We start from the raw sequence: 72089 nt of genomic DNA on the forward strand, positions 1-72089 counted from the left end.
TAAAATTGCTATAGTTTTAGTTCATTTTTATTCCCCCTCCTCCCCGAAAAAAAAGAACAGCATACTGTCCAGTATATATAACTATATACTGTCCAGTATAGGCCCACTGCATATATTTTTTAACTCCTTGAGTTCACAAACAATCTATAATTTAAACGGTTAATCTTCGGCGGTCGCAAGACGAAATTCTTCCTAGACCTTTTTGTTGAGTACGAGGACTTGTATTTTCATTGTTTTGGACAGCAGGTTCAATGGATGACTGCTGTCAATCATTTTCTTCTTAAGCACTGGGTATTACCTTTTGCTGGTACTATTGTTCATTGACCAATCTAATTTAAATTAGATGTTCCGAATCCGCTACCGCTTCTCAAACGATTCGGAACATCTAATTTTAATTAGATTGGTTCATTGACAAGTATGAAAATGTTTAATTTATAGTGAAAATGCATAAATTCTTTAAAAATCTTCTTTTCTGCCCCTGGGTATTATGTAAACAAACTAAGTGCATGGCTATGATAAGTAAAGATGCCTCTCCCAAAATTAGGAAATTCATGGCCCCAGGGTCGGGGGTTCTAGTGAGAGGGGTGGGCTCTATTGGTTATATAGTGAAAATGCATAATTTATTTGAAAATTGTCTTTTCTGCTCCAGGTTATAAAGCAGAGAACTAAGTGTATATTTATAATTATAATGAGCAAGGGTGCTTCTTCCAGATTCATGGTCCCTGGGTCAGATGTTCTGGTGTATCGATAATACGTATAGTAAAAATGCATTAATTTTATTAAAAAATCTTGTCTGCTCCTGGGTATAAAGCAGATAAATACAGTGCATAGTTATGATGAGCAACGGTGCTTCTTCCAAAATTTTCGGTCCTTCGCATGAGACCGTATAAACCGAGGTCCCGTGTCGCAGTAGGTGCTGGCACGATAAAATCCCTTCACTGCTCAATGGCCATAAGTGCCGAGTATAGGACAAAAATTTGCAGCTCTCCACCGGCAAGTGGTGCCGTCTCCATATGAGTGAAAAATTCTCGAGAGGGACGTTAAACAACAAACAATCAATCAATCAATCTTCCAAAATTTTTAAGACTTGTAGTCCCGGGGTCAGGCCAGGGGTTCTGGTGTTTCCCGGGCGGGTGGGGGCTCTATTGATAATATAGTGGAAATGTGTTAATTCTTTAATTCTTTGCAAATCTTCAACTAAGTGAACTATATCAACTAAATATAGTTATGATAAGCAGGAGTACCCCTTCCGAATTTCATGATCCTGGGTTCTTATATTAGGATGGGGCTGTGTTGAATCTATAGCAAAAATGTATTATTTCTTTGAAAATAAAATCTTCTCTGCTCCTGGGCATCTCGGATGCAGAATAAATGTTTTAATAATGGTATTTTAACCAGATTTTTGTTATTCTGGACCATTTGGTCAAGTGTTCTGCTGCTGGCCAGGGCTCTTTTAATTTGTATTCTATTGAGAGAAGTTATTACCCTTTGCCATTCACCTTTGATACTGTAAATAATGTATTGAAAGGTAAATAGAATAAGAAAATTATGCAAGAACTTTTATTGTATTTATAATACAAAAAGTACTTTGATAGTTTTAATGATCAGGTAGACTTGTAAATAATAGATAAATAAAAGTGAGACAAAAATAACTCATCTTATTAAATGTTAAATCTTCCACAGAGACCAAGAAGGCGGGTGTGAGAGGTAAATATATGGGGTTTAATATAGTATTGAAGCACTATTGTTTTCTTAATAGTCTGCTTGGTGATAGTTATAAATGAGGGCAGTTAGAACTTATTTCATTGATCCTAATCATCCTGTTTCTCTCGCTCTTGGGTAACAAAGCTTTGTCTATCAGTTTATTTTATACTTCTGTGGATTCTCTAAATTGGTGTATTATATTCAGGTGACCGGTAAGGCCCTTGGGCCTCTTGTTTATTACACTATGAAATACATATCGGAGTCAGGAAAATTTACCGGTTATACGCTTCCTATATTTCAGGTGCCAGACTCTTTAAGGCTTGTAAATTTCATAAAAGATAAAGAAGGTCTATTTGATCACGATCTGGTTCTTAGTTATATTTACCACTCTGGTCATCAATTAAGTGTTCCAAAGGCTTTTAAACGTCGAAGGCTCTCCTGGGCGTCCCAGTGCTAGTTTAGATCACTATCCCCCTCCCCCTCCAAATAAAGTCCTTGTTTCATTTTTTTTCAAGTGATCTTGTACTTGAATAAAGCATTCAGACCCTATGGAATCTTGCAGGGATCTATATAGTACTATAGGTCCCTGATGGAATAGATCTACCTTTTTCAGCACAGTATTATGCCAGAGTATGGAAATGGTCATGAATGTATAGAGAGAGAGAGAGAGAGAGAGAGAGAGAGAGAGAGAGAGGTTATAGTATAGAAGAATGATTTTTATTAGAATCTTCATTAAATCCAACAGCTAACTATTTTAAGTTATAAAAAATAAGTTTAATCATAGTTCTTGTTTTAAAAATGGGAGAATCATGGTCTAGTTAATAATGATCAATTAATCCAGTAAACATTTCATGACGCTTGGGCCTTCTAACGCTTCAAAATCGGCTGATTACCATTCACTAGATATTATACAATCACAGGTCTGTAAATGTACAGGTGTGTTAATGCATAAATATTAAGACTTTCAGTCAATTTAACATTTTGATTGAATAGCTGGAACTATGTGCAATGAATACATAAATGAAATTGCTGATACAAAAATCTACATTTTTTTAACGTGTTTGATTTTAATATTTTTTACACCGAGTTCTAATTTATACGAGGGAGTTAAAATATCAATAAGAACAGCCCCGCGAGAACATGCGCAAACATCGTTCTTTCTCGCAATTTACCGTCGAAGACGCCATTATCGTTCTCCGAGACAGGGGCCGAGATTTGGGCAATAGTTCGAGTTTTGCAGCGCCAAACATCACCAACGCGTGTTTGAAGGTATTTCTTTATATCAGGCACACGTATGAATGAAAAAAGTCATGGAAAATGATCACATGTACTCAGTAAGTAAAAGGTCACTATCGGTCGAATTGTAAATACTTTTCCAATAAAGCGTTTCACACCACTGTCAAAACGACATCGTCTGCTATAGATACGCAATGCTATTTCGAATTTCCTCGAAGAATCACATATGGGACAGGGACAGTATCTTTTTTTCGAAACCTGAAAAATTTAAGCAGTCCTAACGAATAGTTAGAAAAAAGCTCTGTGTTCATAAAAAAAAAATACAAAACAAAAATCAACGGATTGAAAGCTGAGGCCAAAGGCCAAAGTATCCCCTACTACCCAAACTCCGTCACCATAAGCGGAAAACACGTCAGTTTACTCTCTGAATTATTTTTTGATTTTTTTCTTGTTTTCTACACTTAGTAATGAACTTAAACATTGTTTTCAGAACTATTTTAAAAAGTTCAGTTATTGAACTTATACAAAACTGCTATAAATTGAACGTGTATCACATCCGTGTACATTACGTCCAACGAACCCTAACTCCGTCACCAGGGTCCTCTACAATGTGTCAACGTATTAATTAGAAATTTTTATCCAGTTTAGTTTTTTCTCCCTTCATCTTAAACTTGTAAACATAGAAAATTAGTTTTGAAGATTTAAAATGGTATTCAATTGTATTTTAGGAAAAGTATCAACGACAGAAAAAATAACGTTAATATAACGTATTTTATATGTAATAACCTAACGCTACGTTATCTCCAACGTGTAGCATATTAGGGCAAATTGAGATGAAAAATAAAATATTTTTAGCCATATTCAGTATGATATGTCATATTAATCCTTTGGCAAAGACCTTCATAAATATGACTGACATGTAAAAATGAACATATTGACGCACCTGTCGGAGGTATCGATGGAATAGCGCATAAAGGAAAAAGTACTTACTGATTTCACATAAAATATGATAGCTAAAATAGATCACTTGTAATTGTTATTTATTTTTGACACATTCTTGAACTTGACTGTAAAAATTTATCGGCATTTGATTGTAGATTTTTGGCATGTAAAAAATGACGTCACAATCGCATTCATTTACAAACAGCGCGGAGTTTCCCGAAAGTGACGCAGTTAGGGTAGTGACGGAGTTAGGGGGTTTGGCGATATAGATAGTATTCTTGAAGAAGAGGGATTTGAGATAAAAGGGACCATGCTGAAATGACACAGATCTGTGTATACATTCAAACGTTATTAGTGCAGAATAATTCATTTAGAGAAGACCAAGTATTAAACTGAATGATTTTAAAAATAACTTCTGGTCATGATTTTTTTAATTCTCTATTGAGAAGTTGATGACTCGCTTTAATACTCCCCCTCAACTTCTCTATGAAAGGCCTAATAAAAGCAGTTCAGAAATTGACTAAATGAAGAACCAAAACTGGGTCCCACTTCGATCGGTGTTTTAGGATTGATGCATTATCATAGACATATTTTGGATGCACAGATGTTGTTTTGCAATGGAAATGCGATTAAAAATACTGATTCTGCTGACTTAAAAAACATTTATCATGGTAGAACACTTACTTGCGATATCTGTGTCACCGTTGTTTATTCATTCAAAACTGCGTTTGAACCCGGCTGACATCTAAAAAAGTCTAAAACTTTTTTTTCGGATAAATTGGGTTAAATGTTCCAGTGTTAAATAGTTATACGGAGGAATAGTTATAGACTTTGTTAGAGGTCAACCGGGTTCAAACGCAGTTTTGAATGAATAAAAGAATCCGGTGAAACAAATATCGAAAGTAAGTGTTCTACCGTGATGAATGTTTTTTAAGTCAGCAGAATCAGTATTTTTAATTGCATTTCCATTGCAAAACAATATCTGTGCATCCCAAATATGTCTATGATAATGCATCAATCCTAAAACACTGATCAAAGTGGGACCCAGTTTTGGTTCTTCATTTAGTCAATTTCTGAACTGCTTTTATTAGGCCTTTCGTAGGGAAGTTGAGGGGGGGTATTAAAACAAGCCATCAACTTCTCAATAGAGAATAGATTTTTTTGTAACAATTAATGATCACAGCAAGGTTTAGGAATATTACCTGATTACCTCTTATAGAAAAGAAATAAATTTTGAGATTTGGATTTACGCTTTGCACTAGTCACTGCATTAATAAAATTGTTCTTATGAACGCTTTGTACCAGTCACTGCTGTAATATGTAGTTTCTTTTTTTCTATATTGGTAATCATTTAACAACAATCACTTTACATATTTTTAGCATTGATATGCAGTGATTGAATTCCTATTAGTGTTGTCAAATTGGACGATTTTTAGTAACCAGTTACTTGCTTACTTTTCCAATCGAGTAACTGGTTACTTGGATGGATTTTCTTTAGACCTCAAAACATTTTTGTTCGTGGTGTAGAAGTTTGGGCTACATGGACCTTGCATGGATATTGGCTTGGATAGCTCAGTGGTAGAGCACCTGACTAGTAATACAGGGGTCCCGGATTTGATTCCTGGTCCAGCCATATATTTTCTTTATGCATTTCTCCTTTCCTACTACAGTGGTATATATACTTCAGTAGTAACTGTAATTGTAATTAACTCAAGCCCCTAAAACTTGTATACCCTTGGCAATCAAAGCCATCAATTAGATAAAATGTGAAATAATAATCAAAACAGACTGATTTGTAAAACGCTAGATCAAGACTTGCGTTTAATAACGGTAAATAAAATTGGGATATTCTAAACAAAAATACATTTTATCCTACTGATTTACTATGTAAAATTCTGTATATCTGAGTAACCAAGTAGCAGTTTTACTAACCGAAACTAGCATCATTCGACAGTTAACTGGTTAACTGGGTACATGTTGACAACACTAATTCTTACATGTTTTACTTTGAGTAGGAGAATGACCACAGAAGAGAACAGCAGTGATGGAATGACTTCTGTGTCCACTGCACCACTGGTAGTAGAACACATGCCACTGACCATTAGCCAGCTAACAGACAATTCTCAACCTGAGGGGGTCATTGCTTCAGATGGTGTTCTCACCATTGCAGTGGATACAAACAATTCTGTACTACAGGAGTCATTCTCTGGTAGAAAATTCATATTATACCTTTGTATATACATGTATAAAGTAAAGCCATGGTATATATTGAAGTTCAGAGCAGAATTCCAAAAACTAGTAAAAAGTTTGTCAGATTATTGTCCTGTCAATATTTATATTTTTTTGACAACCAAGGTTTTTTAAAAAAAAAAAATTATACATAAAGTAGTGAAATAGAGTTAAAACATTACTTGACAGACTAATTTATTGTATTTCCCTTAAAATTTTAACTTTAACGACCCTTTCAAAATTTACTGAGATGCCCAGTGGACAGGTGCATTTTGGGAACTCTGAAAGGATATTCTTTCAAATTGAAAAAAATGAAGCAATGTGCATGCATTGATTCCAACCTTCATTTTTGTTATTAAATTACAAATTGTCTTTCAATACTTAAAATGTATTGGGCATTTTATCCAAACTTTTATTTCTTGATGTCATTTTGATGCTTATTGTACATGTTGTAGGTAGTGACCAGGATTTGAAAGAAGAACCTCCCAGTAAGAGGACAAGATATGACACAGGGAATGGAGAGTTATCACAGGACCAATCCATTAAGGTATCCAGGAAAGAAAATTATAGAACATTGGACTAGTGACTTGATAATACATACATATGTAATTAATGTTCTTTAATTTAATGTGTATGAATAGTTTTCTATACTTTCAGAGTCTGTTGTTTACAATAAACAAAGCTATCTGCATGCGATTGGATGGAATCGAGAACAGTATAGAAATTCTGAATGGTAGAACTAAGTTTCTGGAGGAAAAATTAGAGGAATTGATCGGTCACGTAAAGGAGAATTCTGCCACAGACCACAATACCACCCAAACAACTCCTAATGTGGGATCCATAGTACAGGCACAGACCAAGGGGTAACAATACAGGAGTCAAATAATTTTGAACATATGAACACTTTTAGACTCCGATTGAATTACAATTTTAGGTAGCAGAATATGTAAGAAAAAGTTTTGTTTTTTTTTTAAGAATTTGTTTTATACTCAAAAATGTTTTGCAATTTTACAAATTTCTAAACTGTTAGTTGTTTCTTTACTTTAATAAGAGGCACAAGAAATTAAACTTGAGTAACAGATGCATACTCTTTATTGTGTAAAAAGTGGAAAAATGTCATGCAGATTGTGCTTTAATGGTAGATAACTCTTGTATTTCTCTTTTCAGTGCTGTGTTGGTAGGACTTTCACAAGGAGCAAAAGTGGAATCACAGAGTAAGCAATGTTTTAATTTACCTTAAAAATTTTTCAATAGAAGCTTTACAAATGTCTTATTTCTGTATTACAGTTCAAAGCATTTTAAAGGCAGAATTGAGATTAAATATTTTAATTTTTAAATGTTTTTCAATTTTTTCCTTCAGATCCAATGAATGGTATTGGAGGAGTAGAGAGTCTACAGAACATGGGACTTGGGCCTAATGTGACACTTATTACACTGAACTCAGAAGGTTGGAACTAAAAGTCAAATATTTGAATGTATTTTCAAAGAAAAAGGAGGGTTTTTTTTAATTTTGCTACTTATTTACCATCAGAAGTCAATTAAATTTTAACAATGATTTTCAGAGGATTTTCCTCATGGTACCTGGCTTGGAGATGAGACAAATCCCGAAATGAGGGTTAGAGTTCCTATTACCCCAAGGTAAACAAATATGGCCAGCATTACCTCCTCCCCTGTGTCATTAATAGCAGATCTGTAGCTCAGGCCATCCTTAAAAAATTGTTTGTTTGGAATTGCCGCCTGGAAGTTTTCAGACCCAGGAGAGAGGGAGGGAAATTTTTTTTTTTTCAAAATTAATGTTAAATTAAAAATTGATGATAAAAATCTCAATAAGGAATGAACACATTATTTTCTGCCTTTTTGTAAAGGTTATCTCCCATCAACCAAGAACCCAGTTTTGCTTTGATCCTACACTTATTAAGTGATTTGGTGGCATATGTGGTAACAGGCCAAGAATTGATTGAATAAAAAAAAAATCTTATTTTTGGTCAAAATTTTACCAGGAGGGGTCATTTCAATGAGACAGGAGGCAATTCCAAACAAACAATAATTTTATTTTGGCCTCACTAGTCTGAAATATTCAGATATACTGATATACTGTAAACCAACTTTTATTTGTGTGCAAGAAATATCTGTGAGTTCCGCAACCTTCTTTTATGAATATTTCTCACCACAAATCAATTTTTCTAATTACAGTACTGTAAATTAACTTTTATTTATATGCCAGGAACATCTTCGAGTTTCATGACCTTTTTTTTACGTGCAAATTTTTCTCGCAATGAACCATTTATTTTAATGTGTATTTACCTAGAAAGTGGCCTTAATCCCAACAATGAATTTTCACAGATGAATTTTAAATTGACGAATTTTAAAAATATTTGGTATAAAGTATACATTTAAAAAAAACTGTGCACGCTTAGAGAGTAGTGTCTCCATATTTAAAAGCTGCCATTACAAAATGTTACTTAATGTGTGTTCCTAATATAACTTTAACCGCTTATACAAGTAAACATTCTTGGCAGCTGTTATTGATGGCCCTCCTGGGCCTGAATTTGAGACCATTGAAAAAGTTGCTTGTTTTCCAGAATATTGTGTTAAAGAATGGGTAGGGAACACACTAACATGGCAGAGATATAACTCAAAATTCTATCACATTTTTTTTGTTTGAATGCATGGAACTGTAGCTCTTTGATAGTCAGTCCTAAATTTTAAGAAAGAAAGAAGAAACTGAATTCTAGATCAGAAAGTGTTCATGCAAATTGATTAGTTACATGCACTACTGGATTTGTAAATTTTGTAGTGATTTGCTGCATATTCACTCCAATTGTCGAACACCAGAGAAAATGGCACTGACAATGTTGGATTATTTATTTGATCGAGAAACTCAGGCAACATCAAACCTCTCAGGAATGGGAAAATATGGCAAGAAGCAGCTAGACCCATTAATGATCTATGGCATCAGGTGTAAGTTAAAATGAGGTTTCCTTTGAATTCATGGGGGATGAAATCAGTTGATACTGACATCTGTAAACATAATTTCAAAACTTTCAAGTTTTTGTAATAAAACCCTAAAAGGGATCCACCATACAAATACATGTATATTACGTTATGTCATGTTGCAGAAATATTGGAGTTATCTTGTTGAATTTTTTTTATATTATTTCGTCATTAATTTTTGTGAGACTTTCCCTGTGTGTAAATGTAATTGATATTTCATGCTGAGAAATATAAATGTTTTTGCAGGCCATTTGATCCACAGGTTTAACATAACAGAAAGTGACTGGCATAGAATCAAACAAAATGTTGACTCTAAATGTCGGACAGCATTCCGGAGGAAACAGCGAGGAATGCCCTTGACAGTGAAAGCATTTCGCGGGAAAGCAACACCTACATATGTTCAGATGAACCCAGCAGATAATTCTCTTAGTGATGAGGATTCTATGCAGGACTCAGAACTGCACATCAATGTAAGCCTTTTCTCTACTACACGGTGTCTTATGTCTCTATGAAACTAATATACATGTTCATTGTATGTATCATCACTTTTGATATGATTTCATATCAAAAGTGATGATATATTAAGATATAAGGATGGCCATTGCTAGTTGGTATTAAATCTAATTGATATGTGAGGAATGACAGTAATTCATAATAAAAACCTCAAAGGGTCAATTAAAACACATTTTCGAATTCACATGCATTTAAAAAAAAATAAAGTTCCACTTGTAAATTGTTTTTAGGTCACCTGAGTCACTCAGGTGACCTACTGCTATCTGTTTTCATCCGTCGTCGTGCGTCGTCCGTTAACTTTTGAACATTTTTAACTGCTTCTCTAGAACCGCTCAACCAATTTCAACCAAATTTGGTATATAGCATCTATAGGTGAAGGGGAACAAAAATTGTGAATTTCATGGTCCCTGCCCCCCTGGGGCCTGAGGGGTGGGGCTAAAACCACCAAAAATAATGCAATCTTTAAAAATCTTCTTCTTTACTCCTGGACATCAAGCAGTCAAACTGTTGGCATCATTGTAATAAGCATTGAGCCCTCTACCAAAACTGTGAAATTCATGGCCCCAGGGTCAGGGGTTCTGGCCCCAGGGTGGGGCTATATAGATCATATAGTGAAAGTGCATTATTTCTTTGAAAATCTTCTTCTCTGCTCCTGGGTATTAAATAAAGTTACTAAGTACATAGTTATGATGAGCAAGAGTGCCTCTTCCAAAATTGTGAAATTCATGGCCCCAGGGTCAGGGGTTCTGGTGTTAGGGCGGGGCTCTATAGATTATATAGTGAAAATGCATTAATTCTTTGAAAATCTTCTTCTCTGCTCCTGGGTATTAAATAAAGAAACTAAGTGTATGGTTATGATGCATAAGGATGCCTTTTCAAAAATTTTGAATTTCATGGCCCCAGGGTCAGGGGTTCTGGTGTTAGGGTGGGGCTCTATAGGTTATATAGTGGAAATGCATCAATTCTTTGAAAATCTTCTTCTCTGCTCCTGGGTATTAATTAAAAGAACTAAGAACATAGTTATGATGAGCAAGAGTGCCTCTTCCAAAATTATGAAATTCATGGCCCCAGGGTCAGGGGTTCTGGTGTTAGGGCGGGGCTCTATAGATTATATAGTGAAAAAGCATTAATTCTTTGAAAATCTTCTTCTTTGCTCCTGGGTATTAAATAAAGTTACTAAGTACATAGGTATGATGAGCAAAAGTGCCTTTTCAAAATTGTGAAATTCATGGCCTCAGGGTCAGGGGTTCTGGTGTTAGGGTGGGGCTCTATTGATTATATAGTGAAAATGCATTAATTCATTGAAAATCTTCTTCTCTGCTTCTGGATATTTAATAAGGTAACTAAATACATAGTTATAATGAGCAAGAGTACCTTTTCCAAAATTGTGAAATTCATGGCCCCAGGGTCAGGGGTTCTGGTGTTAGGGCGGGGCTCTATCAACTATATAGTGAAAATGCATTATTTCTTTGAAAATCTTCTCCTCTGCTCCTGGGCATTAAGGTGATAAACTAAGTACATAGTTATGATGAGGAGGTGGGCCTCTTCCAGAATTGTGAAAGCCATGGCCCCTGGGTCAGGGGTTCTGGTGTTAGGGTGGGGCTCTATTGATTATATAGTGAAAATGCTTTAATTCTTTGAAAATCTTCTTCTCTGCTCCTGGGTATTAAATAAAGTTACTAAGTACATAGTTATGATGAGCAAGAGTGCCTCTTCCAAAATTGTGAAATTCATGGCCCCAGGGTCAGGGTTTCTGGTGTTAGGGTGGGGCTCTATTTATTATATAGTGAAAATGCATTGATTCTTTGAAAATCTTCTTCTCTGCTACTGGAGACTATTTAAACAAACTAAGTGCATGGTTATGATGCATAAGGATGCCTTTTCAAAAATTTTGAATTTCATGGCCCCAGGGTTAGGGGTTCTGGTGTTAGGGTGGGGCTCTATTGATTATATAGTGAAAATGCATTGATTCTTTGAAAATCTTCTTCTCTGCTACTGGAGATTATTTAAACAAACTAAGTGCATGATTATGATAGACAAGGATGCCTCTTCCAAAATTTTTAAATATATGGCCTCAGTTTTTGGGGTTCTTGAGGAGGGGGGGGGGGAGCTCTATTGATTATATAGTGAAAAAGCATTAATTCTATTAATTAATCATTAATTAATCCTGTCTGCTCCTTAGTGTTGAGCTGATAAATAAATTGCTTAGCTATGATGAAAATGGGAGCTTTGAACAGAATTTTTAAATCTTGTGGTCCTAGGGTCAGGGGTTCTGGCATAACGAGGTTGGGGGGGGGGGGCTTTTGATAATATAGTGGAAAAGTGTGAATTCTTTGAAGTCCATAGTTATGATGATGAGGGTAACTCTTCCAAATTTGTAAATTTCTTGACCCTTGGTCTTGGGTTCTGGTGTTAGGGTAAGGCTTTGTTGAATCTGTAGTGAAAATGCATTGTACCTGTGAAATTCTTCTCTGCTTCTGGGCATATCGGAAGCAAACTGAGTAAAAGTTTAAATGATATGAGTAAGTGTATTTCTACCAGTTTTTTAAACATCTGGACCATTTGTCTAAGCATTCTGGTCCTGGGCAGGGCTCTATTAATTTGTATTCTACTGAGAGAAGTTATTCCCCTTTTCCATTCACCTTTGATAATTAATCACTGTAAATAATGTATTTGAAAGGTTAATAGAATAAGATAATTATGCAAGAATGTTTATCGTATAATTAAAAAAGTACTTTCTTAGTTTTAATAATCAGGTAGACCTGTAAGTAATAGATAAATAAAAATGAGACAAAATAACGTATCTTATTAAAAGTTCTTCAAAGACCATAAGAGAGGTCAATGCTAGAGGTCTTAATATGGGTGTAAAAATAGTACAGAAGCACTAATAGTTTGTCACTAGTCTGCATGGTGATAGTGTTAAGTGGGGGACAGATTAGAACTTAATTTATGAGTTGATACTGAATACTAGACTAATTATTTTGTTGATCCTGATCTTCCTACTTCTCTTGCTTTAGGGCACATTGCTTCATCTATCAGTGTATTTAACTTCGAAATTGTTGTATTATACTCAGGTGACCGTTAAGGCCCTTGGGCCTCTTGTTTATTCTAGTAATCTGTCTTATCTTCTCCAGTTAAATATATAAAATGCTCCATATTAAAATTTAGCAGAGAAAAAGCAACCTTTACTTTAATCCATGAAAAATTTCTACTTTTCAGATGAATCAGATTAACCTTAATTACATATTTTTAAGCTGAGCTTTTCTGATCACATTTTGTTTGACATCCATCTGTCTGTAAACTTTTCATATTTTAGACTTCTCAAGAACCACTGGGTCAATTTCAACCAAACTTGCCACAAAGTATCCTTGGGTAAAGGGGATTCAAGTTTGTTCAAATGAGGGCCAACCTTCTTCTAAGGGCAGATAATACCTAATTAGTGAAAAATTAATTGCAGCTTTTAAATATCTTTTCAAGAACCTGTGGGACAGAAAAGATGAAACTCGTGTGAAAATGTCCTCAGGTAGCGTAAATTCAGATTTGTTCATACATGACTCTGTTGGAGGGGGGGGGAGGGGGGGGGGGCATAATAGGGGATCAAAGTTTTACATAGGAATACATATGAAAATTGTTTAAAAATCTTCTTCCCAAGAACAGCAAAGCCATGAATAGTCATATTTATATGGAAGCATCCTCAGGTAGTGTAGATTGAAGTTTGTTCAAATCATGTCTGCCATTGGTAGGGTCGAGCCACAATAGATGATCAAATGCATATGAAAAATCTTTAAAAGTCTTCTTAAGCCATGATTAGTCAGGGAATATTGAAGAATCCTCAGTCAGTTTAGATTCAAATCATCCCCCCTCCCCAACATAGGTTGGGAACCACTTATATATTTAACTTTTCAGCCGATGGGCCTCTTCTGTTTACTATTTACAGCAAGACCAGGACCTGAAGCACACTGTTGCTGCTATGACAGGGGATGGACTTCCTCCAGGAGAGATACAGATCCTACATGCCACACCTGAACAAATCTCACAGCTACAACAAGCCCACCATATACAAATTTTACAAGGAGATCAGGTCATACAGATGCCTGTTGGGGTACCGGTAAGAAAATATTACTTCTTGTTCAAGACTATGTGGAAGGATTTATGTGTAAATTTATTTTCAATTTGAAATGCTGAATGTACATGTACCATGTTTTAATTATATATATATATATGTATATATATATATATATATATATATATATATATATATATATATATATATATATATATATATATATATATATATATATATATATTGTATTTCTCAGCTTTCTCAGGATGATGCACAGAATATGCAGGTGTCTGTCTCTATGCCTCAGCCCACCAGCGTACAAGTTGCTACAGTAACAACAGACAGCGGGGAGGTACTACAGATTCAGCAATCCTAGCACCCCTAGTGAAAGCCCCACCCCTCAGTATTATTGAGGCACCAGGAATATAGAGAACGATTCCAACAAACTATGTGTTTCACCAATGTCTTAATAAACACAGTCATACCACCTGAAGAGAAGTTACATCAGAGTAATGAAGGTTTTGTCCACCTGTTGTTGATAGCAAAGGCCAGTGCAGGAGCTGAAAGAAGGAGAATCTTGTACCAGCAAGACTTGAAATAGAGTGGAATTCTGCCTGGATCATTTCTGTTGTGTCTATTGTTGTATGATGTACTAGGATTACAGTGCAATGCACATATTTCATGTTCATTGCTTAATATTTATTGATATGTCTTATCATGAAAATCAACTTGCTTAGACATAATATTTGATGTCCTTTACAAAACAGCCACTTTTAGGAAAGTTATTGACAATGTATTGCAAAAGTTATATTAACTATGAAAAAGGAGCAAATTAAGTTAAAGGATAGATTATCTGTACATACAGGTATGTCAAGAGAACTTTTTTTTCTCCGAGGCCACATTTTTTTTTATTAGTTCTTTTTCAAGACTTTTTCCCTAAAAATTGGGGTGGTAGGTAGGTAAAAAAATTAAATAAAAGGAAAAAAATTAAGTCAGAATAGAAATTAATCTCATCTCCTGTCGTCCTAAAAATTAAAAAAAAAAAAAATCTAAAATTGCAATTTGCAATTTCAACCAGTAACTGAATTATATTTCGGTGGCTAGAGTTGGGATCCAACATCTTAAACATCTATTCTGAAATAGATGCAGTTGAAATTCAGTATCTCGAATACCATGGATATATTGAAGTGATTTGGAAGTTCAAACCATATACTCCTTTAGTTTTTTTATCTTTGATATTTGGAATCCTCGGATATCAGTCATAGTTTTTTCTTGGTCCCATGGAGTTCGAGATAATGAGGTTGATTGTGTATAGGATATCCAAAATACTAATAATCTTAGAATTATTAGGTTTGATATTTAAAAAATACCAAAAGTCTTTTTTGTGATATCTACAAAAAATAAATAAATAATAATAATAAAAATCATTAAAAAAAAAAAATAATAATAAAAAATAAGAAAAACAATTTTTTTTTCTTCTAAATTTGGGTTGGCCAGTCTTGGAAAAAAAAAACTAATCAGAAAAAAATTGGCCTAAATGACTTTTTTTTCTTGTTTTAATACATGTGAAAGAGTATTGTTGATTATTTGAAATTTTATTACTATGGTTAAAAAAAGTTTTTGTGCTTTCAGTCAAATACATGTTTTATTTTGATATCGAGCTTTAAATATACATGTGTATTTGCTAGTTTATTCATGGAATCATTCCAGAAAGAAGATGTTTTGTGCATGAAAACTTTGATCTGCTATATTAAATATATTAGATTACTGCCAAAAGTCTTTTGCAGAATTTATCTGTATCAATTCAAATGGTTTGTTATTTTGCATACATTTGATAATACACATGTATATTAATTGTAAGCAAAGTGATTGTTCAGGAAATTTATCACTAATTTCCACACATTTATCAAGATTACATGCAATTTATAAAGCTTGCTTGTTGGTAAACAAAGATTTTATGAATATTAAATTGAAAATTTATTATTGAATGCCCTTGAATGTCCACATAACGGGTTTCAGTGAATAGATGAAACTTGCTAGAAGACACTTGTGTGTCATGTAAAATCTGTTATCATATTTATACCTTGAAGTATTTCAGTAAATAGTGTTATCCCCAATGCTCAGGCAGTGTTTGGATTCCTATTGAAAGATGTAGAAGTCTCCAAACTGTATGTTGGAGTTGAGTAATTTCCCTTTTACTCATGAGATCTGAAGGTTTAAAATATAGCAGTTTTCAGAATTGCTATAACTTTGACAAAGAAGTATAAAAACACTTGATTGCCAGTTGAAATTGTTCACCCCTGGCACTTTGCTATAAGCATGTTTTACTGTATGTAACTTCAAGTTCTGTTGACTTGACAGAGTGGCTTGAGTTGGAAGGGTACATACATGTACATTATATTTAAACAAAGTTCATGTACATTGTTTATAAAAAAAAGTACAATTCTATTTAAATAGTGCTACTTAATACAAAACATTACATTTTTAAATATTTGTATTTCGATGTTTAATGTACATATATTTATGTTATTTATTAAAAGTACAACTGTACTTTGCTCAATACACTTCAGATTAAAATGTCAAAATACTCCTGATATATTTTTATGGTTGAATCCTGTAATAAAAATAGAAGTTAACTGTATGTAATATATGTTTACTTTTTGTTTCTTACTTAGAATATTTATAATTTTATAAAATGAAACCCTTACAAAAAAATATATTGTAGGTTAAGTAAAACCTGTGTAGACCGTACAATTATTTAGTTTCTGATTGCCTTCACATAAGAGATTGAAGTATTTATTCTATATTCTGAGTGTCTGAAAGTTAAAAATGTTTATAGTTACATGTATGTATATACAGTCTGAGAATTGGTAACCTGTCACAGTTGCCTAGTGGTTGGGCCCTCGCTTTGTAATAGGTCTGGGTTCAATTCTTATTTCCCAGGGTGCTGTCAAACCTAAGATGTTTAACATAGATAGGGTACTGTTCTTTCATCAAGCAAGTCTTTCGCATGAGTATTAGGTTAAACCAAGGTCTGTCTTGGTAAGCATTACTGATTAGCATTATAGGCTCATTGGTAAAAATTTCTGGCTCGTCGCCAAAAGAAAGTGATGTCTCTTCTTGAGTGAACATTCTCAAATGAGATGTAAAACTAAAAACAACCTGAAAGTGCTTTAAAATTAGTCCGAAATATCTGACGTTTTCCGGCTTTTTTCACGATTTTGATATTTTACGTGCCAGGAAAACGTCAGAACCGGCGCCATTACGAAAACTGGAAATTCGCCGCCTCCAACTGGAGGCGGCATTCACGGGTTGATTTTCGATACTTGCGAACCGAATTAAATGCTGAATTCACAACCTATTAATAGTACAGTGCCTTTAGTACTCACCAACATCGTTTTATGGGTTTGTTTATGAAATATAGTTTGGTGAAAACATTTTATCAAACGGTCGACTTTTCTTTTCATTTCGTGAATTTTAAAATCTTGCAAGATCTGTATCGAAATGTGGAGTGGTATTTTCTTTTCATCGGTATTGGTGAGTACTAAAAGCATTGTGCTACTGATAAATTGTAAGTTCGACATTTAATTCAGTTCGCAAGTATCGAAAATCAGCTCCGGCTGGAAACGGTGAAATTTCCAGTTTTCGTAATGGCGCCGGTTCTGACGTTTTCCTGGCACGTAAAATATCAAAATCGTGAAAAAAGCCTGGAAAACGTCAGATGTTTCGGACTACTTTAAAATTTGATCTGTGCAGATTTCAGACCTGCTTATGCCCTTTTTTCTTTTGTATAAAAATTGGAAGGAAATATATATCAGATTATTTGACATACATGAATGGTAAAGTTTGTCTTGAAATATAATCGTTATTCGTCACTACAAATCAGAAAGTGAGAAAAAAAATGCAGCATTGACCCCGACGTGATTCGAACACGCAACCTTCTGATCTGGAGTCAGACGCGCTACCGTTGCGCCACGGAGTCGTACTTGGTAAACGGCTGGCAGAGTTGGAATATATCAATCACTTATACATTTATATGGTATTTGCTATGATGCACTGAATATTATTTGGAATTTCAATGCCAATTTTACTTCTACGGAAGAATGCATTTCCTGTGTTCCTGATTTAACACGCGAAATCGATCGAGTTCATCGTCATTTCCGGAAATGTCATCATGGCTGACAGACGTAAACGACATGGGACCAGCTCTTACTCTGACATAGATGAAGAGTTGGCCCCTTATAAATGCCCCGTATGCTTAGAAATTTTTAAGAATCCAGTTCATATAACATGTGGCCATAATCATACGTAAGTATTTTATTATTCTGTAAATAGATAAGCTAAAATATCCAAACTTGCATAAGCTTGTTTCTAGATTCTAGGAACGTTTTCTTTCTCTTTCACAACACAGCTGATTGGTTACACGGTGGTGCGATTATTTTTTGAGGAGTCACGTAAAGCATTAGCTAGTATGATGATTACCTAGGCTTAAAGTACAGGGGAAATACGTGCGATATTATAGATACTCAAGTCGAGGTTCAGCTCTTTATTTGGCAGAAGAAATGCTGAAATACTAAATAGATAATGTAGACATATCTCTAAAGTTCTTTCATTGCATCAGGGATGTATAAGTATCTACGTCTCTGATTGCAGTAAGTTCCATAGTCTAGCCTATGGCATATGCATGCCTACCCATGTACCCATCAGAAATCAGCTATATAGAGCAAAGATCACAGGTGGAATGGTTGGGGCTGTGGATATTGCCATGGGTAGCTCAGTTGGTAGAGCAAACTGACTAGTGATGCAGGGGTCCCGGTTTGATTCCTGGTCCAGTTGTACATTTTTGCTTTTCCTGTTACATAAGTTGGTGCCGTTGACCTCCCCTGGACTTGCAGGTGAAAGTCCTGCCAGGGGCAATAACATTGTATGAAACTCAGAAAAATTCAGATGGATCAGCATGCAGGGCTTAACAGACTACCCAAAAAAGTCAGCCCTGCTGAAAATCAGCAAGCCTGCAGAATAAACATCAATCGATCATTGAATGGATTCAGAGCTATTCAGAAATACATTTCCTAGATTGGCTTTTTTATTTACATAATTACATTGATAGATATGGTCATTTGTGTATTTGAAGAAGTTTAGATAAGTACACATGTTTATTCTGCTTAAGTTTTGACACACGTATAATTGACAAAAGAAAAAAAAAGTACAATTTTAAATTTCAGTACTTAAGAGCATTAACTTTTAATACTAAATATAATCAGGAAATCATATAATATCTCCAACGGAAAAATGAACTGCCTATATAGGCAGTTATTAATAGGCAGTACTTTAGCAGTTTTATGAATTTTAAGCAGTTTCAGGCAGTTTGATTTTTACTGTTGTTTCATAACTGCTAATGCCTGGGAAGTAAACAGTTTTCATAAGCAGTTTTCTAAGCAGTAAGCAGTTTCCTTAGCAGTATGTTTAAGCTTTACCCCTACTGGGGGAAAGAACAGTTTTGTTAGCAGTATCTAAGCAGTTTCCTTAGCAGTAAATATTCAATTTGATTGGGATCAAGATAAATTCCAATGTTGGGCTCAATGATCAATAAATATACACAACAGGAACCAAACAACTGACCGCCAAAATTGAATTTTGGCTGCTATGTTGTGTAGTTGGACAAAAGGAAATAGTCATGAATAGGGGCCTGCTGGCCACAATTATGATGCAGACATATAATATCTGGTAGGTACACTATATTTTATAAGTGTTCTTAATAAGAGAGGTAATTAACAATTATTAATTGTTCTGCTTGAATCATATTTTAATGGTATATGTCTCATATATTATATATTTCCAGTGCACCTTTTAAGAATCACTGACTCAATTTCATTTGACTTAAATAAGCAAAATCTTTTTTATTTAACCACAACTACTGTTTTAGAAAAAGAATGTACCTTTTTTATCTATACTGATATTGAAATTATTGATGTAGCTTACAACAGGGACTTATATACAATGTACTAACGGGATAAGAAACTCCTTCAGCACCATGTTTATATATATTTACCAAAAACATCACGCACCACACTACAAGTTTTTCAAACTACTTTTTTTCCCAGTAAAAAGCTTGTTTTCTGATTAATGTTATCTGTTCTTTTTGTGTATCAGAATGGATTTTTAATAAATTTTAAAGCATACAGTATAAGGTAATATAGTTATTAAGTAAACAACCACCAAAATTGGCGAATTCTTGGAAATACGGTCGATCAGGGCATATTGCATTAATTGATTTTGAAATAAACGTAATTACTACTAAGATAAGGAGTATAAACAGTTAAAATAACAAATCTTGAATAATTTTTTGATAGATAAGGTTTTATTCTAAAATATTTGATAGCATTTAATAGAGATATATTTAATCAAAATTGACTTATGAAATCCCGCAACTTACGAGATACCCCGTGAGACTTGCGAGAGTCGCCTATCCAGTTATTATATAGGTCCCTGCTTACAAGTACATGGATTAATTAATTTTCATAATGTGGATTGTTTTAACATTTGTAGTATTATGAGTTATATAAATTGTATATTTAAAATTGGCCCAATTAATGGATTATATTTCTGTTAAAATTAAATTACAGATTTCAGGAAATATGTGCATGTCCTGAAAATGAGATTGCTTCACAGCTAGTTAATTATCAGTACATATTAAGCAGTTGTCTAACAGTTAACTAAGCAGTACAAAAACAGTAGCTTTACAGTTTAATAAGCAGTACCTAAACAGTTAGATCGAAGGAAGCAACCAGTCCTGAAAAATCTTCCCAAAATAACTGCTTATGAACTGCCTATGAACTGCTAACGAACTGAGCAAAACTGCCTAACAACTGTTAAGGCTTAGAAAACTGCCTATTTTATTCAAAGGTTTATTGTGGGCCCAACATGCCAATAAAGCAGTGCAGAGAAGGTTTAGAAACTGCTTATAAACTGCTAAGATGGTTCAACTGGTAAGGTTAAGAAACTGCTAAATAACTGCATTCCACTTTGCCATGGGTTTAGTATATAAATCCCTGATACAATTATTAATTTTGATAAAAGTCAATACATAATATTTCTATAAAATTATAGATATAAAATCAAAGTAGATTATTTGTGATGATTTTCACTAAAGTTTTTAGCTCACCTGAGCCAAAGACTCAAGTGAGCTTTTCTGATCGAAAATTTCTGACGTCACAAGGCCGCTACACGCGTACTTTCCCTCCAGTATTATGAACTGTTTGCATTTGTATAGATTATATAAGGACTATATCATAAAAAGAAAGTTAGTGGTTATGAGACAGTCTGATATTACACTTAATATCAGGCTCATCATTGATATTGGACTGCCATATATAGGTATAAATTTTTAGACTGGGAGAACAAAAGAATGATGTTGCAGCAATATTTTAATCTTTGTTATTCCATTCAAGAAATGACTGTTTGGTCACAAATCAACTGTTGTATATGCCCCCAAAACTTTTAAAACTTTTATTGCAATTACTCTGAAGGACAAACATCTTGAAATGCAATTTTTTCATGAATTATTTTCAGAACAGTTCAAAGTTGGAAACTATCATTGCACCATTTTTACATGCTAAAAATGCTCATTTGAGAAATAAATATGATGTAGTAGCTGTTAGACATTTGCTTTATTCAGCATCATACACTCAAACTAACTTTACAAGATGAAGAGCTCCCTTAGGGGGAGATAAGTTAAGCATAAACTAGAGTTACTTCTCTTGTCATATTATACATAAGTAAACTAACATTAATTATACTTTTCTCTTTTTGGGTAAAGAAAATTAAAATAACAAAAGTTAAGAATGATTAAAAAGTTTCTGATTGTAAGATTAACAGTAATATTGTCACTTTTAACCACAAAAGTCTGGCAACATCTGTCCTGTTTGTAGAATCTCCAAAACGCACAAACCATTTGCTCCTGCTTTTGTTAGGCAATTTGCTAGCTGTTTTTGTCCCGAACACCACTGAATTTTTTTCACTTCTCCTTGAATTACTGCTTCTGTCAATGCGGCAATATCGATTCGAAGTCTCTTATCCTCCACAAGTTTTGTTGAATGCACAGATTCAATCACACTCTTATTGTCTACAAATGCATAAATCGCGATGGATTTGCTGGGAACTCCCAAAATTTCCTCCAACATGTGTCGATAATAAAAACTTGCCTCCAGTCCTTCCTGTAGACTAAGTGCCTCTGCTGCTAGGGTGGAGCGGACAACTCTTCTGATCTTTTTAGCCTGCCAGAAAAGGGGGGAGCATTTTCCATGTTTGTCCATAATCCAGATAATAACTCCTTGGGTACTTCCAATTCCATCATTAAGGTTTCCTAAAGATGCATCAGTAAATGTTATTATTTTTAGTGAGCTAAGATCTAAAACTGGAAATCTCAGGATACTTTTGAAGTCCTTAAGCCTATTAATGGTTTTTGTTGCTCTGATTAAGTCTGCCATGGTTCCACTTCTCAGCTTAGTGCTCATGTCTATCATTTCAAATGCAAGGTCTGGTCTAGACCCCTGCACTGCCCAATTGATCTGCCCTATGATTTGTCTGTATTCAGTCTGTTCTTCATCACTTAGTTGACTTTTCTTCTGACTTGCTCTCAGGGGGTCAATCTCTACACTTTGTAACTTCTCCATGTAATTAGTGTGATCCAGTACTATTCCCTCTTGATCTTGTTTAAGATAGAAACCGATATAATGAAATTGGCATTCGGCAATTTTTCCAGCTGAAAATCTCTCTCTAAACTTGCAAACCTGTCTCTCAAAAATCTCATCCCCAGCATGGAGAAAATCATCAACATGAGAACAAATTATTCCATGTAGCTTTCCATCCTTTCTATAGCAGAAGAGAGCTGGGTCTACACTACACTGCTCAAAGCCAAGTTTATTAAGTTCTTCTTTAACACTTAAGTAAAACTGTCTCGCACCATCTTTCAGTCCATATAGACAGTGTTTCAACTTCCATATCATTCCAGCAGGTGTGATACTTTCCTTTGGCGGTTGAAGATAAACATCTCTGTCAAGTGTTTTTCCTTGCAAAAAGGCTGACTTTATGTCTGTGGTTTTGACGTCCCATAATTTACTTGCTGTTATGGTCAAAAATATCTTAAGGCCGCCCTTTCCAACTGTCGGACTGTCTCTTGGGATATAAAATTCCTCCTCGAACCCACGTGCTACAAGTCTAGCTCTTACTTGTCCTTCTTTTGATGTAACAACCCATCTTGTAGATAGTCTATGTTGTCCTTCATCCAGAACTTCAGTGTATGTGTCGAAGTTTTTTAGTTTCTCTAATTCATTCTGTTTTGCTAGAGATATATTGTCACAGCTTGTATTTTCACATGTTGCAGAATTAACACTCTCATCATTTTGGTTGATTATTTTCCAAGGAAGGCTACCTAGGTCTATGCTTTTTTCTTCTTCACTCTCAGAATCTTTTACATTATACCAATCCCTGTTGGTTCCAGAAGCTTTGCCAGCTCTGCTGAGAATTGTTGCTTTTATCCAATTATCATCCTCCAATCCCATCTTGTACTGAATACTGTCATTTGCTTTCAGTGCAGGTTTGGGGGGTTGGTGTGAGTTTTGGTCTATTTTCCTCTCTGACAGGTATTCAGTGACTGCACTATTCTTAAGTCCCACTTCACTTGTTACTCCTTGATGTGTTTTCTCTTCATCGGTACTCATAGTTTCAGTATCTGTTATTTTCTGTAACCTGTTAGGTGACACTCGCACAAAAACTCCACCATGACGAACAAAAACAACTTTGCCATCTTGAAAAACAACTCTCCCAGGTCCAAGCCATCTATCTTTACCCTCACGCTTGTAATACACCTGATCACCATTCTCATAGGATTCTTCAGCTGCTCTCACTTTATATAACAATGCCCTTCTGATTCTCTCATCAGCTTCTGCCTCTATGTAAGCTCGTCTAGTGCTGTGCAATAAATTGAGGTGTTTAGCAAATGTCTCACTCGTTGTACGACCCTCAAGTGCTGGAAGTTCGTCCGTCATGATGTTCGGAAGTTGGGGGTTCCATCCAAACACAAGCTGGTGGCTACTAAAGCCGTTCCACATCTGCAATACATTCCTAGCCATGTTTGCCCAGCACAACAAGCTCTCTTCACTTACATCTTTATAGTCTTGTTCCAATTTTGTGAGCATCATGTCGGTTACAGAATGCACTCTTTCACACAAGCCGTTTTGAAATGGACTTTCGCCTGCAGAAGTACACACTTTGACATTCAAAATGGATGCCACTTCTCGAATTTCTTCCGAGTTAAACTCCCCTCCATTGTCTGTCATAATTGCACCCATGACACCAAATATTCCTATCCAATGAGACATGATTTTATCAATAACATCAGTTGTCTTTTTCCTCTGGATAAAAACTGACACAGTGTATCTGGACCACATGTCAATCATGTGTAATATCCACTTCCCTCTCCAGTACTTTAGGTCCATAGCTACCTTCTCATTAAAATGAGACGCCATTGGAAATGACACAACAGGTGGTGATGGGGTTCTGGCATAAGTCTTGCACACATCACACCTCTGCTCTATTTTTTCAATGTCCTCTTCAAAGCTCTCACGCCAAGCACCTGCATCTTTCAAGAGGGATACAAGTCGTTTCTTTGGTGGGTGGGCAAATTGTCGGTGCAGTTTCAGAAGAGTTGAGTATCTCTTTTTTGGATCCATCTCATCAATCCTAACTGAGCAGACTTCCTCAACAGGTATCATTTCTGCTTTGTCTATGGGAATACAATAATGTCCAGAAGAGGTCACATTAAGGTTCATAGTTTTTCCTAGAATCTCTGCTGTGTCATCCTCTAAGTTCAGCTTTACGCCAGCAGTTTTCATAGCTGTTCTTGACAACAGTAATGGAATGTCTGAATTAACAACATCAGTAGTTATCGTCACATCTTTCCCTGCTATACGAGCTGGAATCGCAAATTCTCCTTCGGATTTAAGACGAGTTCCTCCTCCAAACTTAAAAATTCTTCTGCCCTCTGTTTTCCTAATTTTATTTTTGTCCAAATCATCCAGTGAATCAATGTATGTGTTGATCCATGTACTACCACACACTGTACTGCTGCAGGCACTGTCTAGGACTGCACAGTTCCTAGCATCCATCCCCAAGTGTCCTATTTCCTTTGGTTGGTAACCTGTAAATAGTACAAATTCTTCTTTAGCTGAACATGTATTGACGTTAGCCATATTTTCCCAGCTATGAGGACATGCGGCCACCATATGTCTGAATGACCCACAAGATTTGCATGTCAACACATTCCCATCTGGTCCTGATGGATTCATACTCTTTTTAATTGCTGAGCTGCCTACTCGTGATTGTCCGCGGTACTGACCTCGATGAGAGTCTCTACTCTGACCACTCTGAAATCCTCTTCCTCTCATCTGCTCATTCCTTCCCCCTCCTCGATAAAATTTACTGCTCCTCATTCTAGTGTATCCAGCTGCCATCAGCGCTTCTTCATTTTCAGCAAGGAATGCTGGTTCAAGTTTAATGGATACTGGTTTGGTAGGGGCATTTCCTTCACACGTTTCACCTTTGAATTTTTTAAGGGATTTCTTAGCTTCTTCATATAAAGTTTCTTTGTTCTCAAAATTCATTCCTGTCAAGACAATCATCCTTTCTTCTTTGCTTATCAATGACCTTCTGAGTAATTTGAATGCCAAAATCTCTGGGGGTAACTTCATATTTTTCTTTTCAATTTTTCTGTATTTTGCATCAAAGATGGATATGTATTCATTGATAGACTGTCCATCAGATCTTTTAAAATCTTCAAAATCTTCAAATTTTTCTAAGCTGTCTGCCAAGTCATCTTTGGCTAAATGCTTGTCCAAAAATTTTATCAATGTTTTCAAACCTGTGTCTTTTTTGAGATCCTCCAATTTCAGCTGATCAAACACTTTTTCTCGTATCTGTGACTCATCATTTTCAGGAAGAGACAGAGCAATAGCAACACCTTGTTTCTTTTCATCTAACTCTGTGACTTCTTTCCATGCTAAGAGTTCTTGCTTGTAGAGCTCATAACTTTTGATTTTAGGGTTGTAAGAAGGGGGGTTGATTTTTGTTGACATTATCTCTGTTCGCTAGGATCACACTTTTTTTTTTCACATGCACCAAACTTTGAATTTGCTATAAAAAGTCACACACTTGCTTACACTGTTTTTGGCACTTAGTATCCAAAATTTTCTTTCAACCACGCTCTGCTACCATTGTTAGACATATGCTTTATTCAGCATCATACACTCAAACTAACTTTACAAGATGAAGAGCTCCCTTAGGGGGAGATAAGTTAAGCATAAACTAGAGTTACTTCTCTTGTCATATTATACATAAGTAAACTAACAGTAGCTTGAAATAAAGCAACTTCAATTCTGTAGGTAATACAAGCTACGGAGCTAAATATAGTGATTGTGCCAGACCTGTTTAGTTCAGAATGCCACAGTAAAAGCTGATTTCATATGTACATTTTGACTGTTTAAGAAATAATACTGTTGCGATCTATGATTTTATAAATCCAGTTCTGTCTCACTATAGGTATTGTTCAGACTGCGTTGCACCATACAAGTCCCAGCATGAAGCACAATGTCCGGAGTGCAGGGGAACTTTTGATCCTCGTGACCTGAGGAGAGCCAGTGATCTGGAACATGCCATGAGAAATGTTCAAATCCCTTGCAGATGGTGTGGACAAGGGGTAAGTCTTGGAGACCAGCTTTATATTTCCTAAAATGAGCCACTACAAATATCATCAATTATAAATAATTGCAAAGCTGAAGTGTTTTTGTATATGTAAGTGAAAAAATTATAGGCATCACTTGAAACAACTGATTTATGTCGAGGTGAATTTGATTACTGTATGATTGAGTTTATCTATATGCTGAAGGTTGAATCATTTAGGAGGGTACATGAAATTGTGTACTGGTAGTTATTGGGGAGCCTAGTAAAACCTTTTGAAGTACAAATATCGATTATTACAAAAGCAAAACAAATTTTGACTATTTTTTTAATATAAATTTTTAGATGACGGTACATCGATTGAGATCTCATTTAGCAAAATGCAAACAGAGAGATAGTTCTATTCCTAAATTTAAACCAGTTGCAGAGACAGCACAAAGTTTCCCTGCGTAAGTGACAAGTTTCAGTTCAACATACCATGCTGTATAATGGCTATTTCTTTGCTAATTGATCTTACAAAGGTAGAATTTTATTTTCTGAATTGACAGTTTCTCTGATTTTGTTCTGCAATACCAAAGTAGTAGAATATTAGAACATTTTAAAATCTATTGGATAGCAATTTTTACAGAACTCCAAATTTCTACAAAAATTAAACAGCCAAAGAAACCAGTAGTTTTACACTAAACACATATTAAACCATGAAGGATAAACAAAATACCATAAAATCACTTATTTTATTACATTTTCAACAGTGAAATACTGTAATTTATTTACTGAATAAAAGTGATATTCTGACACAGTGTGAAAGCATGGTATTCTCACAGTGTGAGAATATCAGAAGTGTGGCAAAACTTATGATTTTTGTTCCTTTCACGAAGAGTGTTTTTAAATAAATCCCTGGCCTGTTAAAAGATGGAGTTAATGAGCCATATCCTGACAGAGACTAATAGTTATTCTGCCAAAGTTTTCCAAATATGACGTTAAAAATGCATGTTTACAACATTTTTCAATCTTGCAATCGCTTAGCTATGACGTCTCAACCGCTCAAGTATGACGTCACAGCCTATGACACTCTGATACGAAAAGACAGAGGGAAAGGGAAAATCTAAGAAAATGTACCGGGTAATAAACAGAAAATTCAATGTTTTGTAGATGAATTTGGAATTTATTTCACACGTGAGACATGATTTTTTGATATTTTCACTCGTGCTTCGCACTCGTGAAAATATTAAAAAATCATGTCCCACTCGTGAAATAAATACTATATTCATCTACAAAACATTGAATATCCTCTATTTCTTTGGGTCAAATTTTGTGATTTAAGGAAAAAATATTACCTGGAAGTTGGGATTAGATTTCATGGTTGGTAGACAAACATGGTACGATAGTCTGAAATTGAAATATTTCATGAAGGACATGAATTTGTAGGTCTCCTTATACCATGAAAACAACAAAAATAAGTGATTTTATGGTATTGGCAGAGTTGTGATACATGTATTTCATTAAGGCACATGGAGAGATGCATATGATCAAAACAGTTGTGGAAAATGATTGATATCATGTTATCAAGTTGTAAATCCCCTGAAAATTCTAAAGTAATGAAATTACTACAAAGTCTACATATTTTCATGATGAAAAGCTAATTGTTTTCCAATTTTTTTCTTTTTCTTTTTGAAATTCATATTTGAATAATGGTAAGTGGAATAATATAGGACTCTTTTTTTAATCTTAATTCCAGTAATCTGTTTATTTCAGTAATTTACCAAATAGGTCTACATTTAGTTGTCCAATTTGTCATCAGGAAAATTTGGATTGTACTGCCCTTATACAACACTGTAACAAAATTCATGCACAGGAATCGGGAAGTTTTGTAAGTATATAACACAAGTATCAGGCATGTCCAGATACCAGGAAGTCCCCAATGTCACACAGAGATAGGGAAGTCTTGAATGTAAGACAGGAAGGCAAAAATCAAATGTGCATTAATTTTTATATATTTATAGGAATGTTTTGAACAGTTGTATGATTGCATATTGATAAAGTCAGACTCTTATGTAGCACAAATTGTTTTTGAGTTTCAGGTTTCTGTAACATTGAATCTGCTTTTTATAAACTGGGCTAGGTGTTCTGTAAATTGCATAAGAATTTGCATGCCATCATTTAAGAATAAACAGTTTAATAAATTAATTCACCACTGTATGCCAAAGTTGAAATTGTGTGTGTCATGTTTACATGTATTTCTGTGTAATGCATTTTTATTCTTGAATTTGGCTATTGATAATCATAATGTTTTTAATAAAGATGATTTCAAGAAAGGATTTAAAAAATTTGGTTCCAAACATAATAAAATATGAACCTTCCTGGATGAAACTTTAAATTTTTGCTCTAATTTTAAGTGACAAAATATGGGTTTCTGTTCAGCCTTTCCACTTTTTTAATCAAAATAGCTTGAAATTTTTGGTCCTAACCACCCAAGGCATGAAGCCAAATCATTAAAAAAAAATCACCCAGTCATCAAAAATCTTCTATACATGTACAATATGTGTACTTCTAGACATTTGGCATGCAAACTGTACATTTCCTGATTAATAAGCCACATAAAAAGTGAAATTATGGTTCTCAGTCCTTTGCAAATCTGTTTTGAGGTAGCCATATATCTGATTTAAAAAAAGTTGGTAATGTAGTTTTGTAGTCAAATTTTGTTTCTGGAAGCTGTTTTTTTTTTTTAAAAAAGGCCACTTTGTTTTAAAAAATTCAAAGTTATTGCTTACGATGATCACACATTGGTACAGACATTAGAAGAATTACAATTTACAAGACGCTGAGTTCTAATCAAAACAAACCATCTCCGATAATTACGTGTTGAAAACTAAAGGAGTAAATGCATTTTATGCAAATAGGTTTTTAATATACACCAAACTAAGTATTAGTTTTACACAATGATATCTTTGCTGTTTCCATTTATTTATGTTAGGTTTAATGTTTTTAATGGGTTTGTTACCAAATCAGAAGGTAAAAAAAATTACACATGGTAAAGTTTGCCATATGTGCTTCAGAGGTGTGTACAATGTATAGTTATACCTGTGTGCATCCTCAGAGACAACAAAAAGTAGTTTTTCACAACAAAATATTTCATACCAGTATTCACAACTTTGTTTTCATTTACTTAAAATGTTTACTTAAAGTGATAGCTTGTATAATGATAAAAAAACTGCAACAGGAAATATTAAAAGCATTTTTTACAAAAAGTATGTATTCATAATATTTCATTATACTGGTAATTTATGGATATAACAGTGATATTGCAAAGTAAATTTGCAGGTCCCCAGGACTTTGCTATGATAGAGATTTACCGTAACTGATAAATTCATTAGACATGATGTTGATACAATTTTTGTATGTTCATATACATGTACATTTGAATCTCTTTGAATAGAATGGTAATGGAATCATATGTATACATGTTTGTATGAATGTAATTGGGAATGTAAATGAATGTTACAATGTGGGTAATCACAACAGTATGTGTTTGTTTGGCTTAGGTATGCCCAGTTTGTGCCTCCATGCCATGGGGAGACCCTAATTACTGTAGTCCTGATATAGTTCATCACCTCAACATGAGGCATAAGTTTGAATATGACACATATGTGGTAAGTCATTAACATTCAATGTTAAAAAATATTTGTAATTAAATTTTTGTTTACCATAGCTGAGAGTGAGCTTTGTCTGGCATCCGTCTGTCCCTCTAGCTGTCTGCCCATCAGTCTGTAAACTTTTCTCTTTTTCCAACAGAACCACTTGGCCAATTTCAACCAAAGTTGACACAAAGCATCCTTGGGTTAAAGGGGATTCTAAATTTTTCTAATGAAGGGCCAAATCTCCTCCCAAGGGGAGATAATAAAGAAAGGGCAAAAAATAGGGTGGAGTCTTTAAAAAATCTTCTTCTCAAGAATCACTGAGCCAGAAAAGGTAAGACTTATGTGAAATCTTTCTGAGGAAGTATATATTCTAAATTGTTCAAATCATACCCCAGGGGGTAGAGAGGTGCCAAAATTGCAATTCAAACTTTTAGAATGAAATATATAGGAAAAATCTTTAGAAGTCTTCCTTTTAAGACTCACTGGACCAGAAAAGATGAAACTTGTGAAAGATTTCTGAGATTTAGAATTTTCCAAATCATCCCCCCCTTTGGGGACAGCTGGTGGGGCCACAATAGGGGATCACTGATTTACATTGAAATATATAGAAAAAAGTCTTCTTAAGGAGCACTGGGTCATAAAAGATGAAACTTATACTGTATGAAAGCTTCCTGAAGTAATGTTGATTTCCTGACACATGTAGAATCTAAATTGTCCCCCTCCCAAGCAAATATACATATAGGAAGAAATCTTTAAAAATCTTCTTATGGACCACTGGACAGAAAAAATGAAACACATGTGAAGGCTTCCTGACATAATGTAGATTCTAAACTATTCTAACCATAGCCCCCTGGGGTGGAGTGGGGCCACAATAGGGAATCAAAGTTTCACATTGGAATAAATAGAATCTGAAAAGTGTAGACCTATGAAAGCTTTTTAGTATTATTAGTTTTTTGGAGCCAAAATAAGGACAGTTTTACATCTTTACAAGAAAACTTTTTAAAAAAAATCTCAAGAACCACAACAGAACCATTAATTTGCAAACATTTGCAAACATTCCCAAGTTATATGGATTTCTTTTTTTTCTTCAAATTATGGACTCCTGTTGGGTTAGAGTTGGCTAAAATTAGGATCAAATTTTAAAAAATGCATGTATAAAGGAAGAGAATTTTTTTTCATAACTGCAAGGCAGTGTTAGTTACATGGATATTGTAGAATCCCCAATTTATGTGGATTTAGAGACTCCTAGAGTTAAGGTTGGGTCATAATTATATTTTACATAGAAATATAAAAGTCTCTTAAAAATCTGATGAAAAATGTTACTCAGGTGAGCATTGTGGCCATTGGTCAATTTGTTTAATGAAAAATTTATTTCTTTTCAATTTTCATATTTGATATTAGTACATATTCTAGTGAGGAATTTCAATATGCAATTTCCTCTTTGCTGGCAAAGATAATGAAATATAATGAACTTTTATTTTATTTTATTTTATTTGCCATTTGGATATTAATACTGTTATTTTCTTCTCAGGATTTTAACCAGGATGAGGATGAAATGTTGAGGCAAGCATTACAGGCCTCCCTGGAACCAGTATAAAGTTTAGTATTGTTTATACAAGAGAGTTGCCATTAATATGCTGATAAAGATATCAGGGGTATATAAAAGAGGGGGAAAACTGTGATGTAACTGAAAAAGAACCAGCCACTATGCATAAGTTTGTTTTAATAGGTATATTAGAAATATTAGGGGTTATCAAAAAGTTCAAGAACTGATGCAATAAAATGAATACTATGTACTCAGTGCTTACAAAATTTATAAGGAATATAAAACAGCAAAAGTTTAAGATGTATTAAAAATTTAAGCTTGATACATTTATAATTTGTCAAATTATCATTAAGTACAAGAGACAATATAGGATCACCAGGTGCTGTGGCCATTGAGTTTCATGACGTTGGATAACATCATTGTTTTTCCATGTTTGCTCCCTCTGCCTCAATACACTTTTCTTGATGAAATTCCCTGGAGTTTTAAGTAAAGACTGAAACCCGTCTTGTTTATATTACTTTATGATGTCATGAACAGCTTATTTCAATACATATATAGTATTGTAAATGGATATATACATAAGGAAAGATCCCCATTCCATTATGCCAGCATAATTTGTTTGTTGGAATTCATTGCCTAACTCACCTGAGCAACATCACTTTTTGACATGACTGACTTTGGACATCCAGACTACAAAACAGGTACTATGGATGCATTTGATTTCTCTGTAGCCTATGTAAACATTTCCTTTATCTATGTTAGTTCTTCCAGGGGTGAAACTTTATAGAATTTGGGAAAAAGACATCTCTCCCCCCTTCTGGCATTACTGAACCCCTTAATTTTCTGGCAATGCATATAAAATTTATGAAAAAATTTCATAGAACTTACAGAATGAGGTAAAAATTGAAAATTTTATGCAACAATTGAGTGAGTTAACGTATTGATTATTGGATGACAAATGCTCACATATTAAAGAATTTTTCTCCATTAGACACAGTAGATATATGTCGTATTTTTAGGTTGCGGTTCCTGATCATACCATTGCTTTCAAAAAACATTAACAATTTTTAAAAAATAAAACTATGATTTATAGTTATTCTATAGATAGAAAAAGATGATGCTAACAAAATGTGTAAAAATTCATTGATGTACCTCAAGCGATTTTAATTTTATTCCTGCTAGTCCACGAACTTTTTGATAACCCAATGTATGGTACATGTGGACTGAATTGAAAAAATTAATGCACGTTTTTTTTATTTTATGAAATATTTTCTTTGTGTTTGTTCAGTTTATAATTGCTTTTCCACAAGGGTGTAGAGGTTATTGTTCCCCTATTCTTATTTTGAGTTTCATTACAATTTTTACACTGTAAGATAAATCATGTTTTTGCAAATTTTTCCATTTTCATTAAGTTCTCTTACGTAATCTTATCCAGAATATGCATCCTGATTATTGTGTCAACACTTTACAAAATGGTAGAAATGTTGTTAAATATCAGTTTATCAATGTAAAAGTTTATTATGTATTTAACACATGTGGAATTAATTTTATCATTTCTTTGAGGTAGTTGTCAAAAACCTCGACACAAAAGTTCCCAGTAATACCATTGTCTTTTGATTGTAAAACTTAGCAAAGCAATACACTGTGATTTCACAATTAAATGTACAAAATCATTAATTGCTGCTACATGTACATGTACCTGTTGAAGATCTTATGGATTGCTTAGGTTTTCATTAAGTTTTTCTGTCTGTATGTCCTGATTTTTTTTTTTCTATTTTTTTTTTTTTTTGATTGTCTAATAATGTTCAAATTTGGAATGATAATAAGCAATTAGTCATAAATATGGAAACTAAGTTTGATTCGGGATGGGGCAGATTCCTTAATAGTACTTTATATGAAAGAATGGTTAAAGAGCAATAACTTCTGAAAATGTTCCTATTATGAACTAAGTCCATCTTGCACTGAAAACGCACATTATTCACTGAAAACATACATTTTCTTAAATGCATACTGATATACATCTTCATTTGTGTTATAATTCTACAGAATTAGTAAAAAAAAAATATTTAAGCAAAAATGATTTAAATTCTTTACTGCCTTTTGTAAATACAAGGATACTGTTGAATTTTCGCAATGACATTTAATGTCATTTTTGGAAAGACTCTTTGAATTATAATTACAATGGTTGTTTTATATTCTTCTTCCTAAAATAATCCTTTTTAATTTTTTTTCTTGATCAATTTATTGCTATCCCATGCATCTGCAGAACCCTTGCTGACTGGTCAGTTTTCTGTTTTTATTCATTTTGATTGCAGATAATGTAGAACACATGACAGTAATATTGAAATGTAATGATTATACTTTATCTTTTGTAAGGCGACTCCAGATCACTGTTTTTGCTCTCTTATAATATTTGTTTAAAGTAAAATATTTCAAGTAAAAGCGTCTGCCAAAATTCCAAGACATTAAAAAGTAACTAAATCACTCTATATGTTTCTCAGTACATTCATGCTTATAAGTACATGTATATGTTGATCCTTGTCCGTTAAAGGATACTTGAAAATATGAAATGGATTCCTATTGTATGACACCAGCTGTCGATTTTTTACTGCCACTGTCGACAGCATCTGCTTACATCAGTAGATTTGACAGTGTTCACTGCGCATGTGAGAATAAACTTCATAAAAGTAACAGAAACAAAACTCAACATACAAAATAACGAATCTAATCTCAACGAATGTCTTCAGTAGGTAAGACAAAGTCTCGCACCAAATTAATATTCTGGAAGTATATGCATCTCTCGATGCAACACCCATGCAAGTTTTTGTTCAGCCAACTACAACATGTTACCTTTGGTTACTCAAAAGGCTTCTGGATCTATTCCCAAGAAATTGTGTACATGTACATGAACATTTCAAATCGATATATTGTAAGCTACTGGCATGTAAATTTAAGTATATTTTATGGAGTTTCTCAGATGCGAAGTGTGTTCTTAAAAAGGATATACTAGCATGTGTCACTCAAAACATACTAGAAGCACTCTTAATGAAAACCCAATGATTTCATGAAAACAACCATCTTCACAAGGACTCAGGGGTCCTGAGTCAATACGAAGCAGGACCAACAGCAGCTTGTTGACTCAGGACCCCTGACGTTGTGAGGATGAAAAAACAATGCGATTCGTTGTTTGCTTTATTTCTTGACACCCCCCCCCCAAAAAAAATAATGATAATAAAGATTTTATAGTGAGTCTTACATCCTATATTGTTTGTCCCCCCCCCCCCCAATTCACTGTACCTTTCTACCTTCTTTCCGATTGCCCCCCCCCCCCTTTTAAACACTGTTTTGGATCCTAAAGATGATGATGAAATTGTACCAATCGCTCAAAAAGAATGTTTTCTGGTTTTATCCTGTTACAATTACAAAAGCAGAATGAGATAATCCACGTAGTAAACGGATTATATTTTTTTTAAAAAAAGAAGGTATTATTGCAAGTGATATACTCGACCTTGTAATAAATAACAATCAGGCTCGTTGAACGGGGGTGGGGGCTTTTTTTTTTTTTTTGCTAGTCAGATTTTTTGGGGAAACACCTTCATCCACCACCCCACTTTTCAAATCGTTGCTACGGACCTGTTATTTATATTTACATTCTTTTGGGCTAATTTTCCCCCCTATGAATACAATTTAATTTTCTAAAATTATATCATCATGCAAAATAATTTGGTCAACACGCAGCAAAATAATTGGTAATGACTATCTTGCATATATCAAATTGCATTTAATCTGCAGAAAAATAAAGCATATGGGGGGGGGGGGAGGGACAGAAAGCCACCACAGTCTTTAAAACATTAAAAGTGTGTAAAATATTGTATTGTCAATCTATACTAGTCTACACATTGATGGAAAAGCCATGAAACTTTGTACCGCTAAACGTTTCTTTCATATTTGGAGCTGCAGATGGTTTTATACAACACTCCACCCAAAATTTCTGTCGTTTGATTTTTGTTATTTTTGTATATTTTATACTTGACTATATATACTTTGTGTATGCACACTTAGGACAAAATCTTTTGAGTCGCTTTTGGACAGGAAGTTCCAAAAGCCCCCCCCCCCCCGGTTCACGAGGAGAGGGAATTTTTTAATCAACGAAATATATAATCATTGATTTTCCAATAAAGTCAGGTTACCTTAGTTGTCAAATTTCAGTGACTTACTCTTTTAACCAATAAAAACATTTTAATATTGTAGAGGTAAACTTCGACAAACACAATTTTGAAGAACTTAAAACTGAAAAACCATTATTCATTTTAGCCTTGAAAAATGCGTGTTTTTCAATTTTTATGACGTCGAGCTCTTGGAGCTCGAACGTCATCTAGCGATCGGCCAAGTGAAATCGCCAAGGGATGTACGCGACCGAATGTGTCAGTGGATGCATCCGCAATAGAAAATAGCAATAGCTATAAACCAATTTCTTTTAAAACGCTCACAATGAATAATTATAGCTTGAAAATGAAATTGCATCAATTGTATCTACAATTAATTCTTTTACAAAACAACGATATTATGTTTTATTTTCACACAATAAAAACGTGATGGTTGTTGCGGATGAATTTCTACAGAAAGGTGCGTCGAATGACATGAATGACATTTTGGAACGATAACCGTGGAACAATAAAAAACCCAACAGGCGGTAAAATAATTTACAAAATTACATAAACACGAATACTATAAGACTGAAAAGATTGAATTTGTAAATCTTAGCTTTACTTTTACAATCTTCTGACCAACTTTATCCTAAAAACCGATGATGTTGACCAGTATTACTGTATTTCTCTATTTCCTCCATTTCCCAGTATACCGTATACCACGCCCGATCGTAACTCGATCGTAATTGTAACAGAACAGTCTTGGTTGTAGTTTAGATGCAATCACTAATACAACGCTTTGACATTGGCAATTAGAAAAAATATTATATAAATTTATGAAATCCTTCATAGTTCTTCAACTGACTGAAAAGAATTTAGCATGAAACATGTTCGACGGTGTCTGGTCAATTCGAACCCTGCTCCATTCGGACCATGACATAAGGCCCCAGACTGTAATTGTGATATTTTGTTTAAAACTATTTTTTTTATTATTTCTCCTGAGTCACTCACTTGACTTATTGCTATCTTCAAATTCAAAATGATCTTTTGAAATTGTTTTTCTTCTTCGACGTCATTGAAGCCTTTCAGGCTTTTGATTTTAAAAATTTTTTTTAAAAAATTTTTTTACGAAAAAACTTATGGTTTAATTTTTGAAAAAATACTTTCTACATGTAGCTAGATGGCAATATAATCTGGATAAATTTTTTTGTATTTTTTTTTTAAATGACCCGTTTTGAAATTATAGCGGAAACCCTCCTTTCTCCCTAAGTCACGTTTCTCACAACGTCTTTCAGACTTGGGACAAAATCAGTGCTATAAATCTACGAATACACATAAAAAATACCAAGCTGGAAAATATCTTTTGCTTTTAATATGTTATTTACATTATGTTTTATCACAAACTCAAAACTTAACAGTGCATTTAAAGGAAAGCCATAAAGCTCATTTTCGTCAATTAGAAAAATGCGTTATAAGGTGTAACAGTCGCGAATAAACGCGAAATTTTTTTTAAGCTACGGATTGCGATAGACCCCCCCCCCCTCCGTTATTATATGGATCCTTCTGTTGCTTCTATAACTAAAAGGGAAATTCTGTTATCGTCCATATAACCTTCAATGTTTCAAACTGTAAATTCTTCATTTATTTTGAAATTCTTCAAGTGCCTAAATAATCATGTGGTATCAAACGTTTTCTTTTTATTCGAGAAAATGCGAACTGAAACCGTTTACAGTAAAAGATCAAACCAAAGGCGCTTGGTGTTAGGAGGGTGTGTTTTGTGTATTATCAGTCATTCTACAAAAACATGACCAATTTCCTGTAAGAATTTTTTATGTCGCTTACAAATTAGCCGTCATAATATATTAACTATAAATTTAAAGGTCGATTTCAACTCTAAGACTTAACATACACTCATGGTTTTGTAAATATTTACCCATATATATGCAGGTAAAGTTTTGATATGAAAAAAAATGTAATTTTGAAAAACGTATTCCACTGCAAATCTTAATGTCGCTTCATTTATTTACAAATTTCAAGATGAAATTTTCAGCCGTAAAAGTGTTCCGAATAGATTGCAATGAATTTTAAAAACAGGTTTTTATCCTTTATAAAAAGAAATTAAACCACTTCTCGCAAAGAAATGCATTGATCTCCTTTCATGCGAAATCATAAGCATGTCGCTTAAAATCGATTAACTCCCGTAACGATTTTGTTTTAAATTTCACGCATAGGATGCAGATTTCAAAAAGAACTGAAATTTATCTGAAAGTGACCACGGAACCTTATATCATCGGTTCTATTTGCGACTCAGCTACTTTAGACGATTACATTTTCGACATAATAAAATGAATTAGATAAAAACAGTTGTCTCTCTTAAAAATTTAACTTCCGTACGGTAATTCAGGAAAGTTTTTGCATTAAAGGTATAAATTTTTTTATTATTTTGGAAGCGAAATGCTTCATACTTTTGTTAATTATCCTAAAACAAACTTTGATTTTAATTATTGAAGAGAATTTTAACTTTTATTGCTGGGAATTAACTTCCGTAACGATATTTTTCCCGAAAATTTAATTTATTTTCGGATTCATGCGAGACTTCATGAATCATACTTTACTGAACCTCAGAAACGAAAAATTGGTCAAATTCAGCTTTATTTAAAAAATAATAAGGCTTGATCAAGCATTAACTTCCTTAACATTAACTTAAAATCAATGGTATATTGAAATGGTTGTAAAAAGTTAACGATACCAGATTTGTGGACAATTCTTCGTTTTCAAGTTCACTGATAAGTCCTTTGGAGAATTATGATGTTCATTTTGCTATTTGAAACAATTATTTCTTTTTCATACTCTGAATTGGTCCATTTATCGTAGAATGACTGATTATGTGTTTATTTGGTTGTCTGTATTTCAGCGATTTTTAACTTTTATTTTAATGAGTGTATTCAGACACACCTAGAAAAAATACACCATCCAGAGATCAAGCGCCTATCATGCTATGGTTCACATACACCCATTTATACAAACGTCGAATCCGTCAAGTTAAACATTTAATTGGAATTGCAAGAGTTATCTACCCCACCGTGCTGTACGTCTTTAATTAAAATAGTTTAGAAATTGTATAGATTACTCCACACTGGCGGATTTAAAGGGCCAGACACCCCTTTTGTGTCCAAAATATACATAAGATTTAATAGATCATTTTCTTTTGGTGTGAACGTGGGCTCCTATCCCGACCCCAAACTGCCCCCCCCCCCTTTTCAAGATTCCTGGATCCGCCACTGCTCCAGATAAGAAGCAATAAGTTTTCCTTAAGAAATAAAAGAGAAAACATCCAGTGGATGCTGACAATAGTAATATCGGCACGGAAGTGTAAATTGCCTATAAATATACTTTCTTTGTACCTGGGTTACCATCAACCATATTGGGTGAGTTCACCATGCATCGGACACCCTCGTACTTCAGTCATTCTACGATAAATGGACCAATTCAGGGTATAAAACATGAAAAAAATAATTGTTTCAAATATGAAAATGAACATAACTACATGTATCTAAAGGACATATTAGAGAACTTGAAAAAAAAGAATTGTTCACAAATCTGGTATAGTTAACTTTTTACATCAATTTAAATTTACCATTGCTTGTAGGTGATGTTACGGAAGTTAATGCTTGAACAAGTCTTATTATTTTTTAGATAAAGCTGAATTTTACCAATTTTTCGTTTTCTGATGTTCAATATGGAACGCTGAAGTATGATTCTTGAAGTCTGGCATGAATCCGATATCAAATTTAAAAAATTAGAAGTAAAAATATCGTTACGGAAGTTAATTCCCAGCAATAAAAGTTAAAAATCTCGGCAATAGTTAAAATTAAAGTTTGTTTTAGAATATTAAAAAAAAGTATGAAGCATTTCGCTCCCAATATAGTAAAAAAAAAAATATACCTTTAATGCAAAAACTTTCTTGAATTACCGTTCGAATGGAAGTGAAATATTTAAGAGAGACAGCTGTTTTTGTCTAATTCATTTTGTTATGTCGAAATGTATTCGTCTAAAATAACTGACTCGCAACTAGAATCGATGATATTAGGTTTCGTGGCCACTTTCAGATAAGTTTCACTTCTTTTTGAAATCTGCATTCTGTGCGTGAAATTTAAAACAAAATCGTTACGGAAATTAATCGATTTTAAGCGACATGCTTATGATTTCGCATGAAAGATCATGTATTTCTTTGCGAGGAGTGGTTTGATTTCTTTTTATATAGGATGAAAAACTTTTTAAAAAATTCATTGCAATCTATTCGGAACACTTTTACGGCTGAAAATTTCATCTTGAAATTTGTAAATAAATGAAGCGACATTAAGATTTGCAGTAGAATACGTTTTTCAACATTACATTATGTTCATATCAAAACTTAAACTGCATATTATATATCGGTATATAATTACAAAACCATGTGTGTATGGTAAATCTTGGCGTTGAAATCGATTTTTAGAAGTTAAGATACTACAACGGTAAATTTGTAAGCGACATAAATAATTCTCAATTGGACATGTTTTTGTAGAATGACTGACTTAAACAAGTTCTAGCGATATCCCTAATGACCAAATATTATAAAAATGGAACTAGACATGTATTAGGTGATTAATATATGAATTTGTAACGCAATTTCATGCTATTATTGAGAAAATATTATTAAAAACTAATTTTTTGGAAGGAGAGAGAATTCAGGATCGGACAGTTTTCACCATGCTTCGGACAAGCGGTATGTTGAACAGGGAAAACGTCCACCTTTTTTGGCCTTTAAGATACCTAAATGCTTATAAATTAGTGACATAAAATGTTGTTATACCTAATTTAGAAATTAACTCTCTTTTTTTAATTTGATTCAATTTTTATCGATTCACAAATGTGGAGAGATGATAGGCCTTGCAATGCCTCTTATACGGCATGCAACTTGCCCATTGGTTTCGGAGGATCATAAATCTTATAGTTTTAAGAAATAAAGAGAGCCCACTTCTAGTTTTCATATATTGATAACGTATTTTCACCGAATGTGTTGAGTTTATATATTTTTATTTCTGCCAAAAACACTTATCTGGTTTGTTATCATGCATGTATCTCTATACAATAAAATAATTATCCATGCAGCGGACAATGTCCTTTGCATAGTTAATTTGAGTCCGCCTTGGATGAAGTTTTTTAATAATTGATAATTTTATATAAAAATTCAAGGAATGTCATTTAATTAAATTTTCTAAGAGCTGTTTTTTTTTTACTAGTTTGTTCATTTCACCATGTATCGGACACAAATAGAACCATGCATCGGACATTGTTTAGAGATGCATGAACCTGATAGCTGTTTTTGCAGAAATAAAAAAAAGTATAAACTCAGCATATTCAGTGAAAATACAAGTTTTCAATTTAAGACAACAAGACTTAGGCTCTCTTTATTTCTTAAAAAAAAAACCAAGATCCATGATCCCCGAAACCAAGGGGCTAGTTGCCGTATTAAGGCATTACAAGGTCTACCTATATCTAAGGCGATGTGATGCAATTAACATCTCTCCACATTTTTGGATCGATATTCAATCAATCAAATTAAAATAGAGTTAATTTTTAAATTTTGAATAAAAAATATTTTCATGTCACTAATTTATATGTATTCTAAAGACCACTGCGATAAAGGTAGGACGATAAAGGCGAAGCATGGTGAATACTGTACGATCCATGATGAATTCTTACTCATTCCAAAAAAATCCTTTTTTTAAAAAAAATAATATTTCAATAAATAACTTAAATGTGTGTCACTTTTTGTATAAAAACTTCCAATTGGCCCTGTGGATGAAAATAACAATTTTACACATCTATACAGAACCCAACCAATCATATATTCCAAAAGATGATTTGGCTATTGCGTAAAATGAAAGAGGACTTATTGGAACCAGGTTTTTGTATAAAAACTTCTTTTTTTAAATCCCCAATTGGCCTAAAGGATGAAGAAGAAAACTCCGAAATCCTAATTGCACGTCTACAGAACATCACCAGACTGACCAGTTATATTCCACAAGATGAAATGACTTAAATGTTAGAGAAACTTGAGGAAGAAAAAGGACACATATCTTTAATTATATGTATATATTTTAACAATTCTTTCAGTCAGTTAAATCTGTACTTGAACCAAAGTGTGCATAAATTAAATACACTTAAAGTTAGAATTATTTTGATAGTTCTTAAAAAAAATCCTGAGCAAAATATTCAAATTAATAGTTGTCTTTCAATAAAGTGTGCATGTGTGTATTAATTTCTTAACAATTTTATTATGTAATTTCTTCCATACCTTTAGATGCAAAATCCTGATTAGGTATGTTCTCATTTCGCCTTAACTGTGAAATACAGGGAAGAAAAGGTAAGAAAAAAGTACTAACAAAAGGCGAAATGGGATTTTTTTTTAACAAGACTATATTGTTAAAAAAAAAAAAAAAAAAAAAAAAAAAAAAAAACCTTGGAAATTGTTAAGGTGTTTTTATAATGATTTAGTTAATTACGCAGGTAAAAAAAAGCAATACACGTATTTGGGATTTAAAATGACTAATTAAAAAAAAAAAAAAGGAACATTTTAATAGTATTAAAATATGTTATGTACATATAATTAAAAAAAAATTGAAAGAAAATGATATAGATTAGTTTAACTTAAAATGGGAATTGATTAATGAAAACATTATATTGCTAAATTAGTTAATTCTTTTAATTAGTAAATAACTGCAACAATTTTTTCAATAAGCTTAAATATAGCTTTGATGTTAATCGCAAAGAAATTAAAAATACGAGTAAAACTTTATTTTTCATCTTTATCATATACTTAGTAGTAAATACACCGATTCTGCAATGCGCGATACGGGTGACGTCACTATACCCCATATGAAGGACCGGTCCGAAAATCCATATCACGTATCGGACCGGCGTGCAAAAATCCATATCAAACCGGAAGTAACGTTTGTATAAAGTTTAAAAGTTAATTAACTTGATTTTATTTAAATATACATGTATAATAATTCTTAACTAACATTTTTGGACTTATTTGTTTTCAAAGACCTAAAGTTGCTCTTTTAGATTTTAAAGAAAAGGGTCATAAACATGCACGAAACATTCTTCAATGACTTTATGTGAACTCGCATATTAAGTATTTAAATATATGATAAATAGAATACTACATACTGAAATCCATATCATATGTCATATCAGCCTTCGGGCCCCCTTATCAGCCCTCGGGCTGATATGGGGCCACTCGGGCTGCTATGACATATGATATGGATTTAGTATATAATATTCTCTATTTATCAACTCTTTCTCTTCAACAGTTTCACATAATTACTCATACTTAACAAAACAATCATAATAATACTGCTACATAAACAATATTTAGACTTAATTAGATGTTTATACAAGTTCCCATCTTGCCTTAATTCATCCCAGAGCTTACTAAGGCGAAATGGGAAATACCAAATTTTACAGTTAAGGTGAAATGGGAACAAGCCGACGGAACTACCCTCTCGTTGTGAAAAATCTCATCGTCAGAAGAGGAAAGTATCATGTTGGAAATTTTGAATTTACCTCTCCTTAGTAAATTCACAACATGAAAAAAGAACAAAACAAAAGTAATTCCAATCTTGTAAATGAAATGTATGTATTACCTGTGAAGGTTTGATTTTTACTATGTATAAATCAGAACTTAAATATGTGACAAATGATATAGTTCGGGGAACTGAATGGGCGGGGTTTCTAATAAGTGATTAAAATTAAAATAAAATTCTCTCTCTCTCTCTCTCTCTCTCTCTCTCTCTCTCTCTCTCTCTCTCTCTCTCTCTCTCTCTCTCTCTCTCTCTCTTTGAATCAAAGATAAGGTACATTGTAAAATACGAATATAAGGAATAACTTTGTCTGTTTTGGTTTTATCATGATGATCAGACAGTTTGCTCACGTGATAATTTATGCAAATTATCATGTGAGCAAACTGTTCGATCACACCATAAAGCCAAAAAACTAAATATCTTAATGGAATCCTTCATTTTCTGGTAATTAATCCATTGTATAAAATACTTGTCAGTCATTCTATAAAAACATGTTCAATTAAGTATTTTTCATGATGCTTGCAATGTTACCGTTGTAATGTCTTCACTATAATTTTAAAGACCGATTTCAACTCTAAGACTTAACATACATACATGCTTTTGTAAATATTTACCGATATATGCATTTAAAGTTTTTATACGATTGATATGAATAGTGTAGAAAAACGTATTCCACTTCAAATCTTAACGTCGCCTCATTCATTTACAAATTTCAAGATGAAATTTTCAGCCGTATAAGCGTTCCGAAAAGATTGCAATGAATGTTAAAAAAAAAAGGGTTTTTTTCCGGTATAAAAAGAAAACAAACCACTTCTCGCAAAGAAATGCATGGCTCTTCTTTCATACGAAATCATTGCATGTCACTGAAAATCAATTAACTTCTGTAGATAGTCAAAATTTAAAGAATGCTAAAAATGAATATAGCATGATCAAAAAAGGGACATCTAAAAATGTCAATATCAGAGAACTTATTGATTAAAAAAGACAATTTAAAAAATTGTACATGAAAATTTACTTTAATAGAAACCCTGGAGTATTTCGCATCGTTACCTTAACCATTAAGATTCTAAAGTTTTATTCAAGTTTAAATCAATATTTATATTTAAAATTGTTGATCTAGTAATGAATTTAAGCATAAAGATGTTCAGGGAAAGAAGAATTTTAATAAAATATTGTTCAGTAAAACCTTGCCTGGATTCAGATACATGCAATGATTATTAATGAGACTTTTAAATATGCAAAATCATTTAGTGAAAAGTAAATATCAAATGAATTTTAAAATTACCAAACTTCATTTTGAATAATATTTATTTTAATATAAAAATAAAGCATAAAAGAGAAATAATGAGTGTTGTGTGATCTTTGTACTATTGTATTTAAAATCAATCGGAACTGTAAGATGATATGAATGCACATTGACGTCACCTTAAAAAGTGTCACATCGACAGGAAGCAGGACCGCAGCAAAATTGGCCACACAACGCGAGATTTTGGACCACACAGCGAGAAATTCATCCATGGCGACCAATTTTTGCGTACCTACATCAGAGCCGAGCAGAGAGCTGACACACCGAAAAATGGAATCTTCCAAAGGATGTCATGGAATAAAGAGGGCATAAAATTAGTGTATCTGTTTATTTTACGATGATTTTATCAAACTGGACTTAATTGATCATTTAGACAGTTACTGCATGTGGTCAGTGAATTGGAAATGGACTTAGACTACGGATATTTTTGTCTCTTTTCTGAGAATTGGCGGATTTATACACTGATCTGAAGGAATTGAAACAATGGCGTTCTGTTCAGTAAAAATATTTTTTTTTCTTTGTGTTACATTTATATGTGTGGAATATTGAATGTGTGAAATAAATACAATGGCATACAAATTTTGAGAGGAATGGAAAAGGTGGTAAGTTGTATGAAACCTGGACAACGTTTTGCTTTACGAGCCAAATAGCATACTGGATATTTTAAAAAAAACCCGATAACATTACATGTAACAATAAAGAAAGTAATGAATTATTATCTTTATTTCACTTATCAGTCTGTTATAATTACATGCATAATAATGAAAATCACAAATGAAACATCTTTAAACACGGAGAGTTAAAATGAATTTATCTTTGATGAATAGGTAAACATGTGATCGGATAGTTCTTTAAATTGTAATTCATGTATTTAATTTATTGTTATCATATACCATGTGCATTCGAATTTACGTTTAATAATTCTAAAATATCAAAAGGTCAGTTTATTGGCTTCAAGAATTATTACTTATACTGTAATGTGCGAAATAAACCAGCAAGTACATTGTAAGATATCCCCGACAAAAATTTGTTAAAGAAAACTTTTCTTTCATTTGTGATATATATATATATATATATATATATATATATATATATATATATATATATATATATATATATATATATATATATATATATATATATATATAATATGTACATGTAATAATTTATTGAATTGAAGGTATTAAAAGATAGTTGCAATGTATTTGTATTACACTCTTTAAGATATTAAATAACACTATATAATTATTATGATAACGAAGGATATTTGTAAATATTTAACTGTTTAATTTCAAGTTAGATTTAAACTTTATTATAAACAAAATATCAACTATCGGTGAAACTTTTCAGTAAACTGTTGGCTTAGCTTGTAGTTTTCGAAAGATTAAAAGACTATACGAGTTATTGTAAACATTGGATAAAATTGATGTTAGAAAACAACGTACAGTGTTTTAAATGTAAACTTTTATATCATTATCTATTTATTTCTGCAATTAATAATTATTTATTTATTTTGATATCATTAATAAAAGATACATGTATATTTCATTGCCAAAAATTTTGAATATAGGCGAAAAATGTTTGAAATAATCAATACCAATATGGATTATTTTTTCTCTTAAACATTGCTTGTAAATGTACATGTTTATTACAAATTTATACATTTTATTTGTTATGTAGATAAATCTATTTGTTATGTAGAAACATAAGAATCTATTTATCTCGTTGTGTGTCTACTGTACAATGTTTACACTTGTTTTGTAAAGAGAAAGTTTTTCTTCGAGGCACACATATTTACCACGCGACATCTCTAAAACAAAGACAGTTAAACTGTGTATCCAGTTTTAAGGATGAAAATTAAATTTCTCTCGATTATGTCTTAAGGTCGGTCTTTCTTCGGAGTAAATGCATCAAGAAATTTAAGTAAAGTGTTCACATTTGTAAATATTTTCATTCACTACACATAACAAGTTCACAGAAAAAAAATGAGAAGATAATAAATATCTTCTTGTTGGGCTGTGAAGAACTTAAATTGAAACTTTAAAAAAAATAATAAAATAATGTATTCTGCAGATGTATATCATAAAAAGTTTTATGGCAAGGAAAAAAGAAAGAACTTATCTCAAGGAATTTCACAATCTGTAACCTTGTTTTTTCGAGGATTGTTTTAGTTTTAAGATGATTTTTGAAAATAATTCCTCTATGCTTTAATATGAAACATTGAACCCTTTCTTCATTCACCCCCCCCCCCCGTTTTTACCTCAAAGACTATTATTTAAAAAGATATTGACAATATCCCCCCCCCCCCCGTTAATATCCGTCGAAAAAGTTTCTTTTCAACTCATGAACATCTCTGTTTATTACTTGGACTTATATACATGTACTTAAATTAATCTTTCATTATCTAGTTGTACGAAATATTTAAAGCAATATGAGCTGCATTTTCAAGAATTTAATTTTGCTTTTAAAATGTGATATTTTGATTAATTATTATGTAATCTTAACCTTTTTGATCAATTTGACTAAAATTAAGTATTTTAAAATTGTTTCAGCAGAAAGATTTCTGTACAATCGAATATTTAGGATTATATAAGAAATCATTATTGTATAGGACGACAATAATGTAATTATGCTTCAACCAAAGCTTAAAAATAGTTCTTCCATCGCAGATATGAACAGCAGAAGTTTATAAACATTCTATTTTCTTGTTGCAGCTAATATTGCTTTAAGTAAAACTGATTTCTTACATCGATACAATATTACACTTTATCAGATTCTGTAAAAAAAAAAAAAACCAAACAAACAAACAAAAACAAACAAACAAACAAACAAAAAAACCCTATAGATATGTGAGATATAAACTCCTTTCCTACACTGTATCAGTTAAGGAAGCTCTAAACACTGATGAAAAATGCTTTTTGGACTTTGAGAAAAATATATCATATAAAGGTGCACATATTCAGTGTATCTATTTCATTTTCAACATACGGTGCCTGCCTTATTTCTGCAGAAAAATGAACTATTTGTGAACAGAAAAATCACTGTTGTTTACTTGCATCGGAAAAATTAATGGAAATAATGTATTCAATTACTTAATCTTGGTCTAACATAACATTAAGAATACTTTAATTCATAACAAATTGTGTCATTAACTGTAGATTCCCATTTATTCTATTTTTCTTCTAAGGGCAGATCACTCTAACTCAATAAAACTACCCTACAAAGAGAACTCTTTAGTGTGCAGTGTTTAGAGCTTCCTTAAGGACAGATGATACAAACAAACTTTTATCAAAAATCTTGAAAATAACAACTGAAGTCATGTTTATATAAGTAAAATGATTAGGTTTAACTGCATGATTATTATTTTTTATTCAACGTTTTACAAAAATCGATTTAATGTGACGAAAAGGTACATAGATTAATAAGCATAGTTGCAGAAAGGTTGCAGAAAGGTAGAATTTTGAACAACAAAAATTTATACCAAACCAGGTATCCCTTTTTTGTTTGTATCATCTGTCCTTAAGACCATCTATTTCATAGTGGAAGGTCTATTATTACAGTACTCCTTTCCTGTGTTATCCATTGTGTTATTTTGACACTCATTTGTCTAATTTCAACAACCTATGACATGTGAACATAGTCAGACTTGTCTTTTGGAATCGCCCAAATTCTAAAATTTTCATCTGATTTGAACTGTTCATTTGAATTCTTCATAATGTCTCAAATGGACAAAATATTTATCAACTAAAGTATTTTAAATGTTTACCGCTATTTTTAAAGTTGCTTGGTCCAATTGTTATAGTCAAAATATATTTCTGGTTTGTGAAAAAATAATTCTCCGTAGAAAGTTTCCACTTTCATAAAATGATATTCTCAGCGTAGGTTTCTTTTAAAAGATTTTACTAAATTAAAGTTTGAAAATTAACTTTTGTTGGGTCACATAAAAATAAAGAGAATGCAAAGCTTGCATATGTGCAGTGGCTTTGTAAACAAATCGCACGATGGAAGCCAATTTAAATGAATACGTGGTAGTCCTAATTCTCTAACTGACTCTGGGCATCAAAAAGAGAGTTAAAATGAAAAAAGGCTGAAAACGTTAACAGTGTATTTATATGGAAAGCCCACAGGGGGTACCTTTGGATATCGCCAGGGCTGAACTGCAATTCAGTACAAGATGCAAATAATTAAAGTGTTTTTAATGTTACACGTAGCTCCTGGAGGTCTTCTACATGTTTGTTTTGTCAACATGGTTTTTGACTGAGATATCTCTTAAAAATATTGTTGTTAGCCAAAAAATCCAGTCACATGATTCATTTTTTATGCATATTCTATGTATACGTGTATACATAGAAAAAAAAATTGTGCGTCTCAATCGGACCAGACGATTAAACTTATCACTTAAAGATGATACTTTCAATGACCGTGTAAATTCTTTAAAAGGATAGATCCATCTTTGATATGCTTATATGCATGAAATCAGAATGTTGTATATATATATATATATATATATATATATATATATATATATATATATATATATATATATATATATATATATATATATATATGTATTAGGGATGTCAATTTTACTCGGACAGCTTAGTCGAATAGTCGGAGGCTTTTGTCGAACGATAGTCGAGTACTCGTTGAAATTTGAATTAATTTTTCATGTCATTTTTCCTATTTGTCTTTAACAGCCTGTACATGTACAATATTTAATTTACGCTATCACCATTATACAACGAATTATTGAATCGTTAACATTTACGTAGTAATAAATTTATGTATCCAATGTATTTTATTTCAAATATAATATTTACTGCACATTTTATCAATATACAGAATATCAAACGCTCGCATTTATCCTTTCTTTTCATGCTGCTAGTACATGTACCTGTTGTTGATTTCTGACCTGAAACCATTTGAATGGGTCTCGTCAGTGACCCCTGATTGTTAAACAATTAAATTCTTATAAAAACAAAGAGAGCTTGAGATAAATTTTAATTATGAGATTTTTTTGCAAACAATGCAATTTTGAAATGATTGATATTAATAATTATTAGAAAGAAACACGCTCATAACTGTCCCCCAATTTACATGTTTTTACAAATATGTAACAGCTGTTTAATTATTATTCATTAATTGATAGTTGCATTATACGAGATTTTACAGAATTGCATGTTGAAACTTTACAATTTGGATTTGACAGTTTTTAAAGTATGCCAATGCATGTTGCCAGACAAAAAGATTCCTTTGAACAATTAAGGAAGACCGGTTAAGCCTTTCCCTGAGTTTTACTCACGAAAACACTGAACACTGATACGTTAATAAATGAACTGAGCATATCCAATTTTTTAACCTTGGATTTAAGATTTTAATTAAGTAACAAATTTTTAACGAATAACCGACTAAAAAAATTTTAGTCGATAATCTGTATGGTCGAACGATAGTCGAGTACTCGAATATTCTTTGACATCCCTAATATATATATATATATATATATATATATATATATATATATATATATATATATATATATATATATATATATATATATATATATATATATATATTAGGGATGTCAAAATATTTATTTTCTTTAGTCGAATATTCGATTGCATTATTTGAACGATAGTCGATTATATTCGAAACTTTTTTCGGAAACTAAAATTTTATTTCAAACTTCACTGGTACATCACATATTTAACCCCAAATCCCCCTTTTTTAAATTGATTAAAAAGTTACATCAAATGTTACAAACAGATGTTCACATGGACTTAAAATGTGGATAGCGTGTTTATATTTACTTAATATAGACCGATAATTTCTCCAAAATGAAGAATTTCACTGTCAATCATGTACATAAATCGGTCTGTAAAGTCGGTTTTTTAGGAAGCATAAAAAATGACAGTGTGTTATATATAATTTTAAATCTTATTCAAATGAGGGGGGGGGGGGCACATACAATGCCCTTGATAATGTTAAATATTTGAATATACTTTTTGTACCAATTATCAAAATGTCTTTAAAATATATAAAAGAATATTAATTTTAAAATAATTATCGTAGTGTCCAAACATGTCACGGCTATAATGGGTACATGGTATGAGATCAAGTCCAATTAATAGTTTTACAAAGAAATCGCAGTATGGCGAGATAATTTTATTATAAAAACAACACTGACATTAATTGACAAATAATTCTCGCGGAAGTGAAGTATTTCTAATCACTGTACTTTCTACATGTAAAGTCAGCAGTTTTTAATGAGGAAAACTATCTTATCGACTGTGTCTGAGGAAAGGCGGTTTCTCAATTTTAGGATGAGAATTCCATCTCTTTAACACTCTTTTATTGAATTTATTTATTCGAATGTCGTTTCGTTATTCGATCGTCGGTCCATTCGACTGATGGTCGAATAGTCGACTATTCGTTGACATCCCTATATATATATATGTAAAGCCAAAAATATCTGGTAGTCAGATTAAAAATTCATGCAATGATACAGACACAATGAATGAAGACACTGTTTTATTAAATAGAGCCAGATTGGACTTGAGCGTCTAGAGGAATTCTAAAATTAGATACAATTTCAGACAAGGTGATGGTTTTTCTCTTTTCGAATTCGAGAAATCAAAAATGCTTATTTTAAACTTTAAAAGAATTGTTATTAATGCTTAGAGAATCTTACATTTACCACTACAGTTCATCATTTAACCTTCCCAGTCCAATATTTTGACTCTTATAGTCCAACATTTAATCAAATATTGGACTGTAACTCAAATAAATAACAAAAGGGAAATCATACTTATTAAGATCCAAATCTGCGATTTTATTTTTAAAAATTAGCTGATGTCACATTTTCTCTGGCATAAGTTTTGGATTTCCTGAGAAAAATTGCCACCTTCAAGTCTGAAAAAGTGTCTGATTTTAGAATTGATCAAGACGCCCCCAAGTCGAAATCTGGCTGCAAATTCTCCATTCCCAAAATGCCTTCAAATATTGAATCTATATCATCCGATTTTTTTCACTCGATTTCCAATAGAAATTTTGAGTAAAAAAAAAATTCCATCAGGCCGTCTTTAAAAAAATGTCTGTTTGCCCTCTCCCCGCCGACTGACTAACGCTGGTCCGACTCAGATTGATTTTTTAAAACTTTTTTTTAACTTCCAGGAAAGATAATATTTTTATTCATGTTATTGATGCAAGTGTATCAATCAGTGGAAAAGTTAATAAGAATGAAAAATTTCTGAAATGTAAGGTCAGATTCAGATTCTTCTGAAACATATTATGCAACACTCACGTGACACATTCTGTTCATCTTGGATTAGTACATGTATTTATGCCGATTTCCATTGGAATACTTTGTTAATTTGTAAATATTAGTGTACCTTGCTCATTTACTAGAATGTTCATATTAAAAAAGTAACGGTGTCTGTTCAATTTATTTTCTTAATTACATGAAAGATTTCTCATTTTTTTTTAAAATCGAAATTGTTCTTTGTCGTTATTCTAATGTAGCTATCCTATTAGAAACCTACAGGTAATTTACCGGATGCAACAAATCTACATGGGATTTATTGGAAAGGATTCAACACGTCACAACAATGTTTTCTTACAAACATATTTTCCCCAAACGGGTTGCAAGGAATTGTTTATAGTGGTTATGAAACAGAACTTTGCATCTTTCAAAGAATTCTGAAAGGTTTCAATATTGGACCGTATGTTTTACAAACGTTCTTTCATAAAATAAATGTTGATAAAAAGTAAGAAAAAAAAGACAAGTAATTGAATAATCTGTATTTGATGACGCTGACAATACAAACAAACTAAATAAACGTTGTACAAACTGTTCTTTAAGGAAATCCTTTCTACAACTCTTCATTTCACCGAGAACGAGTCATTCTCTAAAAAACAAGTATTTTTCCTATTGCTTGACTTTTAATTGTTGTCACCGATTTTATTAATTACAGCAAATATCAAATACATTACTCCTGACAAATTGCCTCATTTGAATGTTTCACGATGGAAATAAACTTCACTGATCTGTGGTTAATAAAAAGCAAGAAACCCTTAATATTTGAACTTGTTTGTCATGTCCAGCTTAAAACATCGGATGAAATTACTAATCAGTCAGACACCCAGTGTTTGGCTTTTTCAATCGCTTTTGTCCATCGTTTACAAAGTCTTGTGCGTTCTGACAAAGGAAAAAGGTAAAAGAAGATATGTAAAAAGAACTAACACATGTCTGCAATATAATTTATGAAATGATGTTGCAATTGTCTTTACTGAATACTTATTATACATTCATAACTTGCTAGAATATTTTTATCAAATTACATAGAGCGTAAAATACACTGTATGTGTTTACCGTCATCAGCCATTGAAGGCGAAAAAGTAGTTTCGTGAATTGGAAAAGAAACATCGAGCTTCAATCTATCAGGAGATAAAGGGAAAATTTCTATCCCTTCGGCGGCCCCTGCCATTAAAGCAGCCCCAAATGCCGTTGCCTCAACCAAGGAAGACCGTACTATATTAAACATACAAGTAGCGGAAACATTTTTATGTTTATAAATTCTATTAACTTTTTCATTATACATACTCAATTTTTAAACATCTGAGATGATCAAGAATTTCTAAAAATGAAATATGGAGATAACGAACAGTATTCAAGCTCAAAGTCCATTAAACAATACAAATAGGGAGCAGAGCAAACACGGATCTCCAAAAACATCAGAGGTGGGATCAGGTGCCATGGAGGAGTGAACATCCCCTACCGACCGGTCACACCCGCCGTGTGCTCCTTGTTATGATCGGGAAATAACGGGAAAATCCGTCGAGAATTCAGTGTGTATATAATGGCCTAACAATTAGTAAGAAAAACGTCAGTCAGCATGACTTAATGATACATGTAGATTGTATTTGCTGACAAGATTATTGTATCGACCATAGAACTTACGAAATGATGACTTTAAATGAGACTGTTGATATTCTTGTTTCATCATCTTGTTAGTCAATAACTTACTTCGATTTAAAAATTGTTCATACGTAGAGCATGCTCTTGCGTATCGAATCAACTAATATACACCCAATATGAAGGTGATAAGGGTATATTGCTTCATAAGTAAGGGAAGTTGAAGATTTTTATATTTTAATATTAACCCAACAAGATGGAACTATTAAAGTTAATTACTAGCTTTATATATAAAATTGGCTTGGATTTCCCCTTACCTACTGTTTCATTGATAAAATTGGCTTGGATTTGCATCAGAAGATTGTTTACTGTCACTCCACCATCTACTTTTAGCTCAGGTATTTGTAAACCTGTATCTACTTCCACACCGTCCAAAATCTATCATTTATAATTAGATTCTCGCTTATTATAACATAACTTTTCAATATGGTATATGTACATGTAAAACTTTGAATTTCATGATGAATTGTTGGTTCTTCCAAAATGTGTGCACGTTTAACTCACGTCTTTCACCATGAAGGCCACAGATTCCAGAGCCGCTCTACAGATGTGTTCCTTCTGTGTGTACCCTGTCATTCCTACTATTGTTCTAGAGGGTAACAGAGTTGTTTATAACATTTAGATATAACAGTTAATCGTAAGACTAATTTGAATCAATTATAAGCCTAAAATGTGTATGTATTTTTTTTTACCTTAAATAGCAATGCTATGTTCTGCTAAGTGATCAAATTGTTATGCAAAGCTGCTTTATTTCTCTTACAGTTCGTGTATAATTACATACCAAATCAATAGATCCATTTCAGTGTAAGAATTAATACATTGTACATAATTTCATGATTTTATGATATAAAGGGTTTCTTTTTATATCTGTTGATACTGACTAAATGGTATGAATCCTGCAATCCTTCAAAGTATCACAGGGTATTAAAAAGGTAATGTTCGGTTACCCTCTGGCGTCATCCTCCCAGTAGGGACAAAGAAGACCCCCGAAGGCGGGAACAAAAAAGCAGTCATGTGACGATTCTACTGAAGCCGCTAAAGTTTCTGAAAATGGAAGAATTCAAAAACAACAAAAAATGCATTTTGAAAATCGATCAAATAGTAAAGTTGTTTTCATTGTTACAATTTGTCTATCATATAATTTGTGTTGGTACCGATCTCTTGGGCGGATTTGACGATTTGTAGATTGTCTCTTAACCATCGCATTAACTGTCCACATCCTTCAATGGCGCCCTACAACGAAGCAAGTACTTTTATTACCGTGTTTACTACACTTTTATCTAAATACTGTTTCATGAGTTGTCTTCACTTATCAAAATAGCCTCAATATCTAGGAATACTTTTATATTGTATGATACATTGACATAATGCTATAATATTCTTTAACGGTGTGCTTACCCAAAGGTTAAAAAGTATTGGGGCTGACTTTCCAAGTTGATAAAGTGGAGAGGTCATCATTCCACAGCTGGAATACACAGCCTACAAATCACTTAACATTATGCAATACACATTCATCAAATCAATTCACCTCATGCATATCTTTCAAATCGCTTCCAGTAAACAAAGCCTTACTGTCATTAGACATGCTTTATCTCAGAACAGTGCAATGAAAAAACAGAGAAAATAGGAATACGCAATTCTTTAATATGGCATTTATGGGCACGGCTGTATCATGTTGTAAATTTGAATTTGCTAGGGGAGGTAAATGCAAAATTTACAATATGATATTTTGCATTTACCCCCCCCCCCCCTTAGTAAATTAAAAATTAACAACATGATAGCTGTATATACAAACAAAATGGCTGGGCCGCCAACATGTCAAAGGGCTGACCCCAACAGCAAAAACAACATCGAAAGCTTATTCAACATCAAACGTTCACATTTTCAGTAATTTACAACACATCATTAGACATGCTGTAATACAAAACTTATCCTGTAATACGTAGTATTACAGTTTCTGGCATCCACATCATTTACAAAGAATAAATCCATTGCAATTGCACTGTTCAGTTGCTGATTTTTTTTAAATTTCAGAATGTTACATATTTCGGTTCTCCCTTTCACATAATAGAATCTATATGTATATGAAACGTGAAAGAAAACAACTATGTGTTCATATATATAATATTTAAATAAATTATATGTATGAAAAATTCAATAAATGATTTCTCACCTCAGTGCCCGTGTTTATATTTAAGCATCCTGCCGTCCCATATCTTAAATTGAAGAAAAAGTGATGCATTATAATTATGGTCAATAAAAATTCAAGCTGTTCATTTCATATAATCTAGTGAGAGAACAAAATGTTGTTACTAATGATTTGTATCAAAAGCTTAAAGATTGTGGTTATCTTAGGGAAAAAAAATAATAGAAAAGTTTTCTATCTAGTTATGTTAAACGTTTAGAATTTCTGACATCACAGTTAACCCTAATTTCTCAGCACAAGTATTCTTTACACAAGAAAGAAATTTGAGCGCATGATAAGAAACTAATTAAAATATACATCATTGAGCTTTCAGTTGCACTGCTTAAAGATGTTTGTTTCATTAAGCAGAGTTGTTTCAAAAACGGTTTCTGTAATGTTTTCTGCTTTTTCAGTCTTTAATTTAAACTGTAGCCGAGAAATACTGAAGACATATGAAAGAGTATCTGTTCATTAAAGTTTCTTTGAAGAATAGCCGAATTGACTGTTTATTAATTGTAGCTTTTTATTTCGACATTTAATATATTTCCACTCTAACTCATTTTCTAACACATTTATATGAATTACAATCGAGAACTAAAATGTTAAATCCCCGAATAGTTTTCATCATATCATTGTGCAATGGATTGAATGAATGAACAAACTGACAAAGGTGCCTTTTAGGGGTGATACGTGATTAACATTTAAATTTGGTAATTTATATGCATTACATTTTAATGCAATGTTAATACTCACGTGCATTTAGATTGACCTTTATTGAAACACAGATGTCCAACGGTTCCCGCCATTTGATCACCAATCATCTTTAAACAGAAGTTTGTAAGTTAAAGAAACATCTTTTTTTCTTATTGTAGTTGTCATTTCAAATTCGTATGTATCTGACTAAAATTATGAGTTACCCCAGAAATTGGAATTCCCGCTAATGGTCCATGTTTTATATAGCCGTATATTTCCGAGGTACTCCTAATCTCAGCAAATACATCATGAGGAATTCCAAAATATCTGATAAAATTATAATTATCAATAATTTCTTTGAGTAATACATATATCTCTTAAACACAAACACAACAATCAAATCATTAAAAAACCAACAAACTTTCATAAACTAGGAAGTACGTATACAACAAAAATAAAATATGCTTTGCAGTTTAAAATACATTCAATAAAAGAAACAATAAACGAGGAATTTTGCTAGTATTATTAAATTGATACTTCGATGAATTTTCGAAGTATATGTATATGTAAATCATAAAGTATACTTCTCAATTATTTAGCTTTATATTTAAATATTACATTTTACAGGAAAAAAATTAAACAGTGAAATATTCTTACCTGCAGATTTCCGGATCCCAGTCACAGGTCTCCAGATTACACAGGCCTGTAATTTGTCCATTGGAAATGTCTGTTAAATACACTCCCCCATTTACACCCCCAGTCAAATTCTAAAAATTATTATTTTGTATAATATACCATCTAGAATCACCATTCAAACAAAATTTTGAACTTTAATGGTGATTAAGTCCTTTAGTTGGTTATCAATTGCAATTAAAACTTCTCAAGTTTTAGTTAGTATTCTATAATTGATTTCACATTAAAATCGCTTTTAAAATGTATATTTCTCACATACCCATAAAATCCATGTGTTGACCGTGCCAAACATACACGTTCCTTCATCTATGGCTTCTTTAACACCAGGGACATTTTTAATTATCCAAGGAATTTTTGTGTTTAAAAACAATGAACTCAAGGGGAGTCCTGTAGTTTTCTGTCAGAAAAAATCTAACTTATAGCTACTTTTTTCCACAAAAGGCAAGACGGGTATAATAAGATTAAATTAAATGATCCATGTCTTAAATTTGTTGAACTTTCTTATGCCATATAGTTCGGTAATCTAAATATATAAAGCTAAAAAAATAATGTATTTTTGAACTATTTTTAACCAATATACATGCATAGCTGAGTGACCCTTTAAAACAACTGATGTATACCTGTATTCATTTTTTTTTAAATCTTTGCTTCATAGGTTTTATTTTGCCCTTCTCCCCCTCCCCAACAGGCACAAGTACCTCCTGAAGAATTACTTGAATATTTTATTTACAAAAGCATGCACAACTACACGATGACACATAATCATCCATTAACTCTCTTACTCTAAAATGGTCCTTATTTCTCCCAGGTAGTCTATCCAATTCTTTTTCATTGTCTTCACGTGTACGAATGTCGCACCATTCTAATAAAGAGAGAAAAAGTGAAACATAAAATACTGCAAACAATTCGTTTCTCAAATACATGTATATACCTTTCAGAATAGTTAATTGGGTGAGCCATGGAGCAGATAGAACATACTTTTTTAATCCATCATAATCCTTATTCTTACTGATACATATACTGTGGACGTACATTTTTCCGCCTTGAATTAGTTACGCTATGTACGCAGTGACAAATTTTCCGCGGAAATTTGTCATAGCTTACATAAAGTGCGTTTAAGGCATACAACGGCAAATCTGCAAAAATAGTCATTAAAAATAGATGAATTACTGTGGAATCATCATTTTTTTCCTCGGGTGGGTGGGTGAGTGCTCTATTCTTGGATTTAGTGGGTCACTATCCCATACGAATTTTCGCGTGTTATTAATCCTAACTTGGCCAAGATTGAATCATGACCCTACCGGCCAGAATTAAATGGCTAAGTTATCAATCTTGATTTTATCATGTTATAAATCCTGACTTGTCCACTACAAAGCTCTGGAATGATCTTCCGATAAGTGTACAAGAGAATCCTTCAATACCTATTGTAGTACGCTTTTAATTCTCATTTATTTGCAAAACATATAATAGAAAATCCAAGTGTGCTTGTGGAAAAACTGAATCAACAACACACTTTTTATTCGAATGTCATCTTTACAATGACGCAAGGAAAAAAATAATTGAACCATTAGGACCAGTTACTTTACACATTATCTTATTTGGAGATCCAACTGGAAATTATTCCTTTAATACTAACATTTTTAAACATGTACATCACTTTATTTCTGCTTCTAAAAGATTTGTAACTTGAATCTTACTTGTGGCCGTATTGTTGAACTCTTTATTCCTTACTTTCTAATCGTTATATTGGAATATGAATGAATTCATGTTATGATATCTCTCCAAATATTTCTTCATATTTAACTCATTTTTTTTCTTTGATTTATTCTGTATTTTTTCAATTATTCTTTCTATTATATTTGTCACGCAACAAGGGCAAATATACTGTATTTTTAATTGAAAGTTAATTTAAGGAAACAGATTAATATAAGTTGTATAACAACTTGTTTCCCAATCCTGTATGTCATTATTTATTGTGTACATATGATGACTTATTTAAATAAAATAAAGTTTAAACTAATCCTGACTTGGTCAAGATTATAAAAATCATGACTTGGACATGTTTGAAATCTTGACTTGGCCATGATTGCAATCCTGACCGGCCAGGATTGAATTACAAAGAAATATATAGAACATGACTTGGGGGTTCCCTAAGGCTTTACACTCTATACTGTGTTGTGTTTCATAATGTATTTAGTTCCCATGTCTTAAAAAGCAAGTCCATTGCATACATACCAATTGCGTTGTGGAATAATTTTCCTGTCTTTCTGCACCAAGAGATAATAGTCAGCATCTGGTTGGTTATTCCCAGACCTGTTCAATGGAACCATGTTAATTTTAACTTGAAACACTAAATTTTACAAACTTCGCTTCTCTAATTAGATCTTCATCCATTTTTGTGTCTAAATCTAGCAAGTATTTTTTAAGATGGTATGACATTATTTGTCAACTAAAAGAAAAACAAACAAAATCATTTTTCATCTGAATATCCACATAATAGCTTTAGATACCATCTAATAAATCATTTTTAGATTTTGTAAACTTTTCATATCCTTGAAGTATAGTTTACGTGTATGTCAATAAATAGGTAAGCATTGGTAAAATTTTATTTCAAAGTATAGAACAACGAAGCTAAATTATGACCTACATTTAATTTGTTGTACGTCTAGATTCTTTTCCTTCAGTTTTTGAGCAACTACATCAAAGCATTTCCAAACAGAATCCATCAGATAAACAGGATCCATTTCTGTCCATCTACAAAATAGAGAATACTTTTCATGCTTTATGATTTTGGAAACAACCTTATGAGTAGCAATATACCATGATCAACTGCATATAATGGGGATTATGTCTCCCAGTTGATTCGATACGCAAGAACATTAAATATATCTATAATAACGAGGCAAAATATTGATGAATAGGTTGATGAAAAAATCAACAGTCTTGTTTAAAGTCAACAATTCGCAAATTCTATGCAAATACAATCCATCATTAAATCGAATGTTGACTGACGTTTTACGTACAAATCGTTAGGCCATTATTTTCACACTGAATTGAATACGGATTTTTCCGTTTGCGCGTTCATGACAAGGCTATGAACACACGGCGGGTGTGGCAGGTCGACACTCCTCCCTGGCACCTGATCCTACCTCTGATGCTTTTAGAGGTCCGTGGTTCCTCTGCTCCAAACTTTTATTGTTTCATTGGACTTTTGAGCTTGATTACTGTCCGTTATCTTCATATTTCATCCTCTTTGGGATATTGAAAAATTAGACCACCATTGCACCAGCAAAATAAAGTTTTATTCATTTTATTTAGGTTGATCGAAGTGTGGGGCGAAATTCCCCTCTGCAGGAGTTAAATACTTTGTGCGGTTTTCATTGAAGATATGATGAAAGATACATTAGACTAAACGAAAAATCCTGTGACTAAAATGAGTGAGCTAATATCATCATGTAATAGTGTTGGATTTGTACAAAAATAAAGTAACAGAACTTGCCAGAAGATATATTTTAACTTTTATTTAAATTTGTTATTCAAAACCTAGATCCACCCCTTAGTTCTCCCTTACCTGTACATACATATATATACCTAAGGGCATTGGTCAGATGTTTTGGAATTGGTCATTGTTATTTTGGTTTTTATTGGTTATTGATTTGAAAGGTCTGATTCTATTGGTTTTATTGACTGGGTTGGAGTTTTCCCGCTTTATTAAGACCATTCTTTGTTCAGAGGTTGATTTGACCAGACTATATATATATTCATAAAAGACATTTTTGACTTTGGACAGATTTCCATTTCTGGTAAGTTACTAATATTATTTCATATTTTAAATGTTCATCCTATAGTATGCAAAAGTCATTTCCATTTGCACTTACTAAAGTGAATGAATGAATTTGAAAGAAAGTTATTTTATGATGTATATTTATTATTGATTACAAGATCAATATTAAGTATTTAACAGAAGTAATTTGATGTTAATCAGATTATATGTTTTTATGATGATCAAAGATATATTTGATGATATTGTTCAAAGTGAGCAATTGATATATTTTTAAGGGATAATATTTTTAAATAAACTGTATTAAATTACAGATCACCATTCATGTAGATACTTCTATATTAACAATTTGTGGGAAAGCCTATTCCCATAGAATGGTGAGATTTAGATTTATTTTAGGAATGACTCTAATTCCTGGCCAAATTTTTCGAGTAAAACCTGGTTTGGGTCAGTTTACGCTTTATAATCCGCGAAGCGGATTATAAAACAGCGTAAACTGACCCAAACCAGGTTATACTCGAATAATTTGGCCAGGAATTAGAGTCATTCCTTATAATTTAATTTTAAAATCATTAAACAACTGTGGTTGTAAAATTTCGTTGCTTTTTATTAGTTCAAATTTGCCGCTCAATAATACAACCGTAGTAACGGAAGTGATGGGAAGCGAGGGGAGGTAAAAACTGATACATAGTCCTAGCAGCCATGTTGTTTAATTACATGTGGTAAGATCCGAGTTACTGTTCGAAGTAAAAGGTACATTTATTAAATCTGGAATTTTCCATGAATCCCGAGGACTAGAAATGAGATGATTGCATGGATACAGACGATTCAGCTGGTTGTCGGGGGGGGGGGGGTGTCCCCATACCAAACCAGGTTATACAGAAATAATTTGTGTTCCTTTTTGGATATTAACCAATCAGAGGCTAGAATACAAACAAAATTAAATTATATTTTTTAATCTGGAATATATTTTTTATGACTATTATGGGAGTAATATGTAAAGATTTATATATTCAAGAGTTATCTCCCTTTGATGACAGTGTAAATATTATAAATGATGATAATCTAATTATTATCTTCATGTAAAATAATGAACATTGTGTGTGATAATTATTTACATTATATTTATTGTTGTTTTATGATATTTACAGGGCTAATACAACACAATATATATATAATCACTCCACTGTGCAATAAATCTGATGAACCCTGACAGGAGTGTTGTGTTATATACTTCCATAGTGATACCCCTGTTACAATCACCTACCCTTCCAGTGGCTCTATTCTCTTTGTCTCAATGCTGTGGGAGGCTAAAGTCTCTCCTGACACGTTATCAAAAACCTGAGATGTAAATAAATTAGATATTTATATGGAATCATTACATCTATATTTTAATTTGAGTTCATGCACATGTACATACTAACAACGAAAAAAATTAATTTGAGGCAAGTGATTTTCCTAAAAACGTACAATAAGGCCATAGGCAATTAACTTTTCGATTCTCATACCCGAACATCCTCCTTCAAATTTTCTAATCCCGTCGTTTTTTTTTTTTTTTAGATTTTGGTTTAAAGGATGAATGAATGACAGTTGACAACAAAAGAAAAATATCAGAGTATATACATCCATTAGTCTTGTAAACAAGCCATACACAAACTTAGGGGTGTTTCGCCGAGGAGAGGGGTGGTGGTGGTCAATAGTCATTTTTCCTTTATAGATATTTACAATGTATAAAAACGAAAATCCACCACCCCACTCCCTCTAGATCCGTAAAATAAATCTATACGATTCGTGTTCTCTGATCAGTCATAGAAAAGTAAACAAACACACAGTGCGGTTTTTATTTTTTCATTCATCTGAACAAGGCAATTTGATATAAAACGAAAAAAAATTATCAGGCATATTTTTCGACATATGTACATGTATACGCGCTGCTGCATTCTCGCCTATCATGTGCAGAAATACCTAAGGGCATTTTTCTTAATTCCCACTCATAGAATGTAAACAACTCTCAAAAGTCTATTTAAACAAAACATAAAACAAAGACTTACACAGAACTTGGTTCCACTTGATCCTTGGTCAATAGCACTGACCAGGACGGGAGACTTCTTTGTAGCCATGTCCGAAATAGTTATTTATAGACACCTTGTTCAGAGTGACCAGCACAATAAATAGATTTGGGCCAGAAGATCCCTGGGCAGTTTAAAAGGTGAGATTACACAGGACATTTGTGTAAACAACAACAAAATTTTTCTAAACACTTTGCTGATATACTATAATTAACTACTTATAATGTGAATTTACGTATCAACAGATTTAAAGATTTACTTTCGATCAATCCTTTCCGTGCCTTTAATTAATCTATAATTTACCTGCAGAATTCGTAGGGTTTTCATCTACCAAATACAACTTATTTTGCAATCTTGAAACTTCACTCGGAATGCAGCTTGATGATTGTTGTTGGTATATATATGGAGAAGATAATTGCTTGATTACGGCAAGATATTTTCACATCTGCAAAATCTGTGTCACTCATATTTACAGCGCTAGTTTAGGAAGCGCGAATTCAAATATTCATCATTTCTTATGCATACATGTGGTTCAGATAGGAGACTATACATAATTAGTTAACTTTCTGAAAATTCCTTTCATGCATGCACTCTCATGTGCATTCAGTCACAGCTAGAATCAATCACAATTTATACACTGAAGTGAAAGTTTGAAATTGAAATATATATGTATGATTGGCAATAAAATTTTTAAAGCTAAATACATGTATGTTCACAAGAATTGAAACTGCAATTTACAAAGAAGCTGCATGTGAAAAATCATAATATATGTCTTTTTAAAAATCATTTTGGTTTTTCGGCCATGTCTCTGTGAGGGTCAATGATTTATTTTTAATGTTCAGCGTATTTATAATGTACAAAAACAGAAGTGTTCCATCAAGGCAATAAAGAGCCATATTATTGAGATCCATTATCATCGCGCAAAAAAATTCCGCAGAAAATTTTCTATAAATAATCATGATTTATTTGTGTCCGTAACTCTTGACTGACAGTAAACTATCCATTTTCTTTTAATTAGAAGTATTAAATAGATTTTCAATCCTTTAAGTTCTCTATTTTGGCATCTCCTAAAGAAATTCATTTGTCTTCGCACCAAGTTTTGCAGTCCGAGTTCTTTTTCTGCTTTGTTTTAGGATCACCCGTCAACAAACAAGAAACAGCATATTGTTTATGTCTAATAATGCTCACATTCATCAATTTTGATCTACGAGAAGTGGAGATGATGTGAATTTACATATAATAGCCTTATTCTTACTAACTTTTATAATTCTATATATTTCTGTATACGACTTTCACTACTATTTAGGCACGAAGATTGATCCATGGCCCTTGATTTAAAACAAAATAAATCTACAATAAATGGGTTAACAATGATTTGACCATGATCAATTTGTTCTTGAGAAGATTTTTAAGGGCTTTTTCAATATGCATTCCTATTTTGAAAAATAAAATTGACCACCATTAAAGCCAAATCCTATGATTAGAAAAACCTGAAATCTGCAATAAACAGGGATTCTTGCATACTTTTAAAACTAATTGTGTTCCTGGTACTCTTATAAAGATTTTAAAGAATTTAAAATATTTTTCAACGTTCTTACCGCTTAACAATAGTCCTTTTACCAAAAATAAGTAAATATCCTAAGGGGTGTTTATATATTGATATGACTAATGGAGGACTTACTGTTCTGAAGATTAAAACAATCCCTTACATTACAAGGGGTTATCAAAAAGTTCGTGGACTGATGCGATAAAATTAATACTATGTAGTCTGTGCTTACAAAATTTATAAGGAACATAAAACAATAAAAGTTTAAGAAATGTTGAAAATTTTAGCTTGATACGTTGATAATTTGCCAAATTATTCTAAAATAAAAGAGACATTACATGATCACCCCTCGCTGTCGCGGTTTAGTTTCATGACGTCCGACAACGTCATTGTTTCTCAATGTCCGCTCTCTCTACCTCATACACTTATCTTGATGAGATTACCTGGAGTTAAGTATAAGGACTTAAGTCCGTCTTGTTTATATGACTTTACAATGTCATGAACAGCTGCTTTCAATGCATATAATATTGTAATTGGATCTATACACAGGGAAAGATCCTCACTTGATTATGCCAGAATACTTAGCTTGTTGGAGTTCAGTTTCTACCACACATGATCAACGTCACTTTTCGACGTGACTGACTTTTGACACTCTGACTACAAATCGACATTAACTGTGCGTCTTTCATCTCTCTGGATCTTTTTGGGCATTTAAAAACAAGTACTCTGGATGCATTTTATTTTTCTGTAGACCGTTTAAACATTCCTTAGGTCTATACCAGTTTTTCCAGGAGAGAAACTTTATAGACTGTTGGAAAAAGAAACCCCTCCCACTTTTTGACGTCATTTTCAAGCTCATAATTGTTTGGACACTCCATATAAAATTTGCGATAAAATTTCATAGAACTTACAGAATGGGGTAAAAATTGCAAATTTTACGGAACAATTGTGTTGTACCACATGCCTGAATTAACGGGATTTTTTGATGACAAATGCTCATATCAAAAGAGTTTTTCTCAGTTACACTCAGGTAGAAAAAAACGTCATATTTCAGGTTTCGCCGCCTGGACATACCATTGCTTACAAAAACGTTAACAATTTATTAAAAAAAAACAAAACTTATGATTAATGGTTTATTCTATAGATAGAAAAGATTATGCTAACTATATGTGTAAAAAATCAGTGATGTACCTAAAACGGTTTTAATTTTATGGCGCTTAAGTCCACGACTTTTTTGATAACCCCTCGTATTTCAATGTAACACCACTCTTGCACTTCAACTACTTCAATTACCTTTATCAACGCTGTTTTGTGGAAAGTTTGCAAACTTGCCCACTGGAACCGGGGACACGGGAGAGGGTGCCTATCTCCTATTTTTTTTTTTACCAGTTTATACTTTATAATATATAACTTAGCCAATTTACATTCCCCTCCCCTCAATAATTTCCCCCAGCATATACTATACAGTAAAATTAAAACTAAATAAAGATATGATTGTGTCCCCTTTAAAATAACGTCTGAGGAAGGAATGTTTGAAAAAGTAAATTTTTTATTAGTCCCCAACTGGTAAAACTGGAGGGGACTATAGGTTTCCTCTGCATCTGTCCGTCCGTCTAGCTGTCTGTCCGTCTAGCTATCCCTTTGTCTGTCTGTCAGTCTTCCCCACTTGGTTTTCCGCAATTTTTTTCTAAACGGTTGCATATATTGAGCAGATTTTTTGGTATGTGGAAAAATGTTCAAAGACAATGAAGTATTGCTGATGAAAAAATCACTGTTGTTTAGTTAAGTGAGGGAAAATATTTGCAAATAAAGTGTTCAATTAATTTATCTTGACCTATTAAAATGTTAATGATGCTTGAATTGATTAGAAATTGAGTGTTAAACAGTATAGATTTAAATTTACTTCATTTGGTATCATGGGAAGTGATTGGGAAAGAAAAATTTCATTATTAAGATTCAGAATGTTGAAATTTTGATTTCAAAAAATGTGAAAAAAAAAACAACTAAAAATGTCGTTATGACGATCAAAGAAAATAGTTATCTTAATTGACAGGAGAAAGTCGGATTTCCAGAAAAATAGTCGTTATTACTAAAGGTCATTTTACCAGAAAATAAGTAACGACAATCTTCAATCTCTTATTAATATCGACTTTCTTATGTCTGTAATAACTTCTTATCTGATATTTTTCTCTCTCTTGACCGAAAAAAATGTTAAAGTGTTAAAAACTGCTTGTTGAGATAAACTTTTATAGCGTATTAACAAAGAATATTTACTTTCAGCTGTTTGTACTATACAAATTGTTTTTAAGGACAGTTTAATAACACATGTATGCATAAAAAACATATTTTTTGCCCCCCCCCCCCTAACAATATATAATTCAACTTTTTTTATGTCTTAATATCCCAGCAACATCTTGAGTAGTAGTATCGCTGATGTTTTGTCAATATGTACCTAATTTCCCTTCAATGAAACCCATGTAAATTTAATGAATGTTTAAGTGACTCTTTCGAATACTTGTATCACAAAAATTCAGCCTGTAGATTTACATGTATGTAGATTTTCACTTCGTAGACGTACATGTAGTCAGTTTACCATACGAAGTGGAAGAAAACGAACACTTCCTGGTGAATAATTAGGGAAGTATCATATAATGAAATAGAATATTAACATTGTTAATTGGAGCAAAATATATCAACCATGAGAGAGACCTGTATATCAAATTTTACAGGTTCTAAGCGATAATTAAATTTATATCTTTATTCCTGTTTTCCAATAAGCTGCACTTTAAATTTTCATTCCTTGTCGATTTGGACTTACTAGACTTGCATATTTCTTGAGAGATTTATGGCCATATATATATGAAATTCGAAAGTAAAATGTTTCATATAGCATCTATTATGAACATTAATGATCCGAAACTGCACAATGCCTTTCCATAATGGAAAGCGTCATTGACTCGTACCCGATGACTTATGATTATAAATATTCCATTTCTCTTTTATCTGACTGTACCAAAAACGATTTACTGATGCATAAATGAGAAATAGGTCGTCAAACTTATTTTTCAAAATATACATTGCCAACGTATATCAGAACATGCAGAAAATTTTGGATCAAAGGTTACCCGATGTCTGGGGTCACATGACTCAATGAGTTTATAAGAGCACAAGGAGACATGCGTGGACATTTCACCTGTTAACATATTTGGACATTTTTTCCTAATATGGAAGGTAAGTATTTATATATAAGTATGATGATCGATTACGTTAATACTACTTTAATTTATGCAATCTTGAATAAGCTTTATCGTTTTATAACCATTATATCTGTGTAATTCATAAGCTCATTTTTGAAAATTGTCGATCGTGCACTTACTTTTGATTGTGTAAATAACATTCAATATTTTTTTTATATTCAAAAGTCATACATGAAATTTGCTATTTTCATTAAAAAAACAAAAACTAAAAAAAAAAAAAAAAAAAAAGGAACTGTTTCACGTGGCTAAATCGTGTCTTAAAGTTTAAAGTATCTTATTTCTGTTGCGTGGCCTACTTGATTTGTTAACTTTAAATTTATGTTACAAAAATGTAGAACACCTTTGTATGTAAACACTGCGTGGAGTCTGAAGAATGGCTTTGAAAAATTAATCAGTAAGTGATAATTAGTCCATGGATCATTATATAACGAATACGATACATTCTTACATTTAGAACTCATGCATTCGTATTGTCGTCCTCATATTCGTTTTATGTATACACAATAATATGCAAATCTCCCCCCACCTTTTCAATCGTGGATTGTGCTGTTAGACTTTAATATTAACATGCAATTCATTCATATCTAGATTTCTCTTTCAATATATATATATATATATATATATATATATATATATATATATATATATATATATATATATATATATATGTATGTATAAGCTTACTTAAGATATGTTTCTATGTTACAAAAAATCTTATGAGTTACAGATCTTATAAGTATGATTCACAATTTCAAAGGGTTTAAAAGGCAATAGATGATAAAGTGAGAAAAACAAAAGCAAGATTAACAATGCCAGAACAGATTTCTTTTTATTTTTTGAACAACCATTATTTTAACATTTAAATATTCATGATTCAAGTGAATCTGACTCTTTAAATACCTATTTAAGTATTTATATTGTGGCATCACACTGTAATTATCTTTGTTTGTTTTTTTCCTCTTCTCTTTAGGTTGCATCAGATATTTGGAGATTAAATAAAAATTCAAACTGAAAGTTCAATAGTTTTTTTTTTTTTGCAAAAACATCGGTAACAATATATACACTGTAGACCCTGTATTTTGTTAATAACAGCGGCATATAGGCCAAATACAAGATCGAACCGACTCAATCCGCTTCCGAGTCCTTCTGTTGCGTAAAATGTCACAGAGGTCAAGGTTTGTATGCAGTGATATATTTGTACGTATTCATCTCATCGAACACTTACTAATTCTGTGGGGGTTTCGATCATGCGCAAAAACTGTACTTTTTAAAAAATTGTATTAAACAATTTGAAATAAATTTTGATTTCGTATTGTGCTACAGAGATGAAAAAAATTGGTAAGGGTGCAGAAATGTCAGCAAAACTGGACCAGCACGTGGGGCTCCTGTCAGGTGTGTTTCTCATTATGGGTACCATGATAGGTAAGTTTGATTTTATCTGCAAATAATGGTGACTTCTATAAAAGTAATTTGAACATAGTGTAAACAGTTAAAGAATTACTTTATATATTTCCAACTACTTGATAATAGTAGAAGCTATAGAAATTCGTATAACTAAAAGTATGAAAAAAGAGACCCGCATTACTATAACATTACTTTTGTAATTTCTTATACATCTTCTATTTGCAAACATATAGAATGCTGTAAACAAATATTGCTATTGATATCGCACAACTTATGTTTTAAAAAAGTCAGCACTTTTTTCCACAAACAACTCCGAGTAAAATATACGTTGTCGTGGAATTATATATATATACCATACCGTCACAGCAATGTAATATGGCAAGATTTCTTAGTGTCGCGGGCTGCTGTTACGGTATTTTTATTACTTGATCCCTAAAGGTGATTAAAGAGAGTGTCAGTATGTGTTGTTTGATCCCAGACTACATACAGATATCATCGTTCGGATAGCTATCGGTCGTTCACCTCTGCCAGACTCAAATTCAAATAGTCCTTGAGGTCTTTGATCGCCGAAAAATCTAACGAGGAGAAACTAAAGCTCAACTCATCAACTCTAGGTCATTGTGTCGCAAATGTGGAAGATAACGAACAGCGATCAATCTCATAAATTCAACAAACAGAACAAATGGTGAACAGGGCAAAAACAAGGATCCCTGGAAACACTAGAGGTGGGATCAGGTGTCCAGGAGGAGTAAACATTCCCTTGTCGACCGGTCACACCCACCGTATAAAATAGGCATATAAGTAAGGTGACAACACATTGTCTGTTTTGTTTTACGTATGCGTCTTCGCTAGCCAAGGGTTTCCGATCCGAAATCTACTCTACAAGAGATGTACATATGTAGAACTTGTATAATGTTCGTAAAATATGATAATCGGACACTACCAGTAATATTTATATCTGTATGTGAATGTTTAATAAGATCAACACTTTAAAATAAGATTTAACACTTTTTAAAGCATAAAATATCAAAGTATATTTTAAAGATAGGAGACGTCTCGTAAATCTTGACAACTTTATTTCATTTTAAAAACTTTCGCCCAATTATTACTTTTTTTTTTACTTTAAACTTGTTATACGTATTAGATTCTTCATAACCTGTAATTTACAAACAAAGGAAATACTGACATAAGATAGCAACACCCGCACGGAAGTGCTTACCTCTAAATTGTACCTGGTTACTAATGAAGGATCAACAATAGCTATTCCATAATTTACATAAATATACATGTATCAAACTCAGGTAAACAAGTGGCCACTGGGCCTCTAATGTAGTACAATGTATTTCATGCAATAAATCCATTATCAGTCTGGAACACGATTTAAATGAAGCAAAGATTCTGTTTTAAAAAGCTTTTTGGAAATCTAGTTTTTTGTTGGAAAAAAATGGTAATTGGTATCTTTGATGGAAAAGACAATTTCAAATCTTATTGTTTATATCTACTGGACACCGCTTATAATGTTCTAAAAGACGATTTGGCTATACTGCGTAGAAAGTAAGAGGAGTTCTGGAAACATGTTCTTTTTAAAAAGAATAATGTCGCTAAAGCCCCTAATTCGTCTCCATCATGAAAATGAAAATTTCCAAATCTTGTAATTTCACACCTAGAGGACATCAACAATCATGTTTTAAAAGATGTATAGACTACCTCGTAAAATGTAAGAGAGATTCTAGAAAGCAAGTTTTTGTCGAAATGACAATGTGAAGATATAAGGAACAGTGATTATTCTCAAAGTCCACCAAAACAATACAACCTGTGCACAGAGCGGACCTCTGAAAAGATCAGAAGTGGGATCAGTTACCATCTAGGAGTAAGCATCCCCTTTCGACCGGTCACACCGGCCGTGAGCTCATTGTCATGATCGTATAAACGGAAAAATCCGTAGATATTTCAGTTTGAAAATAGTAGACTAACAACTTGTAGGAACAAATCAATATTCGACGTAACTACAAAATGTATTTGAAAACAATGTCATGGTATCGACTTTAGAATTTGAGAAATGTTGCCTTCAAACAAAATTGTTACTATCCTTGTATATTCAACTTATTTGTCAATAGCCTGCCTCGTTTCAGAAAAGGGGCATACCTAGAATAACATTAACTTTAAATTTGCTCATTGAATCAACCTGTAGACTTAAACTCCATATGATTATGGTATATTGCTACATACATATGGGAAGCTGACGATATATATAAAAAAAGTTGAAGCCATCACATTTATCATAAAGTTTATTTTTTTAGTCGTCAATTTGTCATCAATATCTTTTTCTAGAAAAACACCTATTGACCCCTAACTTCCCCCAGGGTAAAAATGAAAATCTTGAAACCATTTTTGCACATCTACAACACATCAACAATCATATTCTAACATCCTTTTGGCTACTTCATAAAATTTAAGAGAAATTGTAGGCAAATTTTCGTCGAAAAACGTCTTTTTTCGATCCCCCAATTGGCTAAAAGAATGAAAATAAAAGTTCCAAAACCTTACTGCATATTCACAGGACATCACTATTCATATCCAACGAATCGAGAGCAGGGCAAAATTGCGGACCCTGGAAACACCAGAGCTGGGATCACGTGCTTAGGAGGAGTAAGCACCCCTTTTCGACCGGTCAAACCGGTCCTATGTATTGATCAGGTAGACGGCATTACTTCGTATTCACAATTAGTATATTAGCAATTACCTAGTAACAAATGGTATGAAACATGTCAAGCAAAATATGACCCAACGATAGGTTGTATTTAC

The 72089-nt window shown here is 32.7% G+C and overlaps 4 protein-coding genes and 1 non-coding gene across 9 annotated transcripts in view; 3 read left to right on the top strand and 2 right to left on the bottom strand.

The window, feature by feature from the left end:
• The first annotated feature begins 2837 nt into the window (after positions 1-2837).
• LOC133205885 (protein BANP-like) lies at positions 2838-16269 on the top strand. 4 transcript variants are annotated; one of them, XM_061341776.1, is made up of 11 exons: positions 2838-2973; positions 5901-6091; positions 6567-6658; positions 6769-6974; positions 7279-7325; positions 7472-7558; positions 7674-7749; positions 8909-9072; positions 9352-9575; positions 13556-13726; positions 13938-16269. In XM_061341776.1, exons 2-11 carry the CDS (start codon positions 5902-5904, stop codon positions 14055-14057), a joined length of 1377 nt encoding a protein of 458 aa, XP_061197760.1. In that variant the 5' UTR covers positions 2838-2973; position 5901; the 3' UTR covers positions 14058-16269. The 4 variants fall into 4 exon arrangements, with proteins under 4 accessions (XP_061197760.1, XP_061197759.1, XP_061197757.1 ...); XM_061341775.1 differs by having other exon boundaries at positions 2848-2973; positions 5898-6091; XM_061341773.1 differs by having other exon boundaries at positions 2854-3038; positions 5898-6091.
• A 1322-nt stretch (positions 16270-17591) lies between these two features.
• Positions 17592-17663, bottom strand: Trnaw-cca (transfer RNA tryptophan (anticodon CCA)). The gene has a single exon. It is a non-coding gene; the product is annotated as a tRNA-Trp (tRNA).
• A 158-nt stretch (positions 17664-17821) lies between these two features.
• Positions 17822-34089, top strand: LOC133206115 (E3 ubiquitin-protein ligase RNF166-like). The gene is made up of 6 exons (XM_061342044.1): positions 17822-17989; positions 26279-26435; positions 26762-26865; positions 28172-28286; positions 29959-30066; positions 31586-34089. Exons 1-6 carry the CDS (start codon positions 17856-17858, stop codon positions 31649-31651), a joined length of 684 nt encoding a protein of 227 aa, XP_061198028.1. The 5' UTR covers positions 17822-17855; the 3' UTR covers positions 31652-34089.
• Positions 34090-52467: 18378 nt separating this feature from the next.
• LOC133205669 (glycerol kinase-like) lies at positions 52468-63488 on the bottom strand. Its single transcript, XM_061341513.1, has 18 exons — positions 63381-63488; positions 63060-63201; positions 62276-62349; positions 59875-59981; positions 59463-59540; positions 58010-58089; positions 57487-57624; positions 57192-57301; positions 56759-56861; positions 56595-56662; positions 55830-55872; positions 55055-55135; positions 54811-54889; positions 54604-54700; positions 54161-54245; positions 53914-54034; positions 53054-53212; positions 52468-52879 (listed from the first exon to the last, which is right to left on the bottom strand). The coding sequence occupies exons 2-18, from the start codon at positions 63126-63128 to the stop codon at positions 52812-52814; spliced, it is 1560 nt and encodes a 519-aa protein (XP_061197497.1). The 5' UTR covers positions 63129-63201; positions 63381-63488; the 3' UTR covers positions 52468-52811.
• A 4319-nt stretch (positions 63489-67807) lies between these two features.
• Positions 67808-72089, top strand: part of LOC133206421 (b(0,+)-type amino acid transporter 1-like) — a 13377-nt gene continuing 9095 nt past the window's right edge. For both annotated transcript variants that reach the window (XM_061342404.1, XM_061342405.1), the window contains exons 1-2: positions 67808-67854; positions 69204-69302. In XM_061342404.1, coding sequence (XP_061198388.1) covers positions 67848-67854; positions 69204-69302 — 106 coding nt within the window. In that variant the 5' untranslated portion in view covers positions 67808-67847. The remainder of the gene's footprint in view (positions 67855-69203; positions 69303-72089) is intronic.

This window comes from Saccostrea echinata, unplaced genomic scaffold (genome assembly GCF_033153115.1).
Source record: "Saccostrea echinata isolate AGI-Se365-2 ecotype Australia unplaced genomic scaffold, CSIRO_AGI_Sech_v1 ptg000054l, whole genome shotgun sequence".
NCBI lineage: Eukaryota > Metazoa > Mollusca > Bivalvia > Ostreida > Ostreidae > Saccostrea > Saccostrea echinata.

Excerpts from the sequence above, each read along its gene's own strand:
- LOC133205885 (XM_061341773.1), top strand. Across the intron at positions 6,092-6,566 it reads ACTACAGGAGTCATTCTCTG|GTAGTGACCAGGATTTGAAA; the intron begins GTAGAAAATTCA and ends TACATGTTGTAG. Across the intron at positions 13,727-13,937 it reads AGATGCCTGTTGGGGTACCG|CTTTCTCAGGATGATGCACA; the intron begins GTAAGAAAATAT and ends TGTATTTCTCAG.
- LOC133205669 (XM_061341513.1), bottom strand. The coding sequence starts at position 63,128 with ATGGCTACAAAGAAGTCTCCCGTCCTGGTCAGTGCTATTGACCAAGGA. Across the intron at positions 59,982-62,275 it reads AGAATAGAGCCACTGGAAGG|ATGGACAGAAATGGATCCTG; the intron begins GTAGGTGATTGT and ends TCTATTTTGTAG. Across the intron at positions 54,035-54,160 it reads TGGCCTTCATGGTGAAAGAC|ATTTTGGACGGTGTGGAAGT; the intron begins GTGAGTTAAACG and ends TATAAATGATAG.
- LOC133206115 (XM_061342044.1), top strand. The coding sequence starts at position 17,856 with ATGGCTGACAGACGTAAACGACATGGGACCAGCTCTTACTCTGACATA. Across the intron at positions 26,866-28,171 it reads ACAGCACAAAGTTTCCCTGC|TAATTTACCAAATAGGTCTA; the intron begins GTAAGTGACAAG and ends TGTTTATTTCAG. Across the intron at positions 30,067-31,585 it reads TTGAATATGACACATATGTG|GATTTTAACCAGGATGAGGA; the intron begins GTAAGTCATTAA and ends TTTTCTTCTCAG.